This window comes from Podarcis melisellensis (assembly GCF_964234715.1).
Source record: "Podarcis melisellensis genome assembly, chromosome: 8".
In the NCBI taxonomy this organism is placed as follows: Eukaryota; Metazoa; Chordata; class Lepidosauria; order Squamata; family Lacertidae; genus Podarcis; species Podarcis melisellensis.
The window spans coordinates 16,678,027-16,747,649 of NC_138540.1; the positions used below are offsets into that span (position 1 = coordinate 16,678,027).

Below are 69,623 nucleotides of genomic sequence, written 5' to 3' on the forward strand. Positions count from 1 at the left end.
TGGCCCTCATGGAACTGGAGAGGAAAAGCAAGAATCTGAAATTGAGATTGGTACCAGAGGAGGAAGAGGACAATCTTGGGGAATTTCTCACAGATAAATTTCAAGAATTTTGGACTGATGAGCTAGAAGGAGAAGAAGACGAATTTGCAATAACTACAGCCTTCCGGATTGGCAGGAAGCAAGGCAAGAAACCAAGGGATTGCTTAATCACTTTGAGATCCAAGGAACAAAGAGACAAAATACTGAACTTGCATTTTCAGAAGGCCTTGGTTATCAAAAATTCTCAAATACAGATTTTCAAGGATATTCCTAAACACTTTTTGGAGGTGAGAACCCAATTTAAAGACCTAGCTGACGTATTGAAACAAAACAATATCTCATTTAGGTGGGAATTCCCACAAGGGTTGTCCTTTAACTTCAAAGGGAAGAAAACTAAAATAAAAACAATTCAAGATAAAGAGCACTTTTTGGAGAGAAACTTTGAGGATTTTCAGAAAGGAACTGTGAGTGAGAGGGAAATACCGGACATTGCAAACTTATCATTTGGATTGAATCCAGCACCTACTGACGAGGAGCAAGAACTTGGAGCAGTTGGTGGGAAAGGTAACCAGTAACAAAAATGTCTCTGCAACTTCTGAGTTGGAACTGCAATGGTCTAAACCACCCCCGAAAAAGGGGCCAAGTGTTTCATATATTAAAGAAAGAACATTTAGATATAATCTGTTTACAAGAAACCCACATTGCCAGGACACATAGAAAACTTTTGACAAACAAGAGATTAGGATTGGAATTTATTTCTTCAGATAAAGTCAAGAAAAGAGGGGTGGTGATCTATGTCAAGGAAAAATTGGAACCAAAAATGATCTTTAAGGATGAACAAGGAAGATATCTGGCAGTGGAAATTCAAATTCAAGGAGAAAAGATTTTGATTGTAGGAGTCTACGCACCCAATGAGGGGAAGGCCGAGTTCTTCAAGAAGTTGCATGAGACTTTAATGGACTTTATGGACTGTAAAATTATAATGATGGGCGATATGAATGGAGTTGTCTCCACAAACATGGATAAGGCGCAAAGGCAAGTACTATCAAAGGATGGGAGACTACCAAGGACTTTTTTTGAACTGACTGATACCATGGACCTGATTGATATCTGGAGAACAAGGAACCCTCTGGAAAGGGAGGGGACCTTTTTCTCTGAGGCAAAAATGACATGGACTAGAATTGACCAAATGTGGATTTCTAGTAATCTGGCACCAAGGGTCAAAAAGACAGAAATCTGCCCAAAGACCTGTTCCGACCACAATGCAATAAAGATGGAAATGAAATTGACAACAGCTGGAACCTTCAGATGGACAATGAATGACACCCTATTTGGAGATGAAGCAATTTACAAAAAGGCCCAAAAGACATTGAAAGACTACTTCGAGATAAACCTGAGATCAGAGGTCGAAAAAAGAATAATATGGGATGCAAGTAAGGCCGTGATGCGTGGTTTCCTAATTCAGCAGAATTCTATAAAGAGGAAAAAACAGAATGAGAGGAAGGAGAAAATTTGGAAATTAATGAAAGAAGGAGAGAAGAAATTGAGATCTAAACCTAAGTCGCAGGAGATTTTAAGAGAAATAAAGTTTTACCAGGCACAATATATGGAACTGATGAACCAAGAAATAGAATGGAAAATAAAACAAATGAGGCAAAAGACTTTCGAGTCAGCAGATAAATGTGGGAAACTACTGTCATGGCAATTGAAAAAAAGACAAAAGTTGAATACTGTGACATCCCTCGAGGTAGATGGGAAATCTATTAATAAACCAAATGAGATAAGTAATTGTTTTCAAAGCTTCTTTAAGAAATTGTATGCACAAGGGCCAAAAAATGAACAAGAGATAGAAGAATTTATTAAAAAATATGGACTGCCAAAAATTTCGGAAAAAAACAAAAGGATTCTAAATGAGAAGATCACAGACCAAGAAATAGAGGGTGCCATTCAGGATATGCAACTGGGAAAATCACCAGGACCAGACGGGTTGACTGCGAGATACTGTAAAGCACTGAAGGAATGGCTGATACAACCATTGAAAGAAGTTTGTAACCAAATCCTGGAGGGGAAAAAGGCTCCCGAATCGTGGAAAGAAGCATTCATCTCACTTATACCGAAGACAGAAACTGAAAAACATCAAGTTAAGAACTACCGCCCTATATCACTTTTGAATGTGGATTACAAAATTTTTGCAGACATTTTAGCAAAAAGATTTTAAAAAGTTTTGTTAGAGGAGATTCACACGGACCAAACAGGCTTTCTCCCAGGAAGACATATGTCAGACAATGTGAGGAACATTATAGACATTTTGGAACTGTTGGAGACTGACATAAATAGAAAAGCAGTGTTGATCTTTGTGGATGCGGAGAAAGCCTTTGACAATATTTGTTGGAGCTTTATGAAGAGGAATCTCCAAGGGATGGGGGTAGGCCAAAGTTTTGAAAACGGTATAGGTGCAATATACTTTGAGCAAAAAGCTAAATTAATAGTGAATGGTGTGGTTATGGACGAGATCCCAATAGAGAAAGGGACACGACAGGGATGCCCAATATCCCCTCTATTATTCATATCGGTCCTGGAGGTTTTGTTGAATATGATTAGAAGGGACCAGCTGGTTAAAGGAATACAGGTCGGAGCCAAACATTATAAGCTAAGAGCATTTGCAGATGACCTAGTTTTGACATTGCAACAGCCAGAAGCCAGTACAAAAAGAGTTTTAGAACTAATTGAAATATTTGGTCAAGTAGCAGGTTTTAAACTAAATAAACAGAAGGCAAAGGTGCTGGAAAAAAACCTAACGATAGGGGAAAAAGATAGTTTTCAAAGAGAAACTGGTTTGGAAATAACGAAAAAGGTAAAATACCTAGGGGTGAATTTAACATCTAAGAATGTGAACCTATTTAAAGATAATTACGAGAAATGTTGGTTGGAAGTGAAGAAAGATCTGGATATATGGTCTAGGTTGAGACTTTCCTTGTTAGGCCGTATTGCTGTTATTAAGATGAATGTATTGCCGAGATTGTTGTTTCTGTTTCAGACACTGCAAATTCTGGACAAGATGGACTGTTTTAAGAAGTGGCAAAAAGACATATCTAAATTTGTCTGGCAGGGCAAAAAGACCAGAATAAAATTTAAGATTTTGACTGATGCAAAGGATAGAGGGGGCTTTGCCCTGCCGGACTTAAGGCTCTATTATGAAGCAGCAGCTTTTTGCTGGTTGAAACAATGGCTACTTCTTGAGAATACAGACATCTTGGACCTGGAAGGGTATGATAACAATTTTGGCTGGCACGCATATTTATGGTATGACAAGGTTAAGGTCCATAGAGGCTTTAAAAACCATATTGTTAGGAAAGCATTGTATAACATATGGAATCGGTACAAAGATTTGCTGGAAAGTAAAACCCCTAGGTGGTTGTCACCAATGGAAGCCAGGGCGGTAAAAAAACTCAATATGGACTCAGATTGGCCGAAATATTGTGAAATTATAGAATATGACGGTGAAAAGCTTAAATTACAGAGTTTTGAGAAACTAAAATCTAAAGTTCGAGACTGGTTACATTATCATCAGATTAATGAGACTTTTAAGCAGGACAGGAAATTAGGATTTCAGAAGGAGAGGTCAAAGTTAGAAACAGAATTGTTAGAGCCCAATACTAAGAACTTGTCTAGAATGTATAACCTGCTGCTGAAATGGAACACACAGGATGAAACGGTGAAATCAGCTATGATTAAGTGGGCACAAGACATCGGTCATGATATTATGTTTGCAGACTGGGAACAGTTATGGACCACAGGTATTAAATTTACGGCATGCAGTGCCTTAAAAGAGAACATAATGAAAATGATCTATAGGTGGTACATGACCCCAGTCAAGCTTGCAAAGATATATCATTTGCCCAATAATAATTGCTGGAAATGTAATGAATGTGAAGGAACCTTTTATCATCTTTGGTGGACCTGCCCAAGGATCAAGGCCTACTGGGAAATGATCTATAATGAAATTAAGAAAATCCTTAAGTGGACATTCGCAAAGAAACCGGAGGCCTTTCTCCTGGGCATGGTCGGCCAAACGATTTCAAAGAAAGATAGAACATTCTTTATGTACACAACCTCAGCAGCAAGAATTCTTCTGGCAAAGTATTGGAAGACTCAAGAACTACCTACTCTGGAAGAATGGCAGACCAAGGTGATTGAATTTATGGGACTGGCAGAGATGACCGGCAGAATCCGTGACCAGAGGAGAGAGACAGTGGAAGAGGACTGGAAAAAATTTAAAGTTTATCTTAAGAACTGTTGTAAAATTTCGGAATGCTAAAAGATGTCAAGGGGTATGAAATAGAGAATTACAGCTGTTAAAGTTTAAGCTTAAAAATTTTTTTTAAAGAAAGTTAAATATAAAAATGGATGAAGGATTGCTAAAAAGAAAAATTTTAAAACAAGGATGCAGGGAAGGGGAGGCTTGAGGAAGTCGTTTTGTGTTTGTTTGTATGTTGTTGTTTTCGTTTTTTATGTTGTAAAAACCAATAAAAATTATTTTTTTTAAAAAAAGATACTATAATATTCCTGGTTTTAAAACTCTTGGCTCTTCTTCAGCTTCTTTTTGCAGGTCTTCTTCATGTTCTCTCAGAATTTTTTCTTTATCTTCCACTGATCTTATTTTAAACTTTTTCCCTTTAAAGGTAAAAGATAGGCCTTGGGGGAATTCCCACCTAAAAATGGTTCTGTTTCCTCTCAGCAGGGCCACCAAGTCTCCGTAGTTAGACTTAAGGTCCGAAAGATGTTTCGGAATGTCCTTAAATATCTCCACTCTTGATTCGTTTATTTCCAAGGTCTTCTGGAAGTGCAGACTCAGTATTTTGTCTCTCTCCTCTTTTGATCGGAGGGTAATCAAACAGTCTCTCACCCTGTTCTTTCTCCCTCCTCCTCTTCCAAGTCTAAAAGCACTTACTATCTTAAAATCTTGTTTATCATCCAGGTTCCAAAAGCCTGCAAATTCCTGTGTTAGAAAATCACTTAGGCTTGAGCTGTCTTTTCAAGTTCAGGTACCGCCCTGATCCGCAGATTAGTCTGTTTCTCCTTCAGTTCAATCATAGACAAAAGCGACTGGTGGTCCCCAAGCTGTTTACATATTGGTGTTATCTTTTCCTCTACAACCGCTGCTTTTTCCTTTGCTTCCTCAGCTGTCTTTCGATTTGAAGTAGATTCTTGCAGCAGTTTTTCAATGGATTCTGTATTTGAATTCACCTTCTGCCCCAAGTTGTTGATGCTAGTAGTATTTTGGTCAATTTTAGTTGTTGCTTCAGTAACTTGTTTGCTTAATTTTTCCAAGGTTTCATAAATTTTACTTAATACTGAAGTAAATCCCTCTTCAGAAGTCATTCCTTTTGACCCAGCTTGTACAAGATCTTCCCCTTGTGGTGCAGGAGGGCCGGATGCAGATGCTCTACGCTGCTGCAATGCTGCACTGGCCTGCTGCAGTCTAACCTTGCCCGATCTTGTTGTTTTTTCCTCCATAACACTTTATCTGGGAATCAAGGTCAGTCCCACGGCCAAGGCTTGTTTTGCAGTGGAAATTTCCCTGGCTAGTTAGAAGTGGAAAATTCCCCAACTAGTTGTAACAATTTCAGTGTTCCTCTAGGGGGACACAGTAACAGTCAATGATATTGCAATAGAGTGTCTTTTCCAACTTTTCCAAAGTCCCCCCTTCAACAAAATAAGCAACAATTTCAAGTCCAAAGAAGCCCTACACAAAGTATCTCGCTTGCAGAGTTAACTGTGAAAAAGTTACATTGTCCATAAAATAGTGCGACTCTCAATACTGCAGTTCTAATAGTCCTGGCAATCCGTTCCCAAGGATTAAGTGGTGGTCTTTATTCCCCTTTCTCTCCTTTTCTTTTTTTTTGCAGGCAAAAAAAAAATACTTTCCCCTCTTCCCTCCCCTCTCCTGCAATTCAGGGAGGAAATTCTGTTGATTTGACGTTTGGATATAAGTCTTTTTAACGCAACTCTCCAGGTCTTAGCTTAGACAGTCTTTGCTTTGATCTGTATACAGAAAGCGGAAGGCGGACTTCCTGTTTACGCCTTCCCGCTTCAGTGCCAAATAAATCCTTTTTTTTTCTTAATCCCCGATCTTTAAACTTGACCTACTCACAGGTAGTTGGTTAATAGCCGAATTGTCACAGGAAAAAGGTCAGCGCTCTCCGGCAACAGCTGTGTGGCTTCACTCCACGGAAGAAGCAGTTGACTCTCAGCACCGCCCCAGACTCCCCGTTTCGCTCCGGAGCCCCTTGCAGGGTTCCCTCGCAGATTGGGGGGGCGCTAAAGGTGCCCGCCGAGTCCCACAGTCACAGGCTTCACCCGCCTGTGATTTTTGAAGGGGTCCCCGCTTCGCCGTAGCGGCAAGACCCGATTTCCGCGGAGCTACTCCCTCAAGACTAGAGGGAATCCGCCATTGCCGATGGCGCCGCCTCCGGAAGTCTCTCAATGAGGCTTATCACCTTGTTGCTGTTCCAATCTCCAGGCTGCTCAGTGATTTCTGCACAATGTATTTAAGAGGTACATTAACTTTCCAGCAGAGTCATTACAGAGTACACAACTGTGTTGCATGGACAGTGTGTGAGTTCTTCCTCATCCAGTCCTGCCAGCTTTTTTCGAATTTCATATCTTTCAGATTTTGTTTCCCTCTTTCATCAAACGTTGAGCTGAACATTTTAAATTTTCCCAGCATCAACTGCCGAACAATATCAACAGTCACTGGGACAGCCAAAGATACCTTTGCCATACTCAGTGTTTTACTGCTATTAACAACTCAGTCTCTTTATAAGTCCCAACCCTGCCTTAAGATTTCCACCTTAAGATCACAGTCAAAACAATATTATTTCTCATGGAGGAAGTAATGGTTGAATTATTTCAGTTTCTCAGTGACTTTTTTTAAAAAAAGAAAAATAATTTTTTTTCACCGAGAATTCCCTTGTTTATTTAATCTTTTTTGTCAACCATAAATCAGGCTTTCCCCTCTACCATAAACACTTTAACAACCAGTTTTCCCTCTCTTCATTGTAAAGACCGAAAGGAGACCAAAAACATTTGCATTATATTTAATTATACCAAGGGCATGGTTTCACATGTAGGATTGTAGAGAAATGATTGTGTACATGTGCCTAGAAAACAGAGTGGACTTCTTTCATTTTAGCTTGTGTGCATGTTAGAGAGCTATATTCAACCCCCTAAAAAGAGAGAGCCAGTGTGGTGTAGTGGTTAAGAGCGATAGACTCGTAATCTGGTGAACCGGGTTCATGTCTCCGCTCCTCCACATGCAGCTACTGCATGACCTTGGGCTAGTCACACTTCTTTGAAGTCTCTCAGCCCCACTCACCTCACAGAGTGTTTGTTGTGGGTGAGGAAGGGAAAGGAGAATATTAGCTGCTTTGAGACTCCTTCGGGTAGTGATAAAGCGGGATATCAAATCCAAACTCTTCTGAATCAACATGAATTGAGAGCCTCAAGTGCTTGGGTGGTATATTAGCTGGGTGTCCAATAGGGGAGCGGGGCTTGAACTGATCAAGCTGTGATTCTGTAACCCAGGTTCAGGTGCCATTTCAGGTGTGGAAATAAAACGAAAACATCAAAGTTATTTAAAGCTTTTTCCACTGTTGAGGTAATTATACGATCATCTGATCATTGGTTATACAACAATAATTCAAACAAAGAATGTTTCATTATTCACATTGCATTTAATGATATGCAACTATATCAAAGATAGTTTCCAATGCAGGATTCTACAGAAATGAGTGTGTAAATAGGTGAATTTTAAACAGCTCCCATTAAGCCCCTCTTTCTGCCACCACTGTGATATGGGGGTGCAGATTACACAACTCTGGCCATGCCCATCCATTCCTTGAGCAGGGTCCATGGCCAGTCCTGGTAGAGTCAGTTGAGATGGGCTGCAGTGGGGGCTTGCTTCATTATGACATCATTCAGAAGAATTGAGAGCCTCAGATGTGTGGGTTGTAGGTGGGGGGTCCAATGGGGCAGAGAGGTTGGAACTGATTTGTAGCTGAATCTGGGATTCTTGGTTGAGGTGGCCAGAAAGAACATCTGCCCTAAGGATTGGACGATTCCTCAGGTGTTTCTTCTTCTGGACCAGTTCCTATGCCTTTTATTATATCCACTGTTTTCAGTGTTTTCTCGACCATATTAGTAAAAGCCCCCACAATAGGCACTCCGATCTTATTCCAGCCATCAAGCTGTAGGAAGAAGAAGAGAGGGTAAGGCCAAACAGCTGCAGCAGTGCTTTTGAACCCTTCCTACATTGACTTGCCTATGAGAGAGCTCATCACCTGAAGCCCTTTAAAAATTGCATCAAGAAGGTCCTCTAATTAGACCAAGAAAATGGGCAATAGTTTTACTCAAGCTATATCCAATGCTGTAAGCAAGCAAACCAGGGGAGGCTATTGCAACAGAACAAACAGAGCGAGAGGCCAAGTTACACTGCGAGAGGCCAAGTTACAGGGAACCAGGCAGAGGGCCTTCTCGGTAGTGGCGCCCGCCCTGTGGAACGCCCTCCCATCAGATGTCAAAGCGATAAACAACTACCTGACATTCAGAAGACATCTGAAGGCAGCCCTGTTCAGGGAAGTTTTTAATATGTGACATTTCAGTGTATCTTTTATCTTTGTTGGAAGCCGCCCAGAGTGGCTGGGGAAACCCAACCAGATGGGTGGGGTACAAATAATAAATTATTATTATTATTATTATTATTATTATTATTATTATTATTATTATTATTTTCCCATTAACCTCAGTCTGCCATCCGCCAACTCTCACCTGACAGCTTCTTAACTACAACCCCCACTCGTGCAGAGCTTTCCCCCTTGCAGAACTCAGCAGTGGGGGGGATGGGTTCTGCATGCATTGGCTCTGGCTCCCTTACCGTTGGCCTTCCTGTCTTCAGCCCCATCAGTCGCAATGGGCACCAGCCACTACTGGCACATACACAGACAAATAATAATAATTTTAAAAAATATTTATACCCCCCCTCCCCAGCCAAGACTGGGCTCAGGGCGGCTAACAACCAATAATAAAAACAAGTTGATTGAAATGAAACTTAAAAAACAAGATTAAAATACAACATTAAAACATCAAAACATTAAAATGCATAAATAAAATCTAAGCTTATGACATAAAAAATGAGGAGAGGGGCTTGGAAAATAATGATGATGATGATCTTGTTCAGAGCATACCCATTGGATAGTAATTTTTATTTTTATTTTATTTTTTGGAGCACTGCAGCAAAAAAATTGTATACTGCTCATCGTTTTCATGGTCTGTAGCCAATGCAATAGGCACACATTGAATAAGGCTCTGCCCAACTTAACCTCAGTCACCCTCAGTCATCCTCCACCTGCAGGTCTCTTCAAACCAACCCAATGAATGATACAGCCTGTAAGCCTCCTCCCACTGTGCTTTTGTTCCAATAGAACTAAGTGTTGAATGGATTTGGAGTGCAGGTGGTTTGAGCCGACCCAGGACAGCTGTAGCAGGATTCCTGTGTTGTAGGATGTTGGACTAAATGACTCTCAGGGGTCCCTTCCAACTTTACAGTTCTATGGCAAATGCAACTAGTCTACTCACAAGACCTTTCTTGATCCTTTTGACCTTTCCCCGGAACTCAGCCTGATATTCATCATTACCCAAAACACCTGTAGTATGAACCAGCAGCATTACAGATAGGACGATGGGCCAGAACTTCATGATGGGTTGGAATCGGAGTGTCCTCTTTCAGCAGCAGCAAAAAATGGAAAAGAAAGAAAGAGCTGCTCTTTGCCTCTGCTGTGCCTGAGATGGTGCTCCCTGCCTGCCTTATATAGCCTTGTTTGAGCTTCAATGGGTGATGCTACCCTACTTCTGGACTAAAGCCAAGTGCCTTTCAGAAAGACAATTAGGCAGTTCATGCTGGCATGTTGAACACAGAGCTCATTGCCCAGGCTGAGTGAATTTCCTCGACTCTCTTCCTTGACTGTTTCTCCAATTCATTCTGCTCTGGGTCCCACACACTTCGATAAATTGATAATTTCTGTGCACAGGTCATGCCCAATTTGCCACAGCTCCCCAGTCATTTTCTTTAAAACCGTCATTGCCATTGGAAGATTTGTAGTGCTGCATCACAATCCTGGATTTGAAACAATGGAGGGACTTATGTAATATATATCTTAATTTAAGAGGACATCTCCTTATTTACTATTCTGTCTTTGGCTTGCAATGATGCTTTGATGCAGTGCAACATGATAATTAGGTATCTGTTTGATCAATCAATACTACCTTTATTTCAGGGCTCAGACAAGGGCTTCCATTCTAAGGAACTTCTTGCAAACAGTAGTAGAACAATGGGAACTTTTGAACCATCTATCCTTGCAAAAATGGTATAAGAACATTAGGAACATTGCAGCCTTAGAAAAGATTGCCCACAGGCTGTTACTTCCTGCAGAGTAAAGGACAGCCACAGTCCTTTAACACTATATACTGGGACTTTATTTTACATCCTGGGAGAATGGACTAGATGGGCCATTGGTCCAATCCAGCAGGCTCTTCTTGTGTTCTGATGTTGTTATTAGGGCAAGGACCCCACAGATACCCTGTACCCAAATGCCCCCAGAAAGATGGAGTCAGCCCTGGGGCTTCCCATGCTGGACATTTGATTGGTGACCATGAGGATGCTGGACTGGCTGAGCCTTTGGCCTGATCCTGCAGGGCTCTTCTTACATCTCCCCAGGGAGAGCATTCCACAACAGGGGAGCCACTACAGAAAATGTATCTTGAGCATATGATAAAATGTTTAGGGAGCTCCAACAATGAAGGAAAACAAATACAATTATTCAGTCAGTATTGGGAGGGTAGATTGTTATAAAACTAACCTTGTCGCCTGACGTAACACAACTCTAATCTGTTTTATACAATGCCAATGTGACAGATTTATTTATTTAAGAGTAGAGACCAAATTGCAGTGGCTGAGATGCCTTCAGAATCCCAAGCCTAACTCTGGGTTTTAGTGGGTACAAGTGGTGAGGCAAGTGGAAGTGTGAAGCAACAGCATTTATACTACAGAAGAAACACACAACCTTAGCAACTATGATGCAGCACGAATCTGGATTTTAGAGGGGAACTGGTGAGTCTTTTATTCCTCTTGTCCAAGTCCCTGCTCACCCCCAGAATGCAAACTTCAAATAATATTGTTTCACTTTCTGGTTTAATTGTGACTTAGCATTATCTTGTTTCCCTTCTCTATCCTCCCCAGGGCTTTAAGGTTATTAGGGATTAAACACTTGAGGAAGAAGAGAAAATATGAAAATATGAGTTATATGCAATAATATTAAAGATAGATTTTCCACACATAGGATTGTACATAAATGAGCAGGTACATAGGTGAACATTAAACAGCTCTCAGTGAGGCCCTCATTCTACCACCACTGTGATATGTGGGTCCAGGTTGTGCAGCACTGGCCATGCCCATCCATTTCCAAAGCAGGTGCAAAAGCCATTCCTGGAAGAGCCAATTGATAAAAGCAGGGGCTGGGGCGGGTGACTCTGTGTGTGTGTGTGTGTGTGTGTGTGTGTGTGTGTGTGTGTGTAAGAAACAACTTACACCCACAACCCAAAATTAGAGTTTGTGTACTCAATAAGAATGGAGAGCCTCAGATGCATGGGTGATGTATGAAATGGTGGGGATCCAGTGGAAGGAGAAAGTTGGAACTGTATGGGATTCTGTAATCCTTCTTGAGGTGCCAAGGAGAAACATCTGCACTGAGGGTTACCCTAGTTGTCATCATCAACATAAATATCAATATCATCTGAAGCCCTTTAGGAATTGCATCGGGAATTTCTACCAGTCTACCAATTTCTACCAGTCACCAGTCTAGCTGCTGCATCCTGGATTAATTGCAGTTTCTGGGTCACCTTCAAAGGTAGCCCCACGTAGAGCGCGTTGCAGTAGTCCAAGCGGATGAGCCTTTGGAAGAAAAGCAATAAAGATAGGTTTAAAACCCAGAGTTAGGCTTGGGATTCTGAAGGCATCTCAGCCACTGCAATTTGGTCTCTACTCTTAAATAAATAAATCTGTCACATTGGCATTGTATAAAACAGATTAGAGTTGTGTTACATCAGGCGACAAGGTTAGTTTTATAACAATCTACCCTCCCAATACTGACTGAATAATTGTATTTGTTTTCCTTCATTGTTGGAGCTCCCTAAACATTTTATCATATGCTCAAGATACATTTTCTGTAGTGGCTCCCCTGTTGTGGAATGCTCTCCCTGGGGAGATGTAAGAAGAGCCCTGCAGGATCAGGCCAAAGGCTCAGCCAGTCCAGCATCCTCATGGTCACCAATCAAATGTCCAGCATGGGAAGCCCCAGGGCTGACTCCATCTTTCTGGGGGCATTTGGGTACAGGGTATCAGTGGGGTCCTTGCCCTAATAACAACATCAGAACACAAGAAGAGCCTGCTGGATTGGACCAATGGCCCATCTAGTCCATTCTCCCAGGATGTAAAATAAAGTCCCAGTATATAGTGTTAAAGGACTGTGGCTGTCCTTTACTCTGCAGGAAGTAACAGCCTGTGGGCAATCTTTTCTAAGGCTGCAATGTTCCTAATGTTCTTATACCATTTTTGCAAGGATAGATGGTTCAAAAGTTCCCATTGTTCTACTACTGTTTGCAAGAAGTTCCTTAGAATGGAAGCCCTTGTCTGAGCCCTGAAATAAAGGTAGTATTGATTGATCAAACAGATACCTAATTATCATGTTGCACTGCATCAAAGCATCATTGCAAGCCAAAGACAGAATAGTAAATAAGGAGATGTCCTCTTAAATTAAGATATATAATACATAAGTCCCTCCATTGTTTCAAATCCAGGATTGTGATGCAGCACTACAAATCTTCCAACGGCAATGACGGTCTTAAATTTTTACTATATATAAAAAGATCTTATTCCCTTCATTGTTTCAGCATGTCCAGGAAATGACTATGCCTCTTAAGTCATATGTCTGACAGTGTATCCATGCCAGAGGTCAAACATAATTTGCAATCTTATCCACTTACCCATCGAACTCAATGAGGGTGCAGATTCTGCTGTGTGTAGCTATGCTCAGGACTGCAGGATGTGTTTCAGGGGCTATCCATTCAGGCTACGCTTACAACCAAGAAATATGTTTACTGTAATGCTGCTGATGATGTCAGGGACTGGACTGAAGAGGAGAAGGAATGGTGGAGGTCTCCCCACTCTTCGCCTGTAGCTTCTAGAGAGGAGGAAGGCAGTCTTGAATTACAGCAGGGCATTGAGGAAGATAACAGCTCAGAGAGAGGCGGACAGCAGAGTTATGTGGTGTTAAGAGGAGGAGGAGGGGAGGCAGAGCAGCTAGCCAACACATCACTGGACAGCATAACTGACCCCCCTTCTCCCAAAACACGGGGTTTGTTAAGGGTGCAAGAACAAAGGGCACAGAGATAGTTGTCCGCAGACAGATGCCGTAGAAGCAGTTGTTGTTGCTAGAGGGGAAGAGGGAGGAGATCAGTGTGAGCAACGCCACCATTGAGGAATGACCGCATTTCCTTGTTTTTCACTGTGATGACTGAATAAAATCAGAAGTAAGAACTTTCTTGTTCCTCCCTGCTTCTTGGTGCCATTAGGGGAGGGAGAGAATTCCACAAGCCTGACTAATAAAAATAAAAATAAAAATAAAAATAAATTTATATGCCACCCATCTAACTGGGTTGCCCTAGCAACTCACAGCAGCTTTCAACAAATTAAAACTAATTTTAAGGGCCAAGTCCATAATGAAGACTTTTCTGTCCTTATCAGGAGACAGACCACGTCTGTGTGCTCCAGAGAATCTGTGTCCCCCCCCCCCCCAATGATTGCATTTTCTGTCTGCATGTCTGGTCTATTATCTGCAATACACCAGCCCTTGGGGCAAATGAAACATCTAAAACAGACAGGGATCTGCTTCTCAGTCATGGAATCCCATCCGTCTAACACTGGCACATTTAAAAGGGCCCCAGAATGAAAAGCAGGCTCTGGGACTTTTCAGTTGGCATCACAGATGCACTGCTTGGTGTCTCAGAGGTGGACACATCAAGCATATAGGGACAGAAGTGGGTTGATGCCACAATAAGTGTTACAGAAGCAAGCCCTGCTGATTCCCATGGGGCTCAATCCCTGATCCTGGCAAGCGGATATGGGATTGGAGCCTCCTAAAACTGCTCCAAAGAATCTTTCAGTTCTGGGGTGAGGGGACTATTTCCACCACATCTCTCCAAGCCCAGCTGCTTGTTCATCTCTGCATCTTCTTTTCAAGAATATGGCATAAGACGGAAGGATATCAAGTGGGCTAGCATGCAGCAAATAGAGAGTGGGCTAGGAACTGGGGGAGAAAGTCATATCCGGAGTCTGGAGATGAGGGTAGGGTCACGTCCTCAAGCCAAGATACTGGAGGAATAGGTGTACTGAGTAATCTCAGCCCAAGTCCTACTCAGGGCAACATTGTGATGTGGATGTTAAGGTAAAAGACCCTTGACAGTTAAGTCCAGTTGCGAATGACTCTGGGGTTGCGGCACTCATCTCGCTTTATTGGCTGAGTTTACTGGCCGTTTGTCCACAGACAGTTTTCGGGTCATGTGGTCAGCGGGACTAAGCCGCTTCTGGTGATACCAGAGCAGCGCACGGAAATGCCATTTACCTTCCCACTGGAGCAGTACCTATTTATCTACTTGCACTTTGACGTGCTTTCAAAATGCTAGGTTGGCAGGAGCTGGGACCGAGCAACGGGAGCTCACCTCATTGCAGGGATTCGAACCGCTGACCTTCTGATCCGAAAGTCCTAGGCTCAGTGGTACAGATATAATAAACCAGGCTTGGTCCATTGCATGTGTCAGTGTGCTGATCAGCCCACACCAGTAGCTTCCCTAGCAAGGAAGTATCCATGATGGGACGTTAATGACCTGCTAGATGTCTTTTGCTCAGATATTAGAGAGCATGAATGTTGTTCTAGGAAGATGAGAAGGCAATCAGTAGAGGACCTGGAAGGGTTTTGGAGGAGGGCAATGAGGATGAGCAGAGACCTCAGAAACACGCCCTAGGAGGAAAGGCTCTCACTTGTGTGGTGCCTCAGGGTTCTGTCCTCTCCCACATGCTTTTCAACATCTACATGCAGCCGCTGGGAGAGATCATCAAGGGGTTTGGGGTGGGTTCTCATCAATATGTGGATGATACCCAGCTCTACCTCTCTTTCAAATCAGAACCAGTGAAGGTGATGAAGGTCCTGTGTGAGTGTGTGGAGGCGGTTGGAGGATGGATGGCAGCTAACAGATTGAGGTTGAATCCTGACAAGAAAGAAGTACTGTTTTGGGGAAACAGGAGGCAGGCAGGTGTGGAGGATTCCTTGGTCCTGAGTGAGGTAACAGGGGTAAAAGTGAGGGTTCAGGGGTCTGAACACTCACCCCCACCACCACTTTCTGAACACGGCCCAGGAGGAAGGAGCAAAACCACTGTATAACAGTGCCCCCAGCTCCCAGCCCCTCTAGATGGTCCAGAAGGATGTTATGGTCAATTGTATCAAAGGCCGCTGAGAGATCCAGCAGAACTAGGAAACAGCTCTCATCTTTGTCCCTAGCTCGCCGGAGGTCATCAACCAGCGCAACCAAGGCAGTTTCAGTCCCATGATGAGGCCTGAATCCCGATTGGAAGGGATCCAAATGGTCCGCATCCTCCAGGCGTGCCTGGAGTTATTCAGCAACCACTCGCTCAATCACCTTGCCCAAGAATGGAAGATTTGAGACTGGGCCAGGTCTAAAGATGGTTTTTTAAGAAGCGGTTTAATGATAGCCACTTTCAGTGGATCTGGGAATGTTCCCTCGCAGAGGGAAGCATTCATCACCCCCCAGAGCCCATCGCTTAGCCCTTCCCGGCTTGCTTTTATTAGCCAGGATGGGCAAGGATCAAGGAGACAGGTGGTTGGTTTCATGCGTCCAAGCAGCCTGTCCACATCCTCGGAGGTAACGGATTGAAATTGATTCCATGCAACTTGACCAGACAGGGCTCTAGCACTCTTCAGCCCTGCTCCCACGGGGGTGTCTAGCTCCTTCCGAATATGAGTGATTTTATCTGCAAAAAACTTTGCAAAATCGTTGCAGGAGATCTTGGGGTCTTTACAAGGCCCCGGTGGTAAAGGTGGTCCCGCTAAATTGTGGACCACTTGAAAGAGTCTCCTGCTACTATTTTCTGCAGATGCAATAGAGGCGGTGAAGAAAGTCTTCGCTGTAGCTATCACCACTTGGTAGGCTCGACATTGAGCTCTAACCTGCATCCGGTCAGATTCAGAATGAGTTTTCTGCCACCGACGCTCTAGCCGTCTCAGCGATTGTTTCAACACCCTCAGCTCCAAAGAAAACCACGAGGCTGTCCGGGCTCCATGCAATCGGAGAGGGTGCTTTGGAGCCAGAGAGTAGATAGCCCTGGTTAACTCTGCATTCCACTGGGCCACCAGGGAATCAGCTGAAAATCCCCTAGGATAGGGAGAGAGAGTTGGTTCTGGGTAGAAACTTCCCAGAAGAAACTTCCCAGAAGAAGATCAAACCTATCCATTCTTAAGGAAGTCAGCCCTGAGTGCTCACTGGAAGGACAGATCCTGAAGCTGAGGCTCCAATACTTTGGCCACCTCATGAGAAGAGACGACTCCCTGGAAAAGACCCTGATGTTGGGAAAGATTGAGAGCACAAGGAGAAGGGGACGACAGAAGACGAGATGGTTGGACAGTGTTCTCGAAGCTACTAACATGAGTCTGACCAAACTGCAAGAGGCAGTGGAAGACAGGCGTACCTGGTGTGCTCTGGTCCATGGGGTCACAAAGAGCCGGACACGACTAAACAACAAGAGAAACTTCCACTCTGAGGAAAATAAATTTAGAGAAAGGGTTCTCTGAACTTAGTGTGAAGGACAGTATGAATTAACTCAAATTCTTGTGTCTCTTGTCTTTATTTCTGAGGGGGGAGGCAGGAACTCGCCACGCAAGGATTCTCTGAGCTTAGTGTGAAGGACAGTATGAGAGTATTCAGACAGGAGCTAACTGAAGGGTTGAGTTTCAACAAAGAGAAGTAGGAGCTGTAAGGATACAGTTCCTTAGGTCTCATTCCAGTCAGGAGGGGAGTGATCTTCTAGATAGAGAAGAATCCTAATCCAGTTAAGAGTGGTGTGCTGATCCTCTGGGTCCATTATACTGCTAGGAGCACATCAAGAGTGTGATTGTTAAAAGGCTGGGTGACGGATAGAAAGTACCACCTTGTTTAAGAACCAAAGTATTCTGCTGTAACACATATGCAAACAAGTTGAGGAACTAAAGTAACTGGAAATAAGGATTTGCCATCTAGTATACTCACCTGTAATATCTACCTGATGTTACAAGAACTCAGTATAGGCCTGAATATAAGCTGTGGGTTTACTACCTTATTAGGTAAAGGTAAAGACTCTAGGGTTGTGCGCCCATCTCACTTAAGAGGCCGGGAGCCAGCGCTGTCTGGAGACACTTCCAGGTCACGTGGCCAGCATGACAAAGCTGCATCTGGCGAACCAGCACAGCACACGGAAACGCCATTTACCTTCCCACCAGTAAGCGGTCCCTATTTATCTACTTGCACCCGGGGGTGCTTTTGAACTGCTAGGTTGGCAGGTGCTGGGACCGAGTAACGGGAGCACACCCCGCCGCGGAGAGTCAAACCGCCGACCTTTCGATCGGCAAGCCCTAGGCGCTGAGGCTTTTACCCACAGCGCCACCCGTATCCCAACTACCTTATTAGGCGCCTGCAAATTCTGTTAGATTTAGAACAAATATTAAATAACTGTTTCTTGAAAGAACATTATCTCCTGACAATCATTTCTTTAAAAAAATTGTTCTATTAAAAAAAAAATTCATATTTGTTCAACTTCTGCCCAAGTCTCCAAATCACTAAGTTTTCCCTCCCACATAAAATCCACGAGATAACCTGTTGTGGTTATTATACAGTTATGCCTAAGTAGGAGATCTGCCTCAATGGGTATACCAAGGTTGGATCCACTACAGCCATCCCTTGGGATGGTTGTAAGAAGCCAGTTGGTGGGGGGTGACTGAGGGCAGATTGAGGTTGTTGGGGCAGTGCCTCCTTCCACCTATTTGCATCAGATCTACCCCCACTCTCTGCAAAAATACTTAGGACACTTTTCATGGTCTTCTTGACTGACTTTCCCGATGCAATTCCTAAAGGGCTTCAGAGGATGGGAAGTCAATGTAGGAAGGGTCCAAAAGGCCAGCAGAAGTTAGGCATTAACCTCTCTTCTTTCTTTTTTCCAGGAAAAGAAGAAAGGTTCTAGTATCTCCCATCTCTTGCGGGGGTGCAATTAGTGCCAGCACCGTCCGTTAAGAGTTTGGGTGTAATCTTCGATACCTCCCTCTCTATGGAGGCACAGATTACAGCTATAACAAAGGCGGCATTTTTTCATCTCCACCAAGCTAAGCAGTTGGCCTCTTATCTCTCTCGCCCTGACCTAGCCACTGTGATCCATGCGACAGTCACCTCCAGACTGGATTATTGTAACTCGCTCTACGTGGGGCTGCCCTTGAGACTGACCCAGAAACTCCAGCGGGCCTCAACGGGAGCTGTTTAATGTTCACCTATGTACCTGCTCATTTAAGTAGAATCCTATGAGGGAGAAATCTATCTTTAATATTATTGCATATAACTCAGGTGCAATGCAAATAACGAAATGGTCTTTTTAAAAATTTCTGTTTCATGATCAGATGATCAATGATTAAATGACTGATGAATCGCCACAACAATGGGAAAAGCTTTAAGTAGCTTTGATGTTCTCATTTAACGTATTTAATAAAGGGGGGAGAGCACTGATTGTCACATCACTCGTTTTTTAAATTCTTCCTTAAATGTTTAATATCTGATAAGCTTAAAGCTCTGGGGAGAGATGGCAGATAACCTGATTCTCAGGAAGCAGAGAGTCTGGGTTTTAGCTCCTGCTCCTTTTGAATCTCATTGTTGTGCCCAAAGTCTTGGGTCTCCTGGCTCAGGTTATTTGGCTGTAAGGAGTTGCGGCAGTGTACTAATAAGCAGGGTTGGTGGTATACCCTGGTCATTAGATACCAGCTGAATCAACAGGACCTGCACTCTGGAATTCAAGGGAAAGTTCTTGACCCATTTCATGCCTTAAAACACGCAGACTGGGCTACTGTGATGTCCCATAGCTGGAGATGCCAGTGAAGCTGGAAACTTTAGCAGCCCCAAAACATTATTTTTGGAGTAGTTCTCCCTGGTACACAGCCACATTTAGAAGAAGGGATGTGTGTGAAACCAAGTTCTATGAGAGAGAGTTGAAAGCTGGGTACCTTTAACCTGGAAAAGGGAAAGTTGAGGGGAAGTGCTAACTTATTTGCTATGCTGAAGATTGAGCAGACTTCTCCGTTGCTCCAGGGTCTCCTCTGGGATCCACAGGAGAATTCGTAATGACAAGGAAAGGCAACTATGGCAAGGCAATTCAACACCCTGGACAGCTCCCAGCTACTGTTCTTTACTATGGCAGATGCTGTCTCAGCAAAGGCTGTGTTCCCCAAATGCTTATGAAGGCTGGCAAATCTTTTTCCTCAAGCATCTCTGCCCTCCTGGAAGAGACATCTGTAATCCCAACAGCCCATTGGCTGATCCTGAAATCACATACTCCTGGCCAGAAGGGGAGCAGGGGAAGCTACAAGGGAGACACACATGGCCAGAGATCCTGAGAGCTGTTATCCAAAGCATTTGTAGGGCACCACATTGCATCAGCCCAAAGAGCTGAAAGAGTACTGTGTTGTTCTATTGTGGCTTGGCACTCAGCCAAGAGGTGGGAGCAATGGCAAGAGGTTGGTAAGGCTAGGGAAAGCATGGATGCTGGATATCTCCCAGTGGGCCCTGCTAGCTGAGACATGGAAGGTGTTGCTTCAGAAAAGGGCCAGAAGCAGTGCTTTGCATCTGTGGGTAGTCATGGGAACACAATACCTTTTGTTTTCAAATGTTAAAAGTGTGGCACTTACAGTAACATCCATCTTGGACTCCCTTCTCTTTCAGTATTTCTGACCATAAGATCTCACCCAGTGCAGTGGTGAGGGAAATGTACCCTGTGTGAGCTCAGAAGGGCTTTTTTAATGCTTGTGTTCCTGAAAAAGACACAGCGCCTCCAAGAGGCAGATAGGGTGGGTGGGTGGGTTCTGATGTCCTGGGCCCAAGCCAACAGGGTACTCAGATTTTGAGCTTCCAAGTTCTTTCTTTAAAAAGCCTATCTGTGTCCTCACTGGAAACAAAGTTATGAAGGAAAACCCCTCTCCATTAATACACCTTTTCTTACACTTCCTCACAGTGTAGCCCTTTGAATTGCTGCACATTGGACTTCTGTTTTCTACCAGCAAGAAGTAGAGTACACATCTTTCCAGGGGTGGGTTTGCCTGCAATCAGGTACTCCCTAGAAGTGATCTTCCGCAATAGGTGTGGGTGGGTGTAAGAGGATCCCTGCCCCCCAATAACAAATGCAAACTGTAACAACTTTGCAATGAGGCTTAGACAAGCCTCCTGCTGTACAGGAGCTAAGGACTGGGCACTCAATGAGAACTCACAGTATACATACTGCTTGTTAGAAGTAGGTCTCTTTGTGGATAATGGGACTTCCTCCCAGGTCTGGGGATATAGGCTTTTCCTTCTCTGGAAATACAATTCTGGGAAAAAGCTTCACCTGTTCTCAATCTGTCTGCCAAATATTATACTTCTATTTTATTTTTTATTTATGCATTTTCCAAATTCTATTTACACATCATACATTTTCCTCATACATTATTTCTATGCAAACTTCCCAACCCATCAGTCCATGACATTCTAAGTAAAGGTAAAAGGTAAAGGACCCCTGGACAGTTAAGTCCAGTCAAGGGCAACTATGGGGTTTCGGCACTCATCTCACTTATGGCCAAGGGAGCCATGGGTCATGTGGCCAGCATGATTAACCCGCTTCTGGCGCAATGGGACATCGTGACGGAAACCAGAGCACACAGAAACAGTGTTTACCTTCCCGCCGCAGCAGTACCTATTTATTTAGTTGCGCTGGCATGCTTTCAAACTGCTAGGTTGGCAGAAGCTGGGACAGAACCACAGGAGTTCATCCATCGTGGGGATTTGAACTGCTGGCCTCCCAGCAAGCCCAAGAGGCTCAGTGGTTTATTCTAAGTATACCTTGTTTTGCTGCATATTTATTAGTTTTTTCCACGGTGGCTCAAAGTATTACCCCAACTTGTAGAATAGTTTTGGTGTAATATCTTCTTAGATATTCTTTGACTCTCCCCTTATTTGTCACTCATCCTAATTCCTTATTTTGGCTGTCATATTTGCAAGTTTTTCAGACTCCATCAGTTTGTACAATTATTGTTCTTTGGCTGGATTACCTCTTTCTTTCCAATTTCTGGCGCAAACTATCCTAGCTCCAGCAGCTGCATAGAGGAAACGATTATATGCCATCTTTGGTATCTAATCTCATACTATAGCTAGTAAAAAGGCTTCAGGTCTTTTGGGGGAATATGAAAATCTTTTTTGGCTAAGTATTATACCATCAGTATTTTTAAATCATGGATTTAGTTCAGGATCTGCTGCTTTGCCTGAAAAATAGGATACAACTTTGAATATCACAGGAAGCAAATGCAAATTCTCTGCAGATCTGTGCCTTCTTCTGAGAGTGTGTTGGAGGACCCCACCCACATACTGGACCCAGAATATTCTGTTACACTCCTGGACAGATATCTTGTAGGTTCACATTCAAGAGACCAAACAAGAGGCTAGAATGCTAAGATTTATTTGCAGTTGCTGAATTCTTCCTGAATTCTGGGCTGCCCATGAAATCTGGATTCAGGGCTTAAGGACTATGGGAGCAGAGTGGAGGTATCAAACAATGAAGATATGCCACTGAGATCATTTGGTGAACCTGCTGAGCATCTGGGTTGATCCCAATCTGCCTCTCAGTTTTCTTCAGCCATAGTAGTTGCATCTACATCTGTGAGGAGAAAGAAAAGGGCAGGGGATTCATTCCTCTGAGAGGCCAACTATGATCGTCTTTATGAAAAAAACAGGAATCACAGAATTTGAGAGCTGAGAGGGACTGGAAGTCATTTAGTCCAGCTCCTTTCAGTCTGCCAAGGGGCCGGGTGAGTCCAGAAGCATTATCTAGTGACAGTGATGGAGAGCCAACTGACGTTCCCAGTCTGAGGTGTTGCCATTGGGCACACCTCCAGGAAGGTCATAAACGTAGAGGCAGGCTTAAGAGTTTCTGGCATGGATCTTGCTGGAAGCGAAATAGGGAGGAGGAGTCTGATTAGATTAGAACATCTTTGATATGTGATGGATGTGTGCAAGAGCCGCTCTGTGAATATGCTTTTAAATAAAGCTCAGTTGAACTGATAACCAGCTTGCTAAACTGTTTGCTGCTAACAATCATTATACAATGTTAGTCCTACTTCAAGTCGGCCCATTGAAATTAAAGAACATGGCTAAGTTAGGTCCATTAATTCCAATGGCTCAGAGTAGAACTTCCTTGAATATAACCTTACATTGCTACAACCTTTCCTTCTAGGGTGTGTCTCTGAGGTCTCTACTCATCCTCATTGCCCTCTTCCAAACCTCTTCTGAATCCTCTGTTGATTGCCTTCTCATCTTCAGCAATGGGAATCTCCCCATCCAAATTAGTAGAGCAGGACATAGTCCCAGCTAAAAGAACAGTAACCTGTAAGCTAGAGGAGATGGACTTGCAGCAGAAAATGATCTTGGGCAATGGTACCTGCTCACCTCTAAATCTTGGTTTATTACCCCTCTTAAGGCTCCCAAACTATTTGAATTCCTTAACTTCCTCAGCTCATAGATATGCCTTTGTAAAGGCAAGATTCAACACCTTCCCATCGAACGTGCTGAGAAATAGATTCTCCAATGGACAGATATCGCTCTTATGTGATTGTAATTGTGGGGCACCGGAATCGTTGCATCACATAATTTTTGACTGTGCTTTTCACTTACCGGCCAGGAGCAAGTTTCTTGCTCAATATCTTAAGGGAATTGCCGATGATACGATTGAAGCCAAACTGAGATGTCTACTAATTGATGATGACCCCCTAAAATCACTCATGGTTGCCAGATTCCTGATCAGCGTTCCTATCCCTAAAGAAGAGAAACGGTCTCCTGTGTGATTCGGATAACCCCTTTAAACCATGACCTATGTTTTAGGTGATATCACCATTGTTTTAAACCACGATCTATGTTTTAGGCGATATCACCATTGATATCCTTGATTAATTTATGAGCAGAGGGCAATGTATAGGTTACAAATTTATTGTAATGTATGATGGTGGTTTTTGCTTTTGTTTTGCTTCGGTTACTGTTTGTCTTTTGTAAGTTTTGGCGATTTTAAATTCGGAGGTTTAAGTAAAATATGTTGGTATGGGAAACTGTCGTGTAACGGGCCAATGGCCGTAATAAAGATCAATCCAATCCAATCCTTCTCATCTTCCAAGCTGTCTAACAATATCTGAGCAAAAGACATTCAGCAGGTCATTAATTTCCCATCATGGATACTTATTTGCTAAGGAAACTACACTTGCTGAATTCTTGTCTCCTGCACTTCGGATGAAAAGAACAGTAGAAACAGACAGTCATATCGACCAGGAAGTTGCCAATGGGATGCCTGGGCCCCAGTGTCCTCTCCCAGTGCCAAAATGATGCTCGTGAGAACAATTCTGCTGAAGCCCATAGAATGGGTTGGAGTGTGCCGTTGGCCTTGCTGAGTGCGTCATGCCCACAACACTTTCCCCTACTCTCTCATGTGCCCTCAGAACAAGGATGTTTGGTGACCCCTGATCAAGATCATAAGGATGGTGACGATCTCATTTCTCATTGTGGAAGGACTTTTTTATTCACAGAAAAATAAAGGAAATCTGCCAAGGCAAGGGGGTTACCCCCCAAATTGCTATCCTTCTACCCCATCTTCCAAAACTGTCCAGTTCACACCAACCTCTTTTGTATGTTCCCTCCATGTAATCTATGTAGCCTGATGGCCCCTCACAACGACATATTCTTCCACGCTAGAAGTAGAAAGAGATGCATCATCATCATCAACCTTTTATTCGACCCTCAGTCAGAAAAAAGTACATTTGTTAATACACAGTTAAACATCCAGGAGGATTTTAGAGCCTGGCCAACACTAAAATGGGCTAAACAGAGAGCCCCATAAAGAGATGCATCTTAACTGCTGAGAATGTGTCTAAGGTACATTTTTAAAAAACAATTGAACAGCTATTCCACTCTGTCTACCCCCCCCCCAATGCCTCTGAATCCTGGGAATGGTGTTTGGACACCAAGGTAATCTCTTTGGTTAAGGGCTCTCAACTCTTCAACCAATGCAAAATTCTGCAGAGAAATTCATGACATTTATACAACAAAAGTTGGCTGTCTTTCATCTTAGTCTTGCATTAAAGGACAATACTCAGTTGGTTCTATGATTCTAAGCCCACCATTTTCAGTGAGTGGCCTCGGAGGTGGACGTAGGCTTGCAGTGAAGATGTGGTAGACCATTGATGAGCATGAAATTGACACGCATTAAATTAATTGGTTTGCATATGGATTAGCCACAATCTTACATGGGTGCTGAGTGGTTGATTGTGCATGTTTCAGACTATAGCCCCAGCCAGCTTGGTCAACAGCCAAGGGTATCTCTGTGTCAGGGACATGCAGGCAGCGAGGGAGGAAAGAATGGGAGGATACAGAAAACGATCTCCACTGATTAGTACTGGCTTGTCCTCAGAAGACAGAGAAGATGATAGTGAGTCTGGGGAGGAAGGGGTGCTTCCGAGAGAGGGGGATCCACGTCACAGGGAAAAATGGAAGGGGCTGAGCCGTTGGCTGTGCTGGTCTTGAGGGAGAGGGAAGAGAGAAACCAGTCAGAGCAACGCGTCATGAGAGATGGATCGCTTTGTTTATTCTGAATGTAATCTTGTCAGAAGGAAATAAAGAAAGGAATTTATGGCTGGCTGCCAGGATTGTTTTCTCTGCTGAGTGCAGCAACGCGTGCAGCTGGTTAGCTGACACTCTGTTTGAAACGTCTGGAGCACACCAGGTTAGGGAGCATGGATTGCACTAATACTAGTAATAATGGTTATAATAACAGGATTTTTTTAATGGAGAAAAGCTTCCTGCTTTGAGGTCACAGAGTTCACCTAGAGCTCCACAAATCCCCACCATTTGCCTTTCCCTGCTCCAAAATTTCCAGAAGACCAACTGGAGACGTCACTAAGCCTCCACCCTTCTGAGGCGCTCTGGCCTTCCTTTACTTTGGGATTTTATAATTTGCTATGCACCAACCTCTCCAGATACAAGGATGTCCTCACCAAGCATCTGACATGATGGCTTTGTTTTTCATACTTACAGTGCTGTTGTGACAAGTACTTGGACCCAGACAATCATTGGCATTTGTGCAACTCATGAGTGCCAGAACAGACAGCAGGATCAGAAGATGCTTCATGATGGATGGAGCTGGTTTTGGTGCTGACTTTGGATCAACTGAAAGGAGAAATGGGGACTTTGTGATTATATTTTTACTGAGCTTTGGAAGGCCTACAATAAACACAGAACAGTAGAGACCATGCGAGTAATGTCAACAAAAGCATTTAGAGTCATTCCACAAAGGTTGGTATCACAGGACATCTGAGGAAGTGAATCAGAATCAAAGTATTCTAGAGTTGGAAGGGACCCCAGGGATCATCTCCAAACCTCTGCACTGCAGGAATCTCAAGATAATCACACTTGACAGATGAAAGAGAATAAAACTTATAGCACATGTATGGGATGAAGAAATGTCCTTGAGCCACATGTAGGCTACTAAGAGATGCCCTCCACTGTGCAGCCCAACTGATTGGAGGTAGTCAACATTCTTCCTTGTTCATGTAAGAAGTAGAAGGGCACCAAGCTGTATCAGATTTGCCTTCCTTTGTTATTCCTCGATCCACTTGATTTCAGTAAGCTAATCTTCCTGAGGATGCCAAGTCACATGTTTTGTCCAACCAGCCATCATTTTATAGAAAATCCAGGTGACGTGGACTTCCAGTGAGGCAAGATGGCAAGCGCCATGGCTGTGCAGAACTCCTGAGAACCTGCTTGGATGGTCCCCGTGCCGTTAACACCGCCGCCAAGATTGGTGGGGGAACCACAGGTGCCCAACATGACAACCAGGGTGGCCACACAGAGCACACACACCCCAGCGGCCTTGACCCCAGCAGGACTGGGAGCATCCCACTGATGGCCTAGCGGAGCTCCGAGACCCAAAGGCCTCCAGATCTGAACAGAAAACAAAAAGCAAAAAGGAGGTCCCCCCAGCTGAGCACCAGTTTACTACCACTGCTGCAGCAGCCACTGCCACTGCTACCACCAAGGGAAAGAGGTAGGAGGGTACCAGGAGGGCCAGGGAGCCTGCAAGGAATATACCCCAGGTCCAACTCCAAGTCTACCTCCCGGGTGGCTAGCACAAAAAGAGCAGACTGGGACCCAGAGGGTAACTGTGAGCCAGAGGCCACCCTAGGAAAAAAGAAATGCTGGGATTTATTTATTTTTGCTATTTATTTATATTTACTCTTTTTATTATTTTTATTATACACACACACACACACACACACCCAGGCACCAACATCCAGGCCCTGTGGGCTCTGCAGTGAAATTAAAACTGCCTGTGAGTCAAAATTGCCACCAATACATTTCTTATTATACACACAAACCCCTTTCCCCCTCCTTCTTTATTCAGAACCCACCATCCCACTGTTTTGCATTGTGGGTCCATGGGCTAGTCGTATGTTTTCCAAGGCCTGAGTAGGATTTTTTTTTTGGGGGGGGAGGATAATCGAATTGGCTCTGGGTCTTCCCTTTTTTGCTTATTCTGCATTGTTGGGTGATATTTGTTGGAGTGGTAAACCTTCAGTTTTCAGCTGACATCTAGTCAGGGCAGGTGAGAAGATTTCAGGAAGAATGAAACACTTACCTGAGGCAGTGTTGGGATGTGGGCATCCTTTAGTCGTTGTTGTCAGGCATAACCTGTGGGTGCTGGGGGAGTGTTTCCCTTTGACTTGATGAATACTTTGGGGTGAAGGTTCACACAGTAGGGAGGGAGGGATCTTAGAAACCTTGATGCATGGACCCAGTGTGTAGCTGTTGACATGTCCAGGTGATGGAGGTAGAAATTACAGCTGCCCAGATTTATTAGATTTGTTTACATTAGTTGAATCTGACTAGCTAGTTTGTTTGCAGATCCTCAAGTTACCTTTATTAAATATTACCAATTTATGCACCTGTGGTTGTCTTGACCCTTCTCCCTGGTGTGCTGGCAAGTTTCCTTGATGCTGTCTCTAAGCTGTCTCTAAGCAGGGGTTTTTTGGGGGGGATGTTTTGGGAGAAGGGGGTCAGTTATGCTGTCCAGTGTCCCATCCAAGAAGGACAGAAGCCTTTTAATGTATGCATAAAAGCCTTTTTATGTATGCAACAACAGCAGCAAGAATACTTATCGCAAAGTACTGGAAGACACAAGACTTGCCCACACTGGAAGAGTGGCAGACGCAATTGATGGACTATATGGAATTGGCTGAAATGACTGGCAGAATCCGAGACTTGGGAGAAGAAACAATGGAAGAGGACTGGAAGAAGTTTAAGGACTATTTACAAAAACATTATAAGTTGTATGAATGTTAAGTATGTGCACGATGTAGAAAACACCAGTTCCAGCAAATAGAATTTGTAAAAAAGAAAATTAAGTTATAAGTAAGAAAAGGTTCAAACTTAAGGTATCATTATGTTTAATTGTAAGGTATGAGCAATTGATAAAAATTATCTTAAATTTAGAAGCAAAATATTTGGAAAGTACAAAATAAGGTATGAAACAAGGTAATAATTTGCTGACATTTTTATTATAAATAATGCAGGGTAAGGAGATGTGAGGAAGTCCAGTTAGTTATATAAGAAAAGCTATTTTGAACGGTTGGTTATATTATTCTCTTTTTTCTTTTTTATCTTTTCTTTTTTCTTCCTTTTTATATGGTTTTTTGGTGTATTGTTCTGGCTTTTTGGTGTAGGGTTTTTATAATATGTATTTGAAAATTTAATTAAAAAATGTATTAAAAAAAAAAGTTATGCTGTCCAGTGATGTGTTAGCTAGCTGCTCTGCCTCCCCTCCTCCTCCTCTTAACACCACATAACTCTGCTGTCCGCCTGTCTCTGAGCTGTTATCTTCCTCAATGCCCTGCTGTAATTCAAGACTGCCTTCCTCCTCTCTAGAAGCTACAGGCGAAGAGTGGGGAGAACTCCACCATTCCTTCTCCTCTTCAGTCCAGTCCCTGACATCATCATCATCATTACAGTAAACATATTTCTTGGTTGTTAGCGTAGCCTGAATGGATAGCCCCTGAAACACATCCTGCAGTCCTGAGCATAGCTACACACAGCAGAATCTGCACCCTCATTGAGTTCAATGGGTAAGTGGATAAGATTGCAAATTATGTTTGACCTCTGGCATGGATACACTGCCAGACCTATGACTTAAGAGGCATAGTCATTTCCTGGACATGCTGAAACAATGGAGGGAATAAGATCTTTTTATATATAGTAAAAATTTAAGACCGTCATTGCCGTTGGAAGATTTGTAGTGCTGCATCACAATCCTGGATTTGAAACAATGGAGGGACTTATGTATTATATATCTTAATTTAAGAGGACATCTCCTTATTTACTATTCTGTCTTTGGCTTGCAATGATGCTTTGATATAACAGTGCAACATGATAATTAGGTGTCTGTTCGATCAATCAATACTACCTTTATTTCAGGGCTCAGACAAGGGCTTCCATTCTAAGGAACTTCTTGCAAACAGTAGTAGAACAATGGGAACTTTTGAACCATCTATCCTTGCAAAAATGGTATAAGAACATTAGGAACATTGCAGCCTTAGAAAAGATTGCCCACAGACTGTTACTTCCTGCAGAGTAAAGGACAGCCACAGTCCTTTAACACTATATACTGGGACTTTATTTTACATCCTGGGAGAATGGACTAGATGGGCCATTGGTCCAATCCAGCAGGCTCTTCTTGTGTTCTGATGTTGTTATTAGGGCAAGGGCCCCACTGATACCCTGTACCCAAATGCCCCCAGAAAGATGGAGTCAGCCCTGGGGCTTCCCATGCTGGACATTTGATTGGTGACCATGAGGATGCTGGACTGGCTGAGCCTTTGGCCTGATCCTGCAGGGCTCTTCTTGCATCTCCCCAGGGAGAGCATTCCACAACAGGGGAGCCACTACAGAAAATGTATCTTGAGCATATGATAAAATGTTTAGGGAGCTCCAACAATGAAGGAAAACAAATACAATTATTCAGTCAGTATTGGGAGGGTAGATTGTTATAAAACTAACCTTGTCGCCTGATGTAACACAACTCTAATCTGTTTTATACAATGCCAATGTGACAGATTTATTTATTTAAGAGTAGACACCAAATTGCAGTGGCTGAGATGCCTTCAGAATCCCAAGCCTAACTCTGGGTTTTAAACCTATCTTTATTGCTTTTCTTCCAAAGGCCCATCCGCTTGGACTACTGCAACGTGCTCTACGTGGGGCTACCTTTGAAGGTGACCCAGAAACTGCAATTAATCCAGAATGCGGCAGCTAGACTGGTGACTGGGAGTGGCCGTCAGGACCACATAACACCTGTCCTGAGAGATCTGCATTGGCTCCCAGTACGTTTCTGAGCAGAATTCAAAGTGTTGGCGCTCACCTTTAAAGCCCTAAACAGCCTCGGTCCTGTATACCTGAAAGAGCGTCTCCACCCCCATCGTTCAGCCTGGACACTGAGATCCAGCGCCGAGGGCCTTCTGGCGATTCCCTCATTGCGAGAAGTGTGGTTACAGGGAACCAAACAGAGGGCCTTCTCGGTAGTGGCATCTGCCCTGTGGAACACCCTCCCTTCAGATGTGAAGGAAATAATCAGCTATCCTATCTTTAAAAGACATCTGAAGGCAGCCCTGTTTACGGATGTTTTTAATATTTAACGCTGTACTGTTTTTAACACTTGATTAGGAGCCGCCCAGAGTGGCTGGGGAAACTCAGCCAGATGGGCAGGGTATAAATAATAATATTTATTATTATTATTATTATTATTATTATTATTATTATTACCCACAGTGGCGAAGCTGCATGCTCCACTACCAGGGCCGGAGATCGGGCGGGGGCATGGCTGGTGCCACCTATGGGGCGTGACTTGTGCCCCAGGGGTGTGGTGCGCATCCTGGGGGCATGACGCACCTCCTGTGGGGGTGCAGCGCCTGGCGTGGGGGGGCGTGGCACGTGTCAGGGGGGCCGCCGTGATGGCACCCTCCCAGAATAGTGGTGCTGGTGGTGGTCCACTCCCGTTCCTCCGCCAGTGCTCATCCACACTTCTGCTTGTCTCATACCAAGAAAGTATGGGGCTGAGGGGCTTCCTGCTTGTCCTGCGCTTTCTTGCCACTATTCCAAGCTGCTTTGCCTTTGTCCCACCGCTTTCCCCAAGAAAATCTGCTCTTGATCACTAAATCAGAGCATTTATCAATCCAGAGAAAACCTGGTTAACTTTGGTTCTGGTTCCGGGGGATCAGGAGCGCTGGTCTGGGCCTTGTGGGGTCTCTAAGGTCATGTCTGATACCTCACGAGCCCTTTGAGACAACTTCCGGTTTATACCGGATGTTGCGCTTGGAGGCCTGGCATGGCCTCAAAGTTACCTGGGAGGTCGTGTCGGAGCCCCATGGTGTGGGTGCTGAGTGCCCACACAATTTTTTTTTTATTGGTGACCTACTTGCCAGGGCCCCCTAGAGTTGGCTGGGTACAAGTGGTGAGGCAAGTGGAAGTGTGAAGCAACAGCATTTATACTACAGAAGAAACACACAACCTTAGCAACTATGATGCAGCACGAATCTGGATTTTAGAGGGGAACTGGTGAGTCTTTTATTCCTCTTGTCCAAGTCCCTGCTCACCCCCAGAATGCAAACTTCAAATAATATTGTTTCACTTTCTGGTTTAATTGTGACTTAGCATTATCTTGTTTCCCTTCTCTATCCTCCCCAGGGCTTTAAGGTTATTAGGGATGAAACACTTGAGGAAGAAGAGAAAATATGAAAATATGAGTTATATGCAATAATATTAAAGATAGATTTTCCACACATAGGATTGTACATAAATGAGCAGGTACATAGGTGAACATTAAACAGCTCCCATTGAGGCCCTCATTCTACCACCACTGTGATATGTGGGTCCAGGTTGTGCAGCACTGGCCATCCCATCCATTTCCAAAGCAGGTGCAAAAGCCATTCCTGGAAGAGCCAATTGATAAAAGCAAGGGCTGGGGCAGGTTGCTTTGTGTGTGTGATGGGTGATGTATGAAATGGTGGGGATCCAGTGGAAGGAGAAAGTTGGAACTGTATGGGATTCTGTAATCCTTCTTGAGGTGCCAAGGAGAAACATCTGCACTGAGGGTTACCCTAGTTGTCATCATCAACGTCAATATCAATATCATCTGAAGCCCTTTAGGAATTGCATCGGGAATTTCTACCAGTCACCAGTCTACCAGTCTACCAATTTCTACCAGTCACCAGTCTAGCTGCTGCATCCTGGATTAATTGCAGTTTCTGGGTCAGCTTCAAAGGTAGCCCCACGTAGAGCGCGTTGCAGTAGTCCAAGCGGATGAGCCTTTGGAAGAAAAGCAATAAAGATAGGTTTAAAACCCAGAGTTAGGCTTGGGATTCTGAAGGCATCTCAGCCACTGCAATTTGGTGTCTACTCTTAAATAAATAAATCTGTCACATTGGCATTGTATAAAACAGATTAGAGTTGTGTTACATCAGGCGACAAGGTTAGTTTTATAACAATCTACCCTCCCAATACTGACTGAATAATTGTATTTGTTTTCCTTCATTGTTGGAGCTCCCTAAACATTTTATCATATGCTCAAGATACATTTTCTGTAGTGGCTCCCCTGTTGTGGAATGCTCTCCCTGGGGAGATGTAAGAAGAGCCCTGCAGGATCAGGCCAAAGGCTCAGCCAGTCCAGCATCCTCATGGTCACCAATCAAATGTCCAGCATGGGAAGCCCCAGGGCTGACTCCATCTTTCTGGGGGCATTTGGGTACAGGGTATCAGTGGGGCCCTTGCCCTAATAACAACATCAGAACACAAGAAGAGCCTGCTGGATTGGACCAATGGCCCATCTAGTCCATTCTCCCAGGATGTAAAATAAAGTCCCAGTATATAGTGTTAAAGGACTGTGGCTGTCCTTTACTCTGCAGGAAGTAACAGTCTGTGGGCAATCTTTTCTAAGGCTGCAATGTTCCTAATGTTCTTATACCATTTTTGCAAGGATAGATGGTTCAAAAGTTCCCATTGTTCTACTACTGTTTGCAAGAAGTTCCTTAGAATGGAAGCCCTTGTCTGAGCCCTGGAATAAAGGTAGTATTGATTGATCAAACAGATACCTAATTATCATGTTGCACTGCATCAAAGCATCATTGCAAGCCAAAGACAGAATAGTAAATAAGGAGATGTCCTCTTAAATTAAGATATATAATACATAAGTCCCTCCATTGTTTCAAATCCAGGATTGTGATGCAGCACTACAAATCTTCCAACGGCAATGACGGTCTTAAATTTTTACTATATATAAAAAGATCTTATTCCCTTCATTGTTTCAGCATGTCCAGGAAATGACTATGCCTCTTAAGTCATATGTCTGACAGTGTATCCATGCCAGAGGTCAAACATAATTTGCAATCTTATCCACTTACCCATTGAACTCAATGAGGGTGCAGATTCTGCTGTGTGTAGCTATGCTCAGGACTGCAGGATGTGTTTCAGGGGCTATCCATTCAGGCTACGCTTACAACCAAGAAATATGTTTACTGTAATGCTGCTGATGATGTCAGGGACTGGACTGAAGAGGAGAAGGAATGGTGGAGGTCTCCCCACTCTTCGCCTGTAGCTTCTAGAGAGGAGGAAGGCAGTCTTGAATTACAGCAGGGCATTGAGGAAAATAACAGCTCAGAGACAGGCGGACAGCAGAGTTATGTGGTGTTAAGAGGAGGAGGAGGGGAGGCAGAGCAGCTAGACAACACATCACTGGACAGCATAACTGACCCCCCTTCTCCCAAAACACGGGGTTTGTTAAGGGTGCAAGAACAAAGGGCACAGAGATAGTTGTCCGCAGACAGATGCCGTAGAAGCAGTTGTTGTTGCTAGAGGGGAAGAGGGAGGAGATCAGTGTGAGCAACGCCACCATTGAGGAATGACCGCATTTCCTTGTTTTTCACCATGATGACTGAATAAAATCAGAAGTAAGAACTTTCTTGTTCCTCCCTGCTTCTTGGTGCCATTAGGGGAGGGAGAGAATTCCACAAGCCTGACTAATAAAAATAAAAATAAAAATAAAAATAAAAATAAAAATAAAAATAAAAATAAAAATAAAAATAAAAATAAAAATAAAAATAAAAATAAAAATAAAAATAAAAATAAATTTATATGCCACCCATCTAACTGGGTTGCCCTAGCAACTCACAGCAGCTTTCAACAAATTAAAACTAATTTTAAGGGCCAAGACCATAATGAAGACTTTTCTGTCTTTATCAGGAGACAGACCACGTCTGTGTGCTCCAGAGAATCTGTGTCCCCCCCCCCCCAATGATTGCATTTTCTGTCTGCATGTCTGGTCTATTATCTGCAATACACCAGCCCTTGGGGCAAATGAAACATCTAAAACAGACAAGGATCTGCTTCTCAGTCATGGAATCCCATCCGTCTAACACTGGCACATTTAAAAGGGCCCCAGAATGAAAAGCAGGCTCTGGGACTTTTCAGTTGGCATCACAGATGCACTGCTTGGTGTCTCAGAGGTGGACACATCAAGCATATAGGGACAGAAGTGGGTTGATGCCACAATAAGTGTTACAGAAGCAAGCCCTGCTGATTCCCATGGGGCTCAATCCCTGATCCTGGCAAGCGGATATGGGATTGGAGCCTCCTAAAACTGCTCCAAAGAATCTTTCAGTTCTGGGGTGAGGGGACTATTTCCACCACATCTCTCCAAGCCCAGCTGCTTGTTCATCTCTGCATCTTCTTTTCAAGAATATGGCATAAGACGGAAGGATATCAAGTGGGCTAGCATGCAGCAAATAGAGAGTGGGCTAGGAACTGGGGGAGAAAGTCATATCCGGAGTCTGGAGATGAGGGTAGGGTCACGTCCTCAAGCCAAGATACTGGAGGAATAGGGATACTGAGTAATCTCAGCCCAAGTCCTACTCAGGGCAACATTGTGATGTGGATGTTAAGGTAAAAGACCCCTGACAGTTAAGTCCAGTTGCGAATGACTCTGGGGTTGCGGCACTCATCTCGCTTTATTGGCTGAGTTTACTGGCCGTTTGTCCACAGACAGTTTTCGGGTCATGTGGTCAGCGGGACTAAGCTGCTTCTGGTGATACCAGAGCAGCGCACGGAAATGCCATTTACCTTCCCACTGGAGCAGTACCTATTTATCTACTTGCACTTTGAAGTGCTTTCAAAATGCTAGGTTGGCAGGAGCTGGGACCGAGCAACGGGAGCTCACCTCATTGCAGGGATTCGAACCGCTGACCTTCTGATCCGAAAGTCCTAGGCTCAGTGGTACAGATATAATAAACCAGGCTTGGTCCATTGCATGTGTCAGTGTGCTGATCAGCCCACACCAGTAGCTTCCCTAGCAAGGAAGTATCCATGATGGGACGTTAATGACCTGCTAGATGTCTTTTGCTCAGATATTAGAGAGCATGAATGTTGTTCTAGGAAGATGAGAAGGCAATCAGTAGAGGACCTGGAAGGGTTGTGGAGGAGGGCAATGAGGATGAGCAGAGACCTCAGAAACACGCCCTAGGAGGAAAGGCTCTCACTTGTGTGGTGCCTCAGGGTTCTGTCCTCTCCCACATGCTTTTCAACATCTACATGCAGCCGCTGGGAGAGATCATCAAGGGGTTTGGGGTGGGTTCTCATCAATATGTGGATGATACCCAGCTCTACCTCTCTTTCAAATCAGAACCAGTGAAGGTGATGAAGGTCCTGTGTGAGTGTGTGGAGGCGGTTGGAGGATGGATGGCAGCTAACAGATTGAGGTTGAATCCTGACAAGAAAGAAGTACTGTTTTGGGGGAACAGGAGGCAGGCAGGTGTGGAGGATTCCTTGGTCCTGAGTGAGGTAACAGGGGTAAAAGTGAGGGTTCAGGGGTCTGAACACTCACCCCCCACCACCACTTTCTGAACACGGCCCAGGAGGAAGGAGCAAAACCACTGTATAACAGTGCCCCCAGCTCCCAGCCCCTCTAGATGGTTCAGAAGGATGTTATGGTCAATTGTATCAAAGGCCGCTGAGAGATCCAGCAGAACTAGGAAACAGCTCTCATCTTTGTCCCTAGCTCGCCGGAGGTCATCAACCAGCGCAACCAAGGCAGTTTCAGTCCCATGATGAGGCCTGAATCCCGATTGGAAGGGATCCAAATGGTCCGCATCCTCCAGGCGTGCCTGGAGTTGTTCAGCAACCACTCGCTCAATCACCTTGCCCAAGAATGGAAGATTTGAGACTGGGCCAGGTCTAAAGATGGTTTTTTAAGAAGCGGTTTAATGATAGCCACTTTCAGTGGATCTGGGAATGTTCCCTCGCAGAGGGAAGCATTCATCACCCCCCAGAGCCCATCGCTTAGCCCTTCCCGGCTTGCTTTTATTAGCCAGGATGGGCAAGGATCAAGGAGACAGGTGGTTGGTTTCATGCGTCCAAGCAGCCTGTCCACATCCTCGGAGGTAACGGATTGAAATTGATTCCATGCAACTTGACCAGACAGGGCTCTAGCACTCTTCAGCCCTGCTCCCACGGGGGTGTCTAGCTCCTTCCGAATATGAGTGATTTTATCTGCAAAAAACTTTGCAAAATCGTTGCAGGAGATCTTGGGGTCTTTACAAGGCCCCGGTGGTAAAGGTGGTCCCGCTAAATTGTGGACCACTTGAAAGAGTCTCCTGCTACTATTTTCTGCAGATGCAATAGAGGCGGTGAAGAAAGTCTTCGCTGTAGCTATCACCACTTGGTAGGCTCGACGTTGAGCTCTAACCTGCATCCGGTCAGATTCAGAATGAGTTTTCTGCCACCGACGCTCTAGCCGTCTCAGCGATTGTTTCAACACCCTCAGCTCCAAAGAAAACCACGAGGCTGTCCGGGCTCCATGCAATCGGAGAGGGTGCTTTGGAGCCAGAGAGTCGATAGCCCTGGTTAACTCCGCATTCCAGCGGGCCACCAGGGAATCAGCTGAAAATCCCCTAGGATAGGGAGAGAGAGTTGGTTCTGGGTAGAAACTTCCCAGAAGAAACTTCCCAGAAGAAGATCAAACCTATCCATTCTTAAGGAAGTCAGCCCTGAGTGCTCACTGGAAGGACAGATCCTGAAGCTGAGGCTCCAATACTTTGGCCACCTCATGAGAAGAGACGACTCCCTGGAAAAGACCCTGATGTTGGGAAAGATTGAGAGCACAAGGAGAAGAGGACGACAGAGGACGAGATGGTTGGACAGTGTTCTCGAAGCTACTAACATGAGTCTGACCAAACTGCAAGAGGCAGTGGAAGACAGGCGTACCTGGTGTGCTCTGGTCCATGGGGTCACAAAGAGCCGGACACGACTAAACAACAACAGAAACTTCCACTCTGAGGAAAATAAATTTAGAGAAAGGGTTCTCTGAACTTAGTGTGAAGGACAGTATGAATTAACTCAAATTCTTGTGTCTCTTGTCTTTATTTCTGAGGGGGGAGGCAGGAACTCGCCACGCAAGGATTCTCTGAGCTTAGTGTGAAGGACAGTATGAGAGTATTCAGACAGGAGCTAACTGAAGGGTTGAGTTTCAACAAAGAGAAGTAGGAGCTGTAAGGATACAGTTCCTTAGGTCTCATTCCAGTCAGGAGGGGAGTGATCTTCTAGGTAGAGAAGAATCCTAATCCAGTTAAGAGTGGTGTGCTGATCCTCTGGGTCCATTATACTGCTAGGAGCACATCAAGAGTGTGATTGTTAAAAGGCTGGGTGACGGATAGAAAGTACCACCAAAGTATTCTGCTGTAACACATATGCAAACAAGTTGAGGAACTAAAGTAACTGGAAATAAGGATTTGCCATCTAGCATACTCACCTGTAATATCTACCTGATGTTACAACCATCCCAAGGGATGGCTGTAGTAGATCCAACCTTGGTATACCCATTGAGGCAGATCTCAAGGATTTGTCATCTAGCATACTCACCTGTAATATCTACCTGATGTTACAAGAACTCAGTATAGGCCTGAATATAAGCTGTGGGTTTACTACCTTATTAGGTAAAGGTAAAGACTCTGGGGTTGTGCGCCCATCTCACTTAAGAGGCCGGGGGCCAGCGCTGTCCGGAGACACTTCCAGGTCACGTGGCCAGCGTGACAAAGCTGCATCTGGCGAGCCAGCGCAGCACACGGAAACGCCGTTTATCTTCCCGCCAGTAAGCGGTCCCTATTTATCTACTTGCACCCGGGGGTGCTTTCGAACTGCTAGGTTGGCAGGCGCTGGGACCGAGCAACGGGAGCACACCCCGCCGCGGAGATTCGAACCGCCGACCTTTCGATCGGCAAGCCCCAGGCGCTGAGGCTTTTACCCACAGCGCCATTCGCATCCCAACTACCTTATTAGGCGCCTGCAAATTCTGTTAGATTTAGTACAAATATTAAATAACTGTTTCTTGAAAGAACATTATCTCCTAACATATCCTTTCTTTAAAAAAATTGTTCAATAAAAAAAATATTTCATATTTGTTCAACTTCTGCCCAAGTCTCCAAATCACTAAGTTTTCCCTCCCACATAAAATCCACGAGATAACCTGTTGTGGTTATTATACAGTTATGCCTAAGTAGGAGATCTGCCTCAATGGGTATACCAAGGTTGGATCCACTACAGCCATCCCTTGGGATGGTTGTAAGAAGCCAGTTGGTGGGGGGTGACTGAGGGCAGATTGAGGTTGTTGGGGCAGTGCCTCCTTCCACCTATTTGCATCAGATCTACCCCCACTCTCTGCAAAAATACTTAAGACACTTTTCATGGTCTTCTTGACTGACTTTCCCGATGCAATTCCTAAAGGGCTTCAGAGGATGGGAAGTCAATGTAGGAAGGGTCCAAAAGGCCAGCAGAAGTTAGGCATTAACCTCTCTTCTTTCTTTTTTCCAGGAAAAGAAGAAAGGTTCTAGTATCTCCCATCTCTTGCGGGGGTGCAATTAGTGCCAGCACCGTCTGTTAAGAGTTTGGGTGTAATCTTCGATACCTCCCTCTCTATGGAGGCGCAGATTACAGCTATAACAAAGGCGGCATTTTTTCATCTCCGCCAAGCTAAGCAGTTGGCCTCTTATCTCTCTCGCCCTGACCTAGCCACTGTGATCAATGCGACGGTCACCTCCAGACTGGATTATTGTAACTCGCTCTACGTGGGGCTGCCCTTGAGACTGACCCAGAAACTCCAGCGGGTGCAGAATGCCGCGGCGAGACTCCTTATGGGGCTTCGCTGCGAGATCACATTCATCCGGTACTATACCAGCTGCACTGGCTCCCGGTGGAGTACAGGATCAGGTTTAAGGTGCTGGTTTTAACCTTTAAAGCCCTATACGGCCTAGGACCCTCGTACCTACGGGACCGCCTCTCCTGGTATGCCCCACAGAGAAACCTACGGTCTGCAAATAATAACATCCTAAAGATCCCAGGCCTCAGAGAGGTTAGGCTGGCCTCAACTAGAGCCAGGGCCTTCTCGGCTGCGGCTCCAATCTGGTGGAACGCTCTGTCACAAGAGACTAGGGCCCTGTGGGACCTGACATCTTTCCGCAGGGCCTGCAAGACAGATTTGTTCCACCAGGCCTTTGGTCAGGGCGCAGCCTGACTCCCTCCTCTGGCAACCTGCACAGAATTTTGCTTAATCGGTTGCCATCAATTTGATTTTAATTAATTTTTATAATGAAATATTTTTAGAATGTGTGATTATTTGACTGTTTGATTATTTGATTGTTGTTAGCCGCCCTGAGCCCGGCTTCGGCTGGGGAGGGCGGGATATAAATAAAATTTATTATTATTATTATTATTATTAGTAAACCAGATGACGACGATGACCACAATGACGACAATGACTACGATGACCACAATGACCACAACAAGAACAATTACAACAAGAACAACAACAACAACAACATAGATTGCGACAATGACAACGATGATATTGATATTGATGTTGATGTTGATGATGATGACTAGGGTAACCCTCAGTGCAGATGTTTCTCCTTGGCACCTCAAGAAGGATTACAGAATCCCATACAGTTCCAACCTCTCTCCTCCCACTGGATCCTCACCATTTCATACATCACCCATGCATCTGAGGCTCTCCATTCTTATTGAGTACATAAACTCTAATTTTTAGGGGAGGGTGGATATAAGTTGTTTCCTTCACACACACAAACACACACACACACACGAAGCAACCTGCCCCAGCCCTTGCTTTTATCAATTGGCTCTTCCAGGAATGGCTTTTGCACCTACTTTGGAAATGGATGGGCATGGGCAGAGCTGCACAACCTGCAGCCAGATATCACAGTAGTGGTAGAATGAGGGCCTCAACGGGAGCTGTTTAATGTTCACCTATGTACCTGCTCATTTAAGTAGAATCCTATGAGGGAGAAATCTATCTTTAATATTATTGCATATAACTCAGGTGCAATGCAAATAACGAAATGGTCTTTTTAAAAATTTCTGTTTCATGATCAGATGATCAATGATTAAATGACTGATGAATCGCCACAACAATGGGAAAAGCTTTAAGTAGCTTTGATGTTCTCATTTAACGTATTTAATAAAGGGGGGAGAGCACTGATTGTCACATCACTCGTTTTTTAAATTCTTCCTTAAATGTTTAATATCTGATAAGCTTAAAGCTCTGGGGAGAGATGGCAGATAACCTGATTCTCAGGAAGCAGAGAGTCTGGGTTTTAGCTCCTGCTCCTTTTGAATTTCATTGTTGTGCCCAAAGTCTTGGGTCTCCTGGCTCAGGTTATTTGGCTGTAAGGAGTTGCGGCAGTGTACTAATAAGCAGGGTTGGTGGTATACCCTGGTCATTAGATACCAGCTGAATCAACAGGACCTGCACTCTGGAATTCAAGGGAAAGTTCTTGACCCATTTCATGCCTTAAAACACGCAGACTGGGCTACTGTGATGTCCCATAGCTGGAGATGCCAGTGAAGCTGGAAACTTCAGCAGCCCCAAAACATTATTTTTGGAGTAGTTCTCCCTGGTACATAGTCACATTTAGAAGAAAGGATGTGTGTGAAACCAAGTTCTATGAGAGAGAGTTGAAAGCTGGGTACCTTTAACCTGGAAAAGGGAAAGTTGAGGGGGAGTGCTAACTTATTTGCTATGCTGAAGATTGAGCAGACTTCTCCGTTGCTCCAGGGTCTCCTCTGGGATCCACAGGAGAATTCGTAATGACAAGGAAAGGCAACTATGGCAAGGCAATTCAACACCCTGGACAGCTCCCAGCTACTGTTCTTTACTATGGCAGATGCTGTCTCAGCAAAGGCTGTGTTCCCCAAATGCTTATGAAGGCTGGCAAATCTTTTTCCTCAAGCATCTCTGCCCTCCTGGAAGAGACATCTGTAATCCCAACAGCCCATTGGCTGATCCTGAAATCACATACTCCTGGCCAGAAGGGGAGCAGGGGAAGCTACAAGGGAGACACACATGGCCAGAGATCCTGAGAGCTGTTATCCAAAGCATTTGTAGGGCACCACATTGCATCAGCCCAAAGAGCTGAAAGAGTACTGTGTTGTTCTATTGTGGCTTGGCACTCAGCCAAGAGGTGGGAGCAATGGCAAGAGGTTGGTAAGGCTAGGGAAAGCATGGATGCTGGATATCTCCCAGTGGGCCCTGCTAGCTGAGACATGGAAGGTGTTGCTTCAGAAAAGAGCCAGAAGCAGTGCTTTGCATCTGTGGGTAGTCATGGGAACACAATACCTTTTGTTTTCAAATGTTAAAAGTGTGGCACTTACAGTAACATCCATCTTGGACTCCCTTCTCTTTCAGTATTTCTGACCATAAGATCTCACCCAGTGCAGTGGTGAGGGAAATGTACCCTGTGTGAGCTCAGAAGGGCTTTTTTAATGCTTGTGTTCCTGAAAAAGACACAGCGCCTCCAAGAGGCAGATAGGGTGGGTGGGTGGGTTCTGATGTCCTGGGCCCAAGCCAACAGGGTACTCAGATTTTGAGCTTCCAAGTTCTTTCTTTAAAAAGCCTATCTGTGTCCTCACTGGAAACAAAGTTATGAAGCAAAACCCCTCTCCATTAATACACCTTTTCTTACAGTTCCTCACAGTGTAGCCCTTTGAATCGCTGCACGTTGGCCTTCTGTTTTCTACCAGCAAGAAGTACACATCTTTCCTGAGGTGGGTTTGCCTGCAATCATTTTTTTAAAAAGATATTTATTGAAATTTCAAAGATTATACATAAAAAACAATAATAAAAGCAAAACACAAACACAAAAAATAACAAATATAAAAAATAAACAAAGTACAAAACTAAAAATTATTTAAAAACAAGTAAAGTTTCATTCCCTTATTTTCTTATAACTTACTTCCCCGACCTCCTCATACCTCCCCTTTTTGTATTCCAATTTCTAATTGTTAATTCAGCAAATCCTCTCCCTTAATTTTCATTTAATTTTCAACCCTTCTTTTCTTTTTACTTAATCATTACAGCTGAAAAACCCCTTAATTTTCCAAACCAACATCATTCTAACATTCATTAATTTTGCAATATTTCCCAAGATAGTCCTTAAATTTCTTCCAATCTTGTTCCGCCGTCTCTCTTCCCTGGTCTCAGATTCTGCTAGTCACTTCTGCCAGTCCCATATAGTCGATCATCTTCATCTGCCATTCTTTCAAGGTGGGTAGATCTTGCGTCTTCCAATACTTTGCGATGAGTATTCTTGCTGCTGTTGTAGCGTGCATAAAGAATGTTCTATCCTTCTTTGGCACCAATTGGCCGACCATGCCCAGGAGAAAGGCCTCTGGTTTCTTCAGGAAGGTATATTTAAATACCTTTTTATTTCATTATATATCATTTCCCAGAAAGCCTTAATCCTTGGGCACGTCCACCAAAGGTGAAAGAATGTACCTTCATTTTCTTTGCATTTCCAACATTTATTATCAGGTAAGTGGTAAATTTTTGCAAGCTTGACTGGGGTCATGTACCACCTATAAATCATTTTCATAATATTCTCTCTTAGGGCATTACATGCCGTAAATTTCATACCGGTGGTCCACAACTGTTCCCAGTCAGCAAACATAATGTTATGACCAGTATCTTGTGCCCACTTAATCATAACTGATTTAACCGTTTCATCCTGCGTGTTCCATTTCAACAGCAAGTTATACATTTTTGACAAATTCTGTTTCCAATTTTGATTTTTCCACCTGGAAGCCAATTTTCCTGTCCAACTTGTAAGCCTCCATTATTTGGTAATAATGAAGCCAGTCTCGCACTTTATCTTTTAGTTTTTCAAAACTCTGCAATTTCAGTTTATCCCCTTCTTTGCCTGCAATCAGGTACTCCCTAGAAGTGATCTTCCGCAATAGGTGTGGGTGGGTGTAAGAGGATCCCTGCCCCCCAATAACAAATACAAACTGTAACAACTTTGCAATGAGGCTTAGACAAGCCTCCTGCTGTACAGGAGCTAGGGACTGGGCACTCAGTGAGAACTCACAGTATACATGACTTGTTAGAAGTAGGTCTCTTTGTGGATAATGGGGCTTCCTCCCAGGTCTGGGGATATAGGCCTTTCCTTCTCTGGAAATACAATTCTAGGAAAAAGCTTCACCTGTTCTCAATCTGTCTGCCAAATATTATACTTCTATTTTATTTTTTATTTATGCATTTTCCAAATTCTATTTACACATCATACATTTTTCCTCATACATTATTTCTATACAAACTTCCCAACCCATCAGTCCATGACATTCTAAGTAAAGGTAAAAGGTAAAGGACCCCTGGACAGTTAAGTCCAGTCAAGGGCAACTATGGGGTTTCGGCACTCATCTCACTTATGGCCAAGGGAGCCATGGGTCATGTGGCCAGCATGATTAACCCGCTTCTGGCGCAATGGGACATCGTGACGGAAACCAGAGCACACAGAAACAGTGTTTACCTTCCCGCCGCAGCAGTACCTATTTATTTAGTTGCGCTGGCATGCTTTCAAACTGCTAGGTTGGCAGAAGCTGGGACAGAACCACAGGAGTTCATCCATCGTGGGGATTTGAACTGCTGGCCTCCCAGCAAGCCCAAGAGGCTCAGTGGTTTATTCTAAGTATACCTTGTTTTGCTGCATATTTATTAGTTTTTTCCACCCTATTCTCCTGCCATCATTTTCTTTGTTGTTGGTAACGGTGGCTCAAAGTATTACCCCAACTTGTAGAATAGTTTTGGTGTAATATCTTCTTAGATATTCTTTGACTCTCCCCTTATTTGTCACTCATCCTAATTCCTTATTTTGGCTGTCATATTTGCAAGTTTTTCAGACTCCATCAGTTTGTACAATTATTGTTCTTTGGCTGGATTACCTCTTTCTTTCCAATTTCTGGCGCAAACTATCCTAGCTCCAGCAGCTGCATAGAGGAAACGAATATATGCCATCTTTGGTATCTAATCTCATACTATAGCTAGTAAAAAGGCTTCAGGTCTTTTGGGGGAATATGAAAATCTTTTTTGGCCAAGTATTATACCATCAGTATTTTTAAATCATGGATTTAGTTCAGGATCTGCTGCTTTGCCTGAAAAATAGGATACAACTTTGAATATCACAGGAAGCAAATGCAAATTCTCTGCAGATCTGTGCCTTCTTCTGAGAGTGTGTTGGAGGACCCCACCCACATACTGGACCCAGAATATTCTGTTACACTCCTGGACAGATATCTTGTAGGTTCACATTCAAGAGACCAAACAAGAGGCTAGAATGCTAAGATTTATTTGCAGTTGCTGAATTCTTCCTGAATTCTGGGCTGCCCATGAAATCTGGATTCAGGGCTTAAGGACTATGGGAGCAGAGTGGAGGTATCAAACAATGAAGATATGCCACTGAGATCATTTGGTGAACCTGCTGAGCATCTGGGTTGATCCCAATCTGCCTCTCAGTTTTCTTCAGCCATAGTAGTTGCATCTACATCTGTGAGGAGAAAGAAAAGGGCAGGGGATTCATTCCTCTGAGAGGCCAACTATGATCGTCTTTATGAAAAAAACAGGAATCACAGAATTTGAGAGCTGAGAGGGACTGGAAGTCATTTAGTCCAGCTCCTTTCAGTCTGCCAAGGGGCCGGGTGAGTCCAGAAGCATTATCTAGTGACAGTGATGGAGAGCCAACTGACGTTCCCAGTCTGAGGTGTTGCCATTGGGCACACCTCCAGGAAGGTCATAAACGTAGAGGCAGGCTTAAGAGTTTCTGGCATGGATCTTGCTGGAAGCGAAATAGGGAGGAGGAGTCTGATTAGATTAGAACATCTTTGATATGTGATGGATGTGTGCAAGAGCCGCTCTGTGAATATGCTTTTAAATAAAGCTCAGTTGAACTGATAACCAGCTTGCTAAACTGTTTGCTGCTAACAATCATTATACAATGTTAGTCCTACTTCAAGTCGGCCCATTGAAATTAAAGAACATGGCTAAGTTAGGTCCATTAATTCCAATGGCTCAGAGTAGAACTTCCTTGAATATAACCTTACATTGCTACAACCTTTCCTTCTAGGGTGTGTTTCTGAGGTCTCTACTCATCCTCATTGCCCTCTTCCAAACCTCTTCTGAATCCTCTGTTGATTGCCTTCTCATCTTCGGCAATGGGAATCTCCCCATCCAAATTACTAGAGCAGGACATAGTCCCAGCTAAAAGAACAGTAACCTGTAAGCTAGAGGAGATGGACTTGCAGCAGAAAATGATCTTGGGCAATGGTACCTGCTCACCTCTAAATCTTGGTTTATTACCCCTCTTAAGGCTCCCAAACTATTTGAATTCCTTAACTTCCTCAGCTCATAGATATGCCTTTGTAAAGGCAAGATTCAACACCTTCCAATCGAACGTGCTGAGAAATAGATTCTCCAATGGACAGATATCGCTCTTATGTGATTGTAATTGTGGGGCACCGGAATCATTGCATCACATAATTTTTGACTGTGCTTTTCACTTACCGGCCAGGAGCAAGTTTCTTGCTCAATATCTTAAGGGAATTGCCGATGATACGATTGAAGCCAAACTGAGATATCTACTAATTGATGATGACCCCCTAAAATCACTCATGGTTGCCAGATTCCTGATCAGCGTCCTATCCCTAAAGAAGAGAAACGGTCTCCTGTGTGATTCGGATAACCCCTTTAAACCATGACCTATGTTTTAGGTGATATCACCATTGTTTTAAACCACGATCTATGTTTTAGGCGATATCACCATTGATATCCTTGATTAATTTATGAGCAGAGGGCAATGTATAGGCTACAAATTTATTGTAATGTATGATGGTGGTTTTTGCTTTTGTTTTGCTTCGGTTACTGTTTGTCTTTTGTAAGTTTTGGCGATTTTAAATTCGGAGGTTTAAGTAAAATATGTTGGTATGGGAAACTGTCGTGTAACGGGCCAATGGCCGTAATAAAGATCAATCCAATCCAATCCTTCTCATCTTCCAAGCTGTCTAACAATATCTGAGCAAAAGACATTCAGCAGGTCATTAATTTCCCATCATGGATACTTATTTGCTAAGGAAACTACACTTGCTGAATTCTTGTCTCCTGCACTTCGGATGAAAAGAACAGTAGAAACAGACAGTCATATCGACCAGGAAGTTGCCAATGGGATGCCTGGGCCCCAGTGTCCTCTCCCAGTGCCAAAATGATGCTCGTGAGAACAATTCTGCTGAAGCCCATAGAATGGGTTGGAGTGTGCCGTTGGCCTTGCTGAGTGCGTCATGCCCACAACACTTTCCCCTACTCTCTCATGTGCCCTCAGAACAAGGATGTTTGGTGACCCCTGATCAAGATCATAAGGTTGGTGATGATCTCATTTCTCATTGTGGAAGGACTTTTTTATTCACAGAAAAAGAAAGGAAATCTGCCAAGGCAAGGGGGTTACCCCCAAAATTGCTATCCTTCTACCCCATCTTCCAAAACTGTCCAGTTCACACCAACCTCTTTTGTATGTTCCCTCCATGTAATCTATGTAGCCTGATGGCCCCTCACAACGACATATTCTTCCATGCTAGAAGTAGAAAGAGATGCATCATCATCATCAACCTTTTATTCGACCCTCAGTCAGAAAAAAGTACATTTGTTAATACACAGTTAAACATCCAGGAAGATTTTAGAGCTTAGCCAACACTAAAATGGGCTAAACAGATAGCCCCATAAAGAGATGCATCTTAACTGCTGAGAATGTGTCTAAGGTACATTTTTAAAAAACAATTGAACAGCTATTCCACTCTGTCTACCCCCCCCCAAATGCCTCTGAATCCTGGGAATGGTGTTTGGACACCAAGGTAATCTCTTTGGTTAAGGGCTCTCAACTCTTCAACCAATGCAAAATTCTGCAGAGAAATTCATGATATTTATACAACAAAAGTTGGCTGTCTTTCATCTTAGTCTTGCATTAAAGGACAATACTCAGTTGGTTCTATGATTCTAAGCCCACCATTTTCAGTGAGTGGCCTCGGAGGTGGACGTAGGCTTGCAGTGAAGATGTGGTAGACCATTGATGAGCATGAAATTGACACACATTGAATTAATTGGTTTGCATATGGATTAGCCACAATCTTACATGGGTGCTGAGTGGTTGATTGTGCATGTTTCAGACTATAGCCCCAGCCAGCTTGGTCAACAGCCAAGGGTATCTCTGTGTCAGGGACATGCAGGCAGCGAGGGAGGAAAGAATGGGAGGATACAGAAAACGATCTCCACTGATTAGTACTGGCTCGTCCTCAGAAGACAGAGAAGATGATAGTGAGTCTGGGGAGGAAGGGGTGCTTCCGAGAGAGGGGGATCCACGTCACAGGGAAAAATGGAAGGGGCTGAGCCATTGGCTGTGCTGGTCTTGAGGGAGAGGGAAGAGAGAAACCAGTCAGAGCAACGCGTCATGAGAGACGGATCGCTTTGTTTATTCTGAATGTAATCTTGTCAGAAGGAAATAAAGAAAGGAATTTATGGCTGGCTGCCAGGATTGTTTTCTCTGCTGAGTGCAGCAACGCGTGCAGCTGGTTAGCTGACACTCTGTTTGAAACGTCTGGAGCACACCAGGTTAGGGAGCATGGATTGCACTAATACTAGTAATAATGATTATAATAACAGGATTTTTTTAATGGAGAAAAGCTTCCTGCTTTGAGGTCACAGAGTTCACCTAGAGCTCCACAAACCCCCACCATTTGCCTTTCCCTGCTCCAAAATTTCCAGAAGACCAACTGGAGACGTCACTAAGCCTCCACCCTTTTGAGGCGCTCTGGCCTTCCTTTACTTTGGGATTTTATAATTTGCTATGCACCAACCTCTCCAGATACAAGGATGTCCTCACCAAGCATCTGACATGATGGCTTTGTTTTTCATACTTACAGTGCTGTTGTGACAAGTACTTGGACCCAGACAATCATTGGCATTTGTGCAACTCATGAGTGCCAGAACAGACAGCAGGATCAGAAGATGCTTCATGATGGATGGAGCTGGTTTTGGTGCTGACTTTGGATCAAGTGAAAGGAGAAATGGGGACTTTGTGATTATATTTTTACTGAGCTTTGGAAGGCCTACAATAAACACAGAACAGTAGAGACCATGCGAGTAATGTCAACAAAAGCATTTAGAGTCATTCCACAAAGGTTGGTATCACAGGACATCTGAGGAAGTGAATCAGAATCAAAGTATTCTAGAGTTGGAAGGGACCCCAGGGATCATCTCCAAACCTCTGCACTGCAGGAATCTCAAGATAATCACACTTGACAGATGAAAGAGAATAAAACTTATAGCACATGTATGGGATGAAGAAATGTCCTTGAGCCACATGTAGGCTACTAAGAGATGCCCTCCACTGTGCAGCCCAACTGATTGGAGGTTGTAGTCAACATTCTTCCTTGTTCATGTAAGAAGTAGAAGGGCACCAAGCTGTATCAGATTTGCCTTCCTTTGTTATTCCTCGATCCACTTGATTTCAGTAAGCTAATCTTCCTGAGGATGCCAAGTCACATGTTTTGTCCAACCAGCCATCATTTTATAGAAAATCCAGGTGACGTGGACTTCCAGTGAGGCAAGATGGCAAGCGCCATGGCTGTGCAGAACTCCTGAGAACCTGCTTGGATGGTCCCCGTGCCGTTAACACCACCGCCAAGATTGGTGGGGGAACCACAGGTGCCCAACATGACAACCAGGGTGGCCACACAGAGCACACACACCCCAGCGGCCTTGACCCCAGCAGGACTGGGAGCATCCCACTGATGGCCTAGCGGAGCTCCGAGACCCAAAGGCCTCCAGATCTGAACAGAAAACAAAAAGCAAAAAGGAGGTCCCCCCAGCTGAGCACCAGTTTACTACCACTGCTGCAGCAGCCACTGCCACTGCTACCACCAAGGGAAAGAGGTAGGAGGGTACCAGGAGGGCCAGGGAGCCTGCAAGGAATATACCCCAGGTCCAACTCCAAGTCTACCTCCCGAGTGGCTAGCACAAAAAGAGCAGACTGGGACCCAGAGGGTAACTGTGAGCCAGAGGCCACCCTAGGAAAAAAGAAATGCTGGGATTTATTTATTTTTGCTATTTATTTATATTTACTCTTTTTATTATTTTTATTATACACACACACACACACACACACACACACACCCAGGCACCAACATCCAGGCCCTGTGGGCTCTGCAGTGAAATTAAAACTGCCTGTGAGTCAAAATTGCCACCAATACATTTCTTATTATACACACAAACCCCTTTCCCCCTCCTTCTTTATTCAGAACCCACCATCCCACTGTTTTGCATTGTGGGTCCATGGGCTAGTCGTATGTTTTCCAAGGCCTGAGTAGGATTTTTTTTTTGGGGGGGGAGGATAATCGAATTGGCTCTGGGTCTTCCCTTTTTTGCTTATTCTGCATTGTTGGGTGATATTTGTTGGAGTGGTAAACCTTCAGTTTTCAGCTGACATCTAGTCAGGGCAGGTGAGAAGATTTCAGGAAGAATGAAACACTTACCTGAGGCAGTGTTGGGATGTGGGCATCCTTTAGTCGTTGTTGTCAGGCATAACCTGTGGGTGCTGGGGGAGTGTTTCCCTTTGACTTGATGAATACTTTGGGGTGAAGGTTCACACAGTAGGGAGGGAGGGATCTTAGAAACCTTGATGCATGGACCCAGTGTGCAGCTGTTGACATGTCCAGGTGATGGAGGTAGAAATTACAGCTGCCCAGATTTATTAGATTTGTTTACATTAGTTGAATCTGACTAGCTAGTTTGTTTGCAGATCCTCAAGTTACCTTTATTAAATATTACCAATTTATGCACCTGTGGTTGTCTTGACCCTTCTCCCTGGTGTGCTGGCAAGTTTCCTTGATGCTGTCTCTAAGCTGTCTCTAAGCAGGGGTTTTTTGGGGGGGGATGTTTTGGGAGAAGGGGGTCAGTTATGCTGTCCAGTGTCCCATCCAAGAAGGACAGAAGCCTTTTAATGTATGCATAAAAGCCTTTTTATGTATGCAACAACAGCAGCAAGAATACTTATCGCAAAGTACTGGAAGACACAAGACTTGCCCACACTGGAAGAGTGGCAGACGCAATTGATGGACTATATGGAATTGGCTGAAATGACTGGCAGAATCCGAGACTTGGGAGAAGAAACAATGGAAGAGGACTGGAAGAAGTTTAAGGACTATTTACAAAAACATTATAAGTTGTATGAATGTTAAGTATGTGCACGATGTAGAAAACACCAGTTCCAGCAAATAGAATTTGTAAAAAAGAAAATTAAGTTATAAGTAAAAAAAGGTTCAAACTTAAGGTATCATTATGTTTAATTGTAAGGTATGAGCAATTGATAAAAATTATCTTAAATTTAGAAGCAAAATATTTGGAAAGTACAAAATAAGGTATGAAACAAGGTAATAATTTGCTGACATTTTTATTATAAATAATGCAGGGTAAGGAGATGTGAGGAAGTCCAGTTAGTTATATAAGAAAAGCTATTTTGAACAGTTGGTTATATTTTTCTCTTTTTTCTTTTTTATCTTTTCTTTTTTCTTCCTTTTTATATGGTTTTTTGGTGTATTGTTCTGGCTTTTTGGTGTAGGGTTTTTGTAATATGTATTTGAAAATTTAATTAAAAAATGTATTAAAAAAAAAAGTTATGCTGTCCAGTGATGTGTTGTCTAGCTGCTCTGCCTCCCCTCCTCCTCCTCTTAACACCACATAACTCTGCTGTCCGCCTGTCTCTGAGCTGTTATCTTCCTCAAAGCCCTGCTGTAATTCAAGACTGCCTTCCTCCTCTCTAGAAGCTACAGGCGAAGAGTGGGGAGAACTCCACCATTCCTTCTCCTCTTCAGTCCAGTCCCTGACATCATCAGCAGCATTACAGTAAACATATTTCTTGGTTGTAAGCGTAGCCTGAATGGATAGCCCCTGAAACACATCCTGCAGTCCTGAGCATAGCTACACACAGCAGAATCTGCACCCTCATTGAGTTCAATGGGTAAGTGGATAAGATTGCAAATTATGTTTGACCTCTGGCATGGATACACTGTCAGACATATGACTTAAGAGGCATAGTCATTTCCTGGACATGCTGAAACAATGGAGGGAATAAGATCTTTTTATATATAGTAAAAATTTAAGACCGTCATTGCCGTTGGAAGATTTGTAGTGCTGCATCACAATCCTGGATTTGAAACAATGGAGGGACTTATGTATTATATATCTTAATTTAAGAGGACATCTCCTTATTTACTATTCTGTCTTTGGCTTGCAATGATGCTTTGATATAACAGTGCAACATGATAATTAGGTGTCTGTTCGATCAATCAATACTACCTTTATTTCAGGGCTCAGACAAGGGCTTCCATTCTAAGGAACTTCTTGCAAACAGTAGTAGAACAATGGGAACTTTTGAACCATCTATCCTTGCAAAAATGGTATAAGAACATTAGGAACATTGCAGCCTTAGAAAAGATTGCCCACAGGCTGTTACTTCCTGCAGAGTAAAGGACAGCCACAGTCCTTTAACACTATATGCTGGGACTTTATTTTACATCCTGGGAGAATGGACTAGATGGGCCATTGGTCCAATCCAGCAGGCTCTTCTTGTGTTCTGATGTTGTTATTAGGGCAAGGGCCCCACTGATACCCTGTACCCAAATGCCCCCAGAAAGATGGAGTCAGCCCTGGGGCTTCCCAAGCTGGACATTTGATTGGTGACCATGAGGATGCTGGACTGGCTGAGCCTTTGGCCTGATCCTGCAGGGCTCTTCTTACATCTCCCCAGGGAGAGCATTCCACAACAGGGGAGCCACTACAGAAAATGTATCTTGAGCATATGATAAAATGTTTAGGGAGCTCCAACAATGAAGGAAAACAAATACAATTATTCAGTCAGTATTGGGAGGGTAGATTGTTATAAAACTAACCTTGTCGCCTGATGTAACACAACTCTAATCTGTTTTATACAATGCCAATGTGACAGATTTATTTATTTAAGAGTAGACACCAAATTGCAGTGGCTGAGATGCCTTCAGAATCCCAAGCCTAACTCTGGGTTTTAAACCTATCTTTATTGCTTTTCTTCCAAAGGCCCATCCGCTTGGACTACTGCAACGTGCTCTACGTGGGGCTACCTTTGAAGGTGACCCAGAAACTGCAATTAATCCAGAATGCGGCAGCTAGACTGGTGACTGGGAGTGGCCACCAGGACCACATAACACCTGTCCTGAGAGATCTGCATTGGCTCCCAGTACGTTTCTGAGCAGAATTCAAAGTGTTGGCGCTCACCTTTAAAGCCCTAAACAGCCTCGGTCCTGTATACCTGAAGGAGCGTCTCCACCCCCATCGTTCAGCCCAGACACTGAGATCCAGCGCCGAGGGCCTTCTGGCGATTCCCTCATTGCGAGAAGTGAGGTTACAGGGAACCAAACAGAGGGCCTTCTCAGTAGTGGCACCCACCCTGCGGAACACCCTCCCTTCAGATGTGAAGGAAATAAGCAGCTATCCTATCTTTAAAAGACATCTGAAGGCAGCCCTGTTTACGGAAGTTTTTAATATTTAACGCTGTACTGTTTTTAACACTTGATTGGGAGCTGCCCAGAGTGGCTGGGGAAACTCAGCCAGATGGGCAGGGTATAAATAATAATATTTATTATTATTATTATTATTATTATTATTATTATTATTATCCACAGTGGCGAAGCTGCATGCTCCACTACCAGGGCCGGAGATCGGGCGGGGGCATGGCTGGTGCCCCCTATGGGGCGTGACTTGTGCCCCAGGGGTGTGGTGTGCATCCTGGGGGCATGACGCACCTCCTGTGGGGGTGCAGCGCCTGGCGTGGGGGGGCGTGGCACGTGTCAGGGGGGCCGCCGTGATGGCACGTGTCAGGGGGGCTGCCGTGATGGCACCCTCCCAGAATAGTGGTGCCGGTGGTGGTCCACTCCCGTTCCTCCGCCAGTGCTCATCCACACTTCTGCTTGTCTCATACCAAGACAGTATGGGGCTGAGGGGCTTCCTGCTTGTCCTGCGTTTTCGTGGCACTATTCCAAGCTGCTTTGCCTTTGTCCCACCGCTTTCCCCAAGAAAATCTGCTCTTGATCACTAAATCAGAGCATTTATCAATCCAGAGAAAACCTGGTTAACTTTGGTTCTGGTTCCGGGGGATCAGGAGCGCTGATCTGGGCCTTGTGGGGTCTCTAAGGTCATGTCTGATACCTCACGAGCCCTTTGAGACAACTTCCGGTTTATACCGGATGTTGCGCTTGGAGGCCTGGCATGGCCTCAAAGTTACCTGGGAGGTCGTGTCGGAGCCCCATGGTGCGGGTGCTGAGTGCCCACACCACTTTTTTTTATTGGTGACCTACTTGCCCGGGCCCCCTAGAGTTGGCTGGGTACAAGTGGTGAGGCAAGGGAAGTGTGAAGCAACAGCATTTATACTACAGAAGAAACACACAACCTTAGCAACTATGATGCAGCACGAATCTGGATTTTAGAGGGGAATTGGTGAGTCTTTTATTCCTCTTGTCCAAGTCCCTGCTCACCCCCAGAATGCAAACTTCAAATAATATTGTTTCACTTTCTGGTTTAATTGTGACTTAGCATTATCTTGTTTCCCTTCTCTATCCTCCCCAGGGCTTTAAGGTTATTAGGGATTATTTCGGATTGCACTGGAACTGGGGAAATAGAGGTTTCTTGTGGCTTTAAGAGTTGTGTGTGTCTGGCAGAAATTCAACAGCTTAGGCTTTTCCTTCTCTGGAAATACAATTCTGGGGGAAAGCTTCACCTGTTCTCAATCTGTCTGCCAAGTATTATACTTTTATTTTATTTTTTATTTATGCATTTTCCAAATTCTATTTACACATCATACATTTTTCCTCATACATTATTTCTATGAAAACTTCCCAACCTATCACTCCATGACATTCCAGGTAAAGGTAAAAGGTGAATGATCTTTGGTTATCTTTGGTATCTAATCCCATACTATAGCCAGTAAAAAGGCTTCAGGGTTTTTTTTTGGGGGGGGGGGTGTCAAAATATTTTTTCACCAAGTATTATACTATCAGTATGGACAGTCATGGATTTAGTTCTGGGTCTGCTACATCGCCTGAAAAATAAGATACAACTTTGAATATCACAGGAAGCAAATGCAAATTGTCTGCAGATCTATGTCCTCTTCTGAGAGTGTTTTGGAGGACCCCGCCCACATACTGGACCCAGAATATTCTGTTACACTCTTGGACAGATATCTTGTAGGTTCACATTCAAGAAACCAAACAAGAGGCTAGAATGCTAAGATTTATTTGCAGTTGCTGAATTCTTCCTGAATTCTGGGCTGCCCATGAAATCTGGATTCAGAGCTTAAGGACTATGGGAGCAGAGTGGAGGTATCAAGCAGTGAAGGTAAGCCATTGAGATCATTTGGTGAACCTGCTGAGCATCTGAGTTGATTCCAACCTGCATCTCAGTTTTCTTCGGCCATGGTAGCTGCCTCTACATCTGTGAGCAGAAAGTAAAGAGCAGAGGATTCATTCTGAGAGGCCAGCTATGATCTTCTTTATGAAAAAGGCAGGAATCACAGAATTTGAGAGCTGAGAGAGACTAGAAGTCATTTAGTCCAGCAACTTGAAACTAAAGTGTTCCCAGCATGTGGCTATCTAAAGGGGCAGACTTTCTCTCACTCCAAAATACCACTCTGTTGGGATTGGGTCCATTCTCCCCCTGTTTTTGCCATCAGGAATTGCCTCCCAGTGTTCTATCCAAATCTACCCTCCTGCAACTTAAGCCTCAAGACCCACTCCTCCCCTCTGGGGCAGCAAAGGATGATTCTTTGCCATCTTCCAATTGACAGCATGGATGTAAAGAGTGCTCTCCTCTCTCCCTTCAGTCGTCCCTTCTCCAGCTTAAACCAACTCTGTGGTGTATCCAATGTTAGACCTACTTCAAGTTGGCCTATTGAAATTAAAGAACATGCCTAAGTTAGGTCCATTAATTCCAATGGCTCAGAGTAGAACTTCCTTGAACATAACCTTTCATTGCTATAACCTTTCCTCCTAGGGCGTGTTTCTGAGGTCTCTGCTCATCCTCATTGCCCTCCTCCAAAACCCTTCCAGGTCCTCTACTGATTGCCTTCTCATCTTCCTAGAACAACATTCATGCTCTCTAATATCTGAGCAAAAGACATCTAGCAGGTCATTAATGTCCCATCATGGATACTTCCTTGCTACAGCTGCTCAATTCTTGTCCACTGCACCACAGTTAAAAGAACAGGAGCACTTGGGATGAACAGAAAAGTCCATACCAACCTCTTTTACCCGTGCTGACGGTATCTATGTAGCCAATTGAGGTCGGACAACGACATACTGTTCTGCCCTAGAAGTAAAAAGGGATGCGGTTTAACCTCTTGACAATGTATCTCAAGTACATTTTTAAAAACAATTGAACAGCTATTCCACTCTCTCCACTCCTATTGCCTCTGAATCCCGGGAATGGTTGTTGGAACACCAGGATACTTACAGCAGACTCAGTACAGGAAGTTGGGCCCGTGCATTCCACGCGTTGAGCCCTTGTGCAGCTCATGAGAGCCAGAAGAGACAGCAAGATCATAAGATGCTTCATGATGGATGGAGCTGGAACTGGTGCTCGCTTTGGATAGACAGAAAGGACCATGATTATATTTTTTCTGACCTTTAGAAAACATGCAATAAACCCGGAACAACAGAGGCAACGAGAGCAATATCTACAACAACATTTAGAGTCATATCACAAAAGGTTAATGTCACAGAACATATGAGGAAGTGATTTAGAATAAAACTTAGAGCATATGCCCTAAAAGGCCTCAACCCTATATACCTGAAGGAGTGTCTCCACCCCCATCATTCAGCCCAGACACTGAGGTCCAACTCCAAGGGCTTTCTGGTGGTTCCCTCACTGCAAGAAGCAAAGTAACAGGGAACCAGGCAGGGGCCTTCTTGATAGTGGCGCCCGCCCTGTGGAATGCCCTCCCATCAGTTGTCAAGGAAATGAACAACTATCTGACTTTTAGAAGGCATCTGAAAGCAGCCCTGTTTAAGGAAGTTTTTAATGTTTAATGTTTTATCGTGTTTTTAATATTTTAAGTTGCCCAGTGGGGCCATGGGATGACTCTGGTTTTTAGACCAAAGGTCCTTGCAGCAGGAAGAGAGGAATACAGGAAACCTCACTGCATGCACAAAATAATAATAATAATAATAATAATAATAATAATAATAATAATTTTTATTTATACCCCCGCCTTCCCCAGCTAAGGCCGGGTTCAGGGCGGCTAATAAGCAATAATAAAAACAAGTTGAATGAATACAACTTAAAAACAAGATTAAAATACAACATTGAAACATTAAAATGCAGCCTCATCACAGGAGGAGAAAGGAAAAAAGAAAGAGGGGGAGGGAATCAAATTGACTCCAATCCAAAGGCCAGGTGGAACAACTCTGTCTTACAGGCCCTGCGGAAAGAAATCAGATCCTGCAGGGCCCTGGTCTCATGAGACAGAGCGTTTCACCAGGCTGGAGCCAGTGTTGGGAAAGCCCTGTCTCTGGTTGAGGCTAATCTGACTTCCTTAGGGCCCGGGACCTCTAGGGTGTTACTATTTATGGACCTTAAAGTCCTCCATGGGAGAGGCAGTATGTGCTGCTGTGACCCCCATCTATTAATGGACATCTGCCCGGACTTTATTAGATTTGTTTACATTGGTTGAATCTGACTAGCTAGTTTGTTTTGCAGATCCTCAAGTTACGTTTATTAAATATTACCAATTTATGCACCTGTGGTTGTCTTGACCCTTCTCCCTGGTGTGCTGGCAAGCTTCCTTGATGCTGTCTCTAAGCTGTCCCTCCAAACCCGAATAGGAAAATCTCCCCACCTCCCTGCGAAAGAGGGTTCTCTTTGTTTCTGCCTTGTTCTCAGGAACATAGAGTTTCTTCACTGAAAGAATTAAGTGATGAACAGTCCCCAAGTGACTGGCCCCCCCCCACCTTGCCCTGCTTACAAGGGGAATGTAAGGCAGGAGATTGGAGGAAGTAAAGGAAAATGAAAAGGCTGTAGAGTGCAGACCACCACTTTGATTTAGATACCATTGACTACACAGAACACATGGAAGCTGTTAATAATGGACCATCTAAAATCATTCGTTAAAAAGGATCAAGAAAAGCAAACTTTAAAAAGATGCTTGCATATATTTCAATAGAAATATAACATTTAAAGACAATTATATATAAAGTCTCACATTAAAATCCTTTGCAGAATTAAAGTAAGGACACTCGCAAACACCCCTTCAGTGCCCTAGAATCCTGGCACCCCACACAGGAGTTTCTGACCACCATTTTCTCTTCCCTTTGATCATTTTTAACTGCAGTTTCTTTCCCCAGATATTTCTGGGGAATAGTCAGAACAGCACTGGGTTTGATCTAACTGCTGCAGTCAAGAAGAAAAGGATGTTCTTACCACGCTAGTGGTCTTTGTCTCCAGGGATGAGAAGCCAACCTTTGTCTCCAGGGATGAGAAGCCAAAGTCCTGTGCAGAGGAACCCACATTGGGCTGGTTTAAATAGCCAAGTGGTCTGAACTGGGGGGATTTGTGGGTATGATTTGTTGTCTTGTGTTCCTCGACTAAGACCAAGTGTCATTTGGGAGGACAATTAGCCATCTTGTGCTGACGTGGAGAACAGTGTGCTCCTTCCCAAGGCAGAGTGGTCTTTCCTCTGTTCTCTTCCTTGACTGTTCATCCGGTTCATTCTGTTCTGCGTCGTACCTTTCCTGAATTTCACAATTTCATATATCCATGCCTGAATCGCATAATGCACAACTCCTCCATTGTTTTCTTCTCCCCTAGGGCAGGCTCAGCAACAAAGAAGTGCTGTAGACACAAATGCTTTCCATAGAGTAGGGGACACTGGGTATGTATTTATGGAACAGTGAGTGCCCCCCCCCCAAAGTTTGGGAACCTCTGCACTAAGTCATGAGGATGTGGCAGTTTTTCAGATCCCAATGTGATCTTTGATGCTTATCACTTCATGGTTGTTCCTACTTCCTGGCTGTATGATGACTTTTGAAAAAAGGAATATACTTTCCTCTGTGTATTTAAGAGGCACATTAGTGTTTCAACGGTACCATGAATAGGTTCAGTAACCCAGGGACACGGGTGGCACTGTGGGTTAAACCACAGAGCCTAGGACTTGCCGATCAGAAGGTCAGTGGTTCGAATCCCCATGACGGGGTGAGCTCCCATTCCTCAGTTCCACCTCCTGCCAACCTAGCAGTTCGAAAGCACATCAAAGTGGAAGTAGATAAATAAGTACCGCTCTGGCGGGGAGGTAAACGACGTTTCCATACGCTGCTCTGGTTCGCCAGAAGCAGCTTAGTCATGCTGGCCACATGACCTGGAAGCTGTACGCCGGCTCCCTCGGCCAGTAAATTGAGATGAGCACCGCAACCCCAGAGTCGGTTACGACTGGACCTAATGGTCAGGGGTCCCTTTACCTAACCCAGTAGGGAGAACATGGACGTTGCATGATGAGCTTGGTTGTTTACTGGTGTGGGCTGATCAGCACACTGACACATGCTATGGACCAAGCATGGTTTATTATGTCTGCAACATCCACATTACAATGTCCTCAGTATCCCTATTCCTCCACTATCTTGGCTTGAGGACGTGACCCTACCCTCATCCCCAGACTCTGGAAGTGACTTTCTCCCCCAGTTCCTAGCCCTCTCTCTATTTCCTGCATGCTAGCCCACTTGATATCCTTCCGTCTTATGCTGTATACTTGAAAAGAAGATGCAGAAAGGAACAAGCCACCCAGAACTGAAAGATTCTTTGGAGCAATTTTAATCCCATATCCGCTTGCCAGGATCAGGGATTGAGCCCCATGGGAATCAGCAGGACTTGCTTCTGTAACCGTTATTGTGGCATAAACCCACTTCTGTCCCTATATCCTTGATGTGTCCACCTCTGAGACACCAAGCAGTGCATCTGTGATGCCAACTGAAAAGTCCCAGAGCCTGCTTTTCACTCTGAGGCCCTTTTAAATTTGCCAGTGTTAGATGGATGGGATTCCATGACTGAGAAGCAGATCCCTGTCCGTTTTAATTCAATTTTCTCTTCTTCCTAAAGTGTTTCATCCCTAATACAGTGGTACCTCGGGTTAACAACTCAATTTGTTCTGGAGGTCTGTTCTTAACCTGAAACTGTTCTTAACCTGAAGCACCACTTTAGCTAATGGGGCATCCTGCTGCTGCTGCGCCACCGCTGCACGATTTCTGTTCTCATCCTGAAACAAAGTTCTTAACCTGAAGCACTATTTCTGGGTTAGGGGAGTCTGTAACCTGAAGCGTATGTAACCTGAAGCGTATGTAACCCGAGGTACCACTGTAATCTTAAAGCCCTGGGGAGGATCGAGAAAGGAAAACTAGATAATCCTAAACCACAATTAAACCAGAAAGTGAAACAATATTATTTGAAGTTTGCATTCTGGGAGTGAGCAGAGACTTGGACAACAGGATTAAAAGACTCACCAATTCTCCTCTAAAATCTAGGCATGCTGCATTATAGGCTGTGTGTTTCTTTTGTAGTATAAATGCTGTTGCTTCACACTTCCACTTGCCCCGCTGCTTGTACCCAGCATAGGCGCCAACGCTATGTGGGCTTCACCCACATATCACACTAGTGGTAGAAAGCCACTTCCGAGCTGAGGAGGAGCAGGGGTCACCGACCCGGCCGGCCAATTGGCAGGCCGGGGAGGCGTGGCCTAACACATTTAAGGCTGGCGCGCCCAGGGTTCCTCCTCTCTTCCCTGTTCCAGCTGATTCGGTTTCCCATCCCACCCTCCCTTAGGTTTAGCTAGCTTTGACCTTGCTATGGACTTTGGTTGGTCACCACAAGGGGCCTGGTAGGAATTTTTCCCCTTGGCAAATTTCCAGCCAATTGGTCGCCTACCTCATAGCAAACGTCACAACTTCCCGGTATTGGCGGTTAGGCATTGGCAGGGGTAATTGTTATGCAAATGAAGGGGGGAAGGAAGCGCCGTCACCTTCCCCCAAAGCGAAGGGTAGTCCAGTAAAGGACTCTGGGGGGCATTGACCTGTCCTAAGCCTATGGAGGTGTGGGCCTAAGGCACACCCCCAAGCGGTGACACCCGGGGGATCCTAGCTGGCGTACTTCAGCAGGACTCCCCCGGCTAGTGGTTAACCCTCCCCGGTCTCCATGTCGGGTATTTGATAGGAACCAATGCCTAAGGCCAATACCTCTCAATTCCTCTAATCAATTAAGTTGTGGCCTTTTACGCCCATTAACCTTAAATAACATGTCCTGTGTCTTCATTTCACAAGGGGAGAGGGGATTTGCCACGCAATGAGGGCCTCAATGGGAGCTGTTTAATACTCACCTATGTTCATGCTCAACTCTACATGCCCTGAGAAGACTACATGAGTGGGGAGTGCTCTTATGTTCTGATTCCGCTTGCAGGCTCCCCAACGGATTGGCCTGATCCAGCAAGTTCTCTGTAGACTCTTATCTTCATTCGGGTTTCTAATTTACTTCTGTATTGTATTTTCTAACTTGCATGTTGCCCTTCTCATCGTTTTATTGATTATTCTACCTCCCTCCATTTGGTGGCTTTTTAGTGAAGGTAAATGCTTGATAATAAATACATTGCTAGGCTCATGGTGATATGCCACTCTGCATTTGGTTAACCTGGTTCTCAGTTTTGAGTTTTATCTGCTGATCCTTTTGAATCTCCATGTTGTCCGCTAAAGCCTTGGAGTTTCCTGTCCCAAACTATTTGGATTTAAGGAGTGGTGACAGTGTACATGTATGAAGGGTGGGTGATATACCCTGGTCATTAAACACCATCTGAAGCAGCAAGACTTGTGTCTTGGAATTCAGGAGCAAGTTCTGGACACATCTCATGCTTCATGACATGCCGACTCGCCGACTGTGATATTCCATAGCTGGAGAGGCTAGTGCATAAGAGCGAATCAAAACCCTCGACAGCTCAGAGCTGCTGAGCTGAACTATGGTTAACGTCATCTCAGCAAAGGTCCAGTGTCTTCTTACTGCTTATGAAGTCTGGCAATTTTTTCTCCTTAAGCATTTCTGCCCTCCTGGAAGAGCCATCTGCAATCCTAACAACTCAAAGCTGATTCTGCAGTCACATACTCCTGGCCAGTGGTGGAGCAGGAGAGGCTACGTGGGAGACACACAAGGCCAAGGAAGCAGAGAGCTGTCCTCCAATGCATCTGGAGGGGACAGTATTGACTTCATTTGCTATACTGCAAAAGCCCAAAGGGCTGAAAGAGTGCTATACTGCTCAACCGTGACTTGGCACTCACCCCAGAGGTGGGGATCCTGGCCATCTCCCCGTGGGTCCATGGGACATGGAAGATGTTGCTTCAGAAAAGGGCAAGAGGCATCTGAAGACCTAAGAGGGCTGGGGAGGCTTTCCTCTCCTGTGGATGAACCCCCTCTGGGAGAGCTGTCTGCAATTCCTAAAAAGCGCCCAGAGCTGGTTCACATCCTCCTGCATGTCTGTGGATCCGGCGAAGCTCCAAGTCAGTCATTTTCAGAGTGAGGATAATTGGAGAGCCACATCTTCAAACCTGGATAGTGGAGAAGGGATATGGATGGGTGGACATTATAAGTTAGGCTTGGTTAACTGCATGTTGGTCACTCCCCATCAGCAACCAATCAAACTCTTTAAAAAACTTGCAAACTGTTTCTGCCACAGTGATGCTTTACTCCTGAATGGCACTGATGGAAAGTGAATGTACCTCCTCAATAGGTGCAGCAATGTTTTTCTTCCAAAGTCATTGAGCAGCCTGGAGATTGGAACAGCAACAAGGTGATAAGCCTTAGGCATCTCCTTGGGACCTGAACGACCATGACGAACCTCATAATGCTCCATACCTGTAATAAAAATTGGGTAATTTCAGATAAGACGCAGGACAGCTCTTTCACACTTCTATTCCTTTCGGTCAATGTAGAACACTGTGCATCTGACCTATCATGAAGTCTTGGCCCATCTGGCTAGCTGTAATGCTGCTGGCCTTGACTACAAGTACGTTGGGTAACTTTGATGCTGACGCATTGGACAACGTGAAGACCTGGTCTGTGGATCAAGAGCATGATGGGGATCTATACGCGTTGAAGTGCAAGCAGAGATCCATGATCAACCTCAGGCAGAAATAATAATAATAATAATAATAATAATAATAATAATAATAATAATAATAATAATAATTTATTTGTATCCTGCCCATCTGGCTGGGTTTCCCCAGCCACTCTGGGCGGCTTCCACAGAAACAAAAAATACACTAAAATCATACATTAAAAACTTCCCTAAACAGGGTTGCCTTAAGATGTCTTCTGAATATCAGGTAGTTGTTTATCGCTTTGACATCTGATCGGAGGGCGTTCCACAGGGCGGGCGCCACTACCGAGAAGGCCCTCTGCCTGGTTCCCTGTAGCTTTGCTTCTCGCAATGAGGGAACCGCCAAAAGGCCCTCAGCGTCCAGGCAGAACGATGGGGGTGGAGACGCTCCTTCAGGTATACTGGGCCGAGGCCGTTTAGGGCTTTAAAGGTCAACACCATCACTTTGAATTGTGCTCGGAAACGTACCGGGAGCCAATGTAGGTCTTTCAAGACCGGTGTTATGTGGTCTCGGCGGCCGCCCCCAGTCACCAGTCTAGCTGCCGCATTCTGGTTTAGTTGTAGTTTCCAGGTCACCTTCAAAGGTAGCCCCACATAGAGCGCATTGCAGTAGTCCAAGCGGGAGATAACCAGAGCATGCACCACTCTGGTGAGACAGTCTGCCGGCAGGTACCGGCAGGTAACTGTGAGAAACCAAGTTACAGGGAACCAGGCAGAGGGCCTTCTAGGTAGTGGCAACCACCCTGTGGAACACCCGCCCACCAGATGTCAAAGAAAAAAACAACTACCAGACTCTTAGAAGACATCTGAAGGAGGCCCTGTTTAGGGAAGCTTTTAATGTTTAATAGACTACTGTATTTAAATATTTTGTTGGAAGCCTCCCAGAGTGGCTGGGGAAACCCAGCAAGATGGGTGGGGTATAGATAATATATTATTATTATTATTATTATTATTATTATTATTATTATTATTATTTATTGTTATTATTTGGTCATTCTTAAGCCATGACTTGCATTGGGCAGCGAGACACGCAACCAAACATACAGTGGAAAAATTAACTTTTTACTAAGCAGCCAAGCTTAGTTTCCTTTTTTTATTCAACAAAATTTATATACCTCTTGATTGTAGTAAAACCTCTAAGGGGTCTCTCTCTCTCTCTTTCTCTCTCTCTCTCTCTCTGTGTGTGTATTCATTAGAAACCAGTTGAAAATAATTTAATTTTTAAAAAAATAATAATAAGGTTAACAGGAAAAGACATTCAAACACATCAGTAGCTACATGTCTGGATAGGCTGGCCTAAGGAATGCAATGCCTCCACCATCACCATCTCGGTTTGCTGACTTTACTCATAACAGAGTTAACCCTTAAATTACACACTGAATGAACTCTGCTGCAAACCTCTGACATTTTCCGCAATCACACATCTCTCTGCCAGGCGAGCAGGAGGCATGTTCACAATTCAAGGACAGAAATGACACATTTAAGAAAAAATACACAAGGGAGCGATGTGCCGTGCAATGCCCTCTTTATTAATTATGTGAAAACAAAACATCAGTTGAAGTTTTTTTTAAAGCTTTTCTCCTCTTGCCACAATTGATTGCTTATACTTTAGAAATTAAAACAAAGAATGTTTTATTCCTTGCATTACACTTGTGTTATATGCGATTATAGCAAAGAGTGCCAAGGCCAAAACGAAATGAAAACATCAGAGTTATTAATAGCCTTTTCCATGATTCTGGTAATCAATCAATACTTTGATCATCGGTTATACAACAGAAATTAAAACAAAGAATGTTTCATTATTTGCAGTTATATTAAGGATAGTTTCCTATGTAGGATTGTACAGTAAGGAGTGTGTAGATTGCTTGATGTCATACAGATTCGGTTAAGCTCCTCTTTCCATCACTATTGTAATGTGTATGTTCATGTTATGTGGTTATGGCTATGCATGTTCTTTCCCTGAAATGGGCTCCAATTCAACCCCTTCCAGAGCCTTTTGGGATGGGGGGCAGAGCGGAGTTGTGCATGAAATGAAGAACTCCTGCCCCCTCCCACAAATAAACCCTGGAACTGAACCGAATCCATAAGCATCAAGGTCCTCAGATATGTGGGTGGGTGGGGTCCAAAGGAACTGATTTTTAGATCAATCTGGGATTCTGCATTCTGGGTTGAGGTGCCAAGGAGGAAGATCCACAATGAGGACTAATCTGTTGCACTGGCTCCTTGTCTTATGTGGCTTCACTGAACGATGGCACGTTTTCCTTAATAGATGTCTGAAGCAGCAGACCCTATTTGTAGAAAGAAGAGAGGTTAAGGCCTCACTGCTGCAGAAGTGGCTTTCTACCCTCCCTACATTGATTTGCTTATCAGTAACTTTCCTCCCCTGAACATCTTTTCGATTTGCTTCAGGAAGGTCAGTGTAGTAGATGGGGAGGGGGGGACTGCTCATTGTTTTCCTTGGGCTGTATCCAATGCTATGGGCAGGAATGGGCTAATGTCTCAGGATGAATGAGGCACAGTGCCCCATAACCTCAATCAACCTTCACCTCACCTGCCAGCTTCTTAATTACAACAGACCCAAGGGGTGGCACTGCCAGTCAGCTCCCTTCCTCTCATCTTTTGCCCTTGCAGAACTCATCTCTGTAGAGGAAGGGTTCTGCCTGTAATCGGCTCTGGAACTACCTACCCATGGCCATGGGTCCAACAAATGAAATAGGCTCCCCCACCCCCACCCCTTAATCATGTGCTGTTCAACTGATCATGAAATCATAGAACCGTACAGTTGGGACACAATGGGTCACCTAGTCTAAACTCCCACAATGCAGGCATTAGGAGGTCACTTGGAGATCTCTTTTCTCCTAACAAGCAATGAATAAATTTAATTAAACTATCACCATCATGTGTGCTTTTCTCACAGGGTGACCCATAGTGCAGGGTGACCCATAGTGCATTGGAAGGTCCAATGTTAACTAAAAATACAGCTTCTGAGGTCCTTCCCCAGTGAAACAGGTCACAATGCCACCCTTAAGAAGCCAAATGTTTCTGCCTGGCACCCAAAAACAGGTAAAGATTATGCCAGACATGCCTCCTTCGGGAGAGCATTCCACACGGGGGTGGAGGAGAGTCACTCCTGAAAAAGCTCAAAGAAGAGATCTCAGAATTTATTGAAGAAGCCAAACTGATTTTCACCAGGACTACGGAATATTTATTGGCAGTTCCAAAAAATAATACAAAGGGGTTCAACATGTGGAGCCATATGTGACTCCTGCTGATCCTACTTGGAGCATGTCCGTTGGGTTGTTTCCAATGATAGTCAAAACCACAGCTAACCCTGTGCAGGTGCGGCCTTAGAGCATTGAGCATGCTCAGAAGAGCTGCCTGGCCAATCAGGAAGTAAACCCGTTTAACCCAAATAGTTTGGCTGGATTGTGGCCATTTGCACTGATAAAATGAAAATAAGATCACACACACACACACACAGACACACATACACAAAAAGAAACAGATACACAGCATTTAGTGTTAATTCTAGTAATTTCTCCAATACGGTTGTCTACGTCCTCACCGGAATCGGGCACATCAGCACCCATGATGCCTGCACTGTTCCCTCGAGAGCCTCCCGATGTGCCCCTGTTGCTGCTGCCCTTACCGGAGGACGTATGGCGCTTCAAGATGTGCTGGACATTGGCCTGGTAAAATTTAAAAATAGTTTACTTGTTTTCCCGTCTAGAGATTCTTCATCCCTTCCTCCATGTCCTTTGTTTTCTGCCCCTCGAATACCTTTTGAGGGGGGTCAGAGTCTGAATGCAGTTAAAAATAAATAAATGCTGGGCATTTCTCTTGGTAGGGCTAAGCCCTGGTTGCCCTCTTGGACCAGCCTCCACAGAAAACACCATGACTCAAGACATGGTGGTAGCTTCCAGGTGTCAAGACCTTCTCCCACCCACTGCTTTCAGTGTTAATTCTACTCACATCATCTAGGACGCCAGCCTGGTCCTCAATGTGGCTCTCCTCGTTAGCCAAAATTCTTGTAGCACAAACCAGGATCATTGCAGCTAGCAGGATAGACCATTTCATGATGGCTCAGAATCAGGGTGTCTCCCTTTGGTCAGCAGAGAGGAATAGAAGTGAGGAAGTGTTTGGCTCTGCCCGAGATGGTGCTCTCTGCTTTCTTTATATAACCCTTTTTAGGCTCTGTTGGAAGAGCAATTAGCCATTTCATGGAGCTCCTTGCCAGGGCTGAGTGGACTTCCTTCATTCTCCTTCCTTGACTTTTCTTCTGGTTCATTCCGCTCTGGAAATGGAGTCATGCACCATTAAGAACATAAGAAGAACTCTGCAGCATCAGGCCAGAATCCCACCTAGTCCAACATCCTGTTCTAAAACCAAAGAGCAGGATTTGAGCACAAGAGCCCCCTCCTCTCCTGTGCTTTCCAGTAACCACTATTGCTGCCTCCAACTGTGGTGGCAGAGCATAGCCACAACGGCTGATAGCCATCTCCTCCATGAATTTGTCTAAACCTCTTTTATATCAATCTAGGTTGGTGGGCGTCATTGTCTCTTGCGGGAGCAAGTTCCATAGTTTCACTATGTACTGCATGGTGAAATAATTTATTTTATTGGTCCCAAATCCTTGCCCGAGTTTGTGTTCCTTACTGCTCTCTTCTTTTGGACAAGACTTCAGTTTTTTGAAGGAAGCTTCCTTGCCTCCAATAGCTTCTTCCACTTAGATTCTTATGCCTGTTTGCCCTTGGCTTTCATTGTACCTACCCTGGTTTGCGGCATAAACTCAAGTTGAGCTTCTAATATTGTATCTTTAAACAACTCCCAAGCATTTTGGAATTATCTGACCCTCTTGACCAGTTATAGGCAAACTTGGCCCTACAAATGTTTTGGGTCTACATTTCCCATCGTCCCTGAACACTGGACCTGCTAGCTAAGGATCATGGGAGTTGTAGGCCAAAAATATCTGGAGGTTCGAGTTTGCCTATGCCTGCTCTTGACTTTGCCTTTCTGTTTCCTTTTCCCCAACCTCCTCGGTTTGGAAAGGTCTCCCCTTTTGAAATCAGATGAAATTTGGTGGTGGTGGTGGTGTTGGTGGTGGGGACCAGGCTTGCTAGTACTACATGTGGAAAGGATCTAGGGGTCTTGGTAGACAACAAGCTAAACATGAGCCAAGAGTGTGATGTAACGGCAAAAAAGCTAATGCTATTCTAGGCTGCATCAACAGAAGTATAGTGTGCAGTTGAAGGGAAGTAGTAGTACCATTTTATTTTGCCTCGGTCAGACCACACCTGACGTATTGTATCTTGTTATGGGTGCCACAGTTTAAGAAGGATATTGATGAGCTGGAATGTGTGCCGAGGAGGGTGACCAAGATAATCAAGGGTCTGGAAACCAGGCCTTATGAGGGACTGTTGAGGGAGTTGGGTATGTTTAGCCTTGATAAGAGAATGACAGGAGATATGCTAGCCATCTTTAAATATCTAAATGGCTGTCACATTGAGGATGGTGTAAGCTTGTTCTCTCCAGCTTTGGAGGGTAGGTCCAGAACCAATGACTCAACATTAGGAAGTACATTGTGATGGAAAGAGCAGTTTGACAGTGGAATGGACTCCTTCAAATGGTGATGAAGGCTCCTTCCTTGGAGGGGCTGGAAAAGCATGCAAAGGCAGGGCTTTGACACTCCAACCATCATGCCGATAACCTCCTGTCAGGTTGATTGACAGGTGGCGTGATGAAACAGCCCGTGCTCCATGTATGCTTCAAGGAGGACGACTTGCTAGAGGGTCCCAGCAAGATGAACCATAACATAGGTAAAACCAATGGTCAGGGTGAGCTTGGCCAGATGGGGACAATCTGGGGCATTTATTACAAAAGTCGTTGCAGCCTCATTTGGCCTGGAATGGTGCATGTTCCTTGGCATGTGGTGGTAAACGAACTGAACAGGGACGTGTGTCCACTCTGTAGTAAAGAGAGGACATTCAGCGTAGCTGAACACTCTGAGCTCTTTGATACAAAGTGGACACACTTTACAGTTCAGTTCGTTTAAGCACCACATGGCAAGGAACATGCACCATTCTTGGCTAATGAGGCTGCAACGAACTTCGTACTAAATGCCCCAGATCATCCCCATCTGGCCAGGGTTGCCCTGATCATTAATTTTACCTGTGTTATGGTTCATGTGTTAAATTGCATTGCTGTTTGGAACGGGACCTCCACAGCATATTCCATGGCTCATTTGTAGGTACAGCCAATTCAACTTCATTCCCAAGACTCTTCCGGGCACAGGGGATTACTTCCCCATGGTACCTAATCTTTCTCACCACCTCATTGGTTCTCCAACGACATGAGACGTTGGTCATGCAACTCCATCCTTAAGTGCAGGGTGGGGGTTGTTAATTTATTTCCCCCATGACTTGTTAATTTTCAAATGCAGCAAGAGTCCCCCTGCCCCTGCAATCAGAACTGCCAGATTAGTGAGGATTTGTGGGTACGATTCTCCCCCCCACACACACACATAATTTTTTACCACTTCTTGTATCAGGCAGGATTCTGATGTGGTTTACCAAGTCTGACAAATAAATAAATCAAATACTACAGTATATAGAAGAAAGGAAACATCAACAACCAAAGAACAAGATTCTTCTCGCTCAGCATGGTGTAATGGTTAAGAGCGGTAGTCTCGTAATCTGGTGAACCGGGTTCGCGTCTCCGTTCCTCCGCATGCAGCTGCTGGGTGACCTTGGGCTAGTCACACTTCTCTGAAGTCTGTCAGCCCCACTCACCTCACAGAGTGTTTGTTGTGGGGGAGGAAGGGAAAGGAGAATGTTAGCTGCTTTGAAACTCCTTCAGGTAGTGATAAAGCGGGATATCAAATCCAAACTCTTCATCTTCTTCTTCAATAATCATTGAAATGCCTCACCCACTAAAAACACCCCTATACCCCCTTCAACCTGCTCTCACACACTTGCAAACATGGGCAGGGACAGAGTCTCCCACATCCCCATCCAATTCCATCCCTCCATTCAGAGGCAGGACTTCTTCCGACTGAGTGGAAGAGTGTTTTATGGGATGGATTCCAGCACATCCCAGGAAATTTAGGTTTTCTGCAATCAATGTGGATTACAGGGGTCTGTTTCCCTCATGAAATGGGTGGGGAAAGAAGGTCAAATATTTTTCTCCACATTCCTCAGTGGGCCAAATGTAATAAATGGTGTGTCTGCCCACCTGTCAATCACCAAATATCAGAAGATCATCAACTGATGGTTGGAGTGTCAAAGCCCTGCATTGGGGTTCTTTTCCAGCACCTTTCCAAGATCCCTTCATTGCACGTGGAAGCTCAGCACTACATGCAACACCTTGTACAGGTGACTCATGTGTCCCTTGTCTGCACTGGACACTCCTCCCACTCACCTCCTTTTTCATCTCTCCCTGATCACTCTGGGGGGGACACAATCCCCCCAGCTGCTGCTGGGACCCTCTACCGAG

General features: G+C 44.4%; 3 long non-coding RNA genes across 5 annotated transcripts; all 3 read right to left on the reverse strand.

Moving 5' to 3' along the window:
• Nucleotides 1-21,921: 21,921 nt before the first annotated feature.
• Nucleotides 21,922-25,809, reverse strand: LOC309377023. Of its 2 annotated transcripts, none has more exons than XR_014171379.1 (3): nucleotides 25,550-25,809; nucleotides 24,140-24,209; nucleotides 21,922-22,135 (listed from the first exon to the last, which is right to left on the reverse strand). It is a non-coding gene; the product is annotated as an uncharacterized lncRNA (long non-coding RNA). The 2 variants fall into 2 exon arrangements; XR_014171380.1 differs by lacking the exon at nucleotides 21,922-22,135 and adding an exon at nucleotides 23,626-23,656.
• An 18,412-nt stretch (nucleotides 25,810-44,221) lies between these two features.
• LOC309377016 lies at nucleotides 44,222-57,464 on the reverse strand. Of its 2 annotated transcripts, XR_014171369.1 has the most exons (5): nucleotides 57,431-57,464; nucleotides 55,466-55,594; nucleotides 55,255-55,321; nucleotides 54,407-54,448; nucleotides 44,222-44,393 (listed from the first exon to the last, which is right to left on the reverse strand). It is a non-coding gene; the product is annotated as an uncharacterized lncRNA (long non-coding RNA). The 2 variants fall into 2 exon arrangements; XR_014171370.1 differs by lacking the exon at nucleotides 44,222-44,393 and having other exon boundaries at nucleotides 54,235-54,448.
• LOC309377055 lies at nucleotides 45,925-48,108 on the reverse strand. Its single transcript, XR_014171413.1, has 3 exons — nucleotides 47,849-48,108; nucleotides 46,439-46,508; nucleotides 45,925-45,955 (listed from the first exon to the last, which is right to left on the reverse strand). It is a non-coding gene; the product is annotated as an uncharacterized lncRNA (long non-coding RNA).
• Nucleotides 57,465-69,623: the final 12,159 nt, after the last annotated feature.